Here is a 67,361-nt window from a genome sequence, read left to right as displayed (position 1 = left end):
TGAGGACCCCGGGGTTCGGCAGGGAACGCTGCGCCTCCCGGACATGCTTCGCTATTCCCCAACTACGACTGGCCGTTGGACTGAGGGTAGAAACCGGAACACAGGCTGGCCAACAACCCAATGAGTGTGCAGAATGCCTTCCAGAACCGGGATGAGAACTGAGGACCCCAGGATTCGGCTGGGAATGCTGCGCCTCCCGGAAATACTTCCCTATTCCCCAACTGAGTGCCATCGCCCAGCACGAGGTGGGAAGGATGGTCTCGGATTCCGGGTGTGTAGCCGCGGGTTTATAGCAGCGTGACAGCGCATCTGGCCTGACATTCTTCGATCCCGGTTGGTATGAGAGGGAGAAGTTGAACTGGGTGAAAAGCATGGCCCACCTAGCTTGCCTGGAATTGAGACGCTTGGCGGTGCGGAGATATTCCAAGTTCTTGTGGTCTGTCCACACAATGAACGGATGTCCCGCCCCCTCCAGCCAGTGCCTCCACTCCTCCAACGCCATCTTCACTGCGAGAAGCTCACGATTCCCCACATTGTAATTCCTCTCCGTGGTGTAGAGGCGATGGGAGACAAAGGCGCAGGGCAGGGATGTAACTTGAGGTCCAGGGCCGAACGCTGGGACAGGAACCCCCCCACTCTGACATCCGAAGCATCGGCCTCCACCACGATGGGAGCAGTGGTGAAACGGTGTTTGAGGTCCCAGAAACGCCCGGTCAGCAACTGCGGACCATGTGAACGGAACCTTGGGAGAGGTGAGTGCAGACAGGGGGGAAGCCAGGGTGCTGTAACCCCGGATAAAGCACTGATAAAAGTTGGCGGATCCCAGAAAACGTTGCAGCTGCTCTCTGGACGTAGGCTGGGGCCAATCCACCACCGCTCTCACCTTCCCGGGTTCCATCTGTACACTCCCTGCAGCGATGATGTAGCCCAGGAAGGGGATGGTGGAGCGATGGAATTCGCATTTCTCCGCTTTCACAAAAAGCTGGTTCTCCAGGAGGCGTTGGAGGACCTGTCGGACGTGGAGCACATGTTCTTGGGTGGAGCGGGAGAAGGTGAGGATGTCGTTGAGGTAGACGAAGACGAACCGGTTCAACATGTCGCAGAGAACATCATTAACCAGGGCCTGGAACACAGCTGGAGCATTGGTAACGCCAAATGGCATGACCAGATACTCGTAGTGACCGCTGGCCATGTCAGCGTGATGTCGTTGAGGCCCCGTTAGTCATTGCACAGGCACAGGGTTTTGTGCTTCTTCTCCACAAAGAAGAACCCTGCGCCGGCGGGGGAGGCAGAAAGACGGATGAACCCGGCAGCTATGGAGTCCTCAATGTAGGTCTCCATAGCCTTGGTCTCCGGACCCGACAGCAAGTACAGTCGTCGCCGGGGCAGAGTGGTGCCTGGGAGAAGGTTGATTCCGCAGTCGTAGGGTCGGTGCGGCAGAAGCGAAGTGGCCCGGGCCTTACTGAACACGTCCCGGAGGTCCTGGTGCTCCGCGGGAATGGCGGAGAGGTACGAGGCAACTTCCGAACCCCCAGGAAGAAGTCCCGGGGCAGGCTGCGCTGACTTCAGGCAATGAGCGTGGCAGAACGGGCTCCAGCCCATGATGGCACCAGGAGACCAGTCAATAAAGGGGTTGTGTAGCTGGAGCCAAGAGAAACCCAATACCACGGGTACCTGAAGATAATTAATTAGCAGGAATTGGATCGTCTCGCTGTGGTTCCCTGATACTCGTAGGTTGATGGGGGTGGTATTGTGGGTGACCCGGCCTATAGAGCACCCATCCAGCGCTCTAACGTCCATGGGAATGGAGAGGGGCTGAGTGGGGATGCCCAGCTCGGACGCCAAGGTAGCATTCATAAAGCTCTCATCGGCCCCAGAGAATTTGACTGGTTCCCCCACAGCAAGATGGCATGAAATGGGGTGCGAGTAAGGGGAGAGGAAAAGTTATCCTAAGTTCTCGCTCCTACCGGTGAGCCTGGTCTTTTAGTGGACAGGTGGACACAAAATTACCAGTAGTCCCGCAATACAGGAAACTCTTCGTGTGAAGCCTGTATTGCCGTTCGACTGGAGACAGCCTAGCTCCGCCTAGTTGCATCGGCTCAGGAAGAGGTGAATCGGCAGACTTCGGAGACTTTCGGGGGAAGTCGGGTAGCCTCGGGTTCTCTCGGCAACGGAGCTGTCAGGGACTTCCGGGATGCCTCTGAGCCGAGGTGGAATCCTTGCTCTCCTTCCTTCATTTTCGTAGTTGCCCATCGATCCGAATGGTGAAGGCGATGAGTGAGTCGAGATCCGTCGGTAGGTCATAGGCTGCAATCTCGTCGTTTAGTTCCTCAGATACTCTGTGCAGGAACGTGTCGAACAGCGCTTCCGGGTTCCAGGCGCACTCAGCTGCCAGCGTGCGGAAATCCACTGCATATTCTGCCACATTGCGGGATTCTTGCCAAAGCTGGAATATTTTCCGGGCAGCCTCTCTCCCAGATAATGGAACCTGGGGAAGGAGGAGGGCTGCAGCTCGATGATGAGCGAACACTGAGCGAGAAATGCCCGACAGGTTCCCGACTCTCCAGCGAAGCGTTCCGGGGGAGGTAAGCAGGGTTCTCGGGAAACCGGGGTGGCCAGGGAGGCCACGATGCTAACAGCCGTGTTACTGAGGGGCTGGGAGATTACCATCGTGGTAGGCTGCCTAACAGACAATCCGCGGAATTGCTCCAGCAATGTGTTAAACGCTCAGTTATGGTGTTCGGCCAAGGTATGGAACCCTTCCATGAGACCACGAAGCAACTCCTCGTGCCTTCCAATGGTGGCTCCTTGGGAGGAGATGCCGTTGCGGAGCTGGTCCGAGTCTGCTGGGTCAGTCATGGCCAGTTCGCACTATCACGTTTCAGGAGAAGACCCAGATGCAGACAGTGTCGAAGTAACAAAAGTTTATTACAAAAACAGGGGGCAGTAAAACGACAGGTCAAGGGCAGGCAGAGGTCAGTCGTTTTGAAGAATTTGGCAGTACTTCCAACAGGCCTCACAACCCGCAGACCACGTGTAACCATGCCAGCCCAGGACCTCCACATCCGGCTTCTTCACCTGCAGGATCGTCTGAGACCAGCCACCCGGACAGCTGATGAAACTGTGAGTTTGCGCAACTGAAACATTTCTACACAAACTGTCAGAAACCGTCTCAGGGAAGCTCATCTGCATCTTGACGTGACTGCAGTTCGGTGTAGTAACTGATTTCAGTGGTCAAATGCTCACCTTCGATGGCCACTGACACGATGGATAACTATGCTATTCAAGGATGAATCCCGGTTTCACCTGTATAGGGCAGATGTATAGCGTCGTGTGGGTGAGTGGTTTGCTAATGTCAACATTGTGGGCAAGCATAAGCTACGGACAACGAACACAATTGCATTTTATCGATGGCAATTTGAATGCACAGAGATACCGTGACAAGATTCTGAGGCCCATTGTCGTGCCATTCATCTGCCGCCATCACCTCATGTTTCAGCACGATAATGCATAGACGGCCCCATGTCGCAGTTCTTCCATGGCCTGCATACTCACCAGACATGTCACCCATTGATCATGTTTGGGATGCTCTGGATCGACGTGAATGACAGCATGTTCCAGTTCCCCCCAAAATCCAGCAACTTTGCACAGCCATTGAAGAGGAGTGGGACAACATTCCACAGGCCACAATCAACAGCATGATCAACTCTATGCGAAGGAGATGTGTCGCGCTGCATGAGGCAAATGGTGGTCACACCAGGTACTGAATGGTTTTCTGATCCACGCCCCTACCTTTTTTAAGGTATTTGTGACCAACAGATGCATATCTGTATTCCCAGTCATGTGAAATGCATAGATTAGGGCCTAATGAATTTATTTCAATTGACTGATTTCCTTATATGAACTGTAACCGAGTAAAATATTATTAATTAATATTTTTGTTTAGTGTAAATAAAATAAAAAAGCATCTTGTAGCATCATCATTTAATAACTTGTTTAATTATTTAATGCACAGTTTTCAATATTATAGTAATGGAGTTAAGTCAGAGAATTTTGCATTTTTCAAACACCTGAAACAGCGTTTTCCTGCATAGGTTATCTAAGCATACCTCTTTACCTGTTCAATTGTCATTTTTATTAATTATGGACTGTGATTTAAATGTTTATGTTTGTGCTTTTCTAATAACCAATTTCTGTGTTCTGTTTGTGCTTTTCTATAAACCAATTTCTGTGTTCATGCAAGTGACTGATTGAACGAATCCTCACTATCAGTATCTGCAATTTGGCTGTACACCCAGAACATTGTTTAGAGAAAGGGATATCTCAGTTTCAAGGTCTCAGCTCAGAGAGAAGAAGCCTCGTGAGGTATTGGTCTGATACATGCATGACCCACTATTGGTCGTCACATGAATGAAGCAAACATTAATTATTGTCACGCCCTGGCTCTGGGGACTCTTAAATGTTGAGCCAGGGTGTGGATTTGCTATGTTTAGTTTTTCTATGTTTTTGTTCTAGATCATTTGATCTATGTTGGCCAGGGTGGTTCCCAATCAGAGGCAGCTGTAGCTCGTTGTCTCTGATTGGGGACCATACTTAGGCAGCCTGTTTTGCACTAGTCTTTTTGGGATCTTGTTCCGTAAAGGCTTGTGTTGTTGTAACCTCAGGACTTCACGTATCGTTCGTTTTGTTGTTTTGTTCGTGTGTTGTGTACTAAATAAAATGTACGCTTATCACGCTGCGCCTTGGTTCCACGAGTCATCAGTCAACGTTCGTGACAGAAGATCCCACCATAAGAGGACCAAGCAGCGTGCCCAGGAGGAGAAGATGGCGATGTCGCAGGTGGGCAAATGGTGGTCTTGGGAGGAGATATTCGCGGGGAAAGGGCCATGGGCAAAGGCGAATGCCCAGGCAGGAGAGGAGACTGTGGAGGCGCGCTACAGAGAGGAGCAGCGGCAACGCAGAGGGTACCGGCCGGGGATGAAGCCCGAGAGACAGCCCCAATAATATTTTTTGGGGGGGCTAAAAGGGTGGTTGGCAGAGCCACGTACTGTGCCGCGAGTGTTCCGGCACAGTCCTGTACGTCCTGTGCTAGCACCACGCACGTGTCGTGCTAAGGTGGGCATGCAGCCAGGACGGGGTGTGCCGGCTCAACGCTCGTGGCCTCCAGTACCCCTCCTCGGTCCCGTATATCCTGCGCCAGTGCCACGTGCTGTAGCGCCAGTACGAGTGCACAGCCCTGTACGTCCTGTGCTGATGCCTCACACATATTGTGTGGAAATAGGCATTCAGCCAGGACGGGTTGTGTCAGCACTCCGCTCCAGACCTCCAGTCCGCCTCCACAGTCCGGCCCGGCCCGTTCCGGCTCCCCGCACCAAGCCAATGGTGCGTGTCGCCAGCCCGGTCCGGCCTGTTCCTGTCCCTCGCACCAAGCCAGTGGTGCGCGTCGCCAGCCCGGTCCGGCCTGTTCCTGTCCCTCGCACCAAGCCAGTGGTGTGCGTCGCCAGCCGGGTCCAGCCTGTTCCTGTCCCTCGCACCAAGCCAGTGGTGCGCGTCGCCAGCCAGGTCCGGCCTGTTCCTGCTCCCCGCGTCGTCAGCCCGGTCCGGCCCGTTCCTGCTCCCCGCACCAAGCCAGTGGTGCGCGTCGTCAGCCCGGTCCGGCCTGTTCCTGCTCCCTGCACCAGCACCAAGCCAGTGGTGCGCGTCGTCAGCCCGGTCCGGCCCATTCCTGCTCCCCGCACCAAGCCAGTGGTGCGCGTCGTCAGCCCGGTCCGGCCCGTTCCTGCTCCCCGCACCAAGCCAGTGGTGCGTGTGTCCAGTCCGGCACGGCCCGTGCCTGTTCCACCGGTGCCTGGTCCGGCACCGGTCAGCTGCTCCACTCCAGAGCCAGAGCAATCCGCTCCACCGGGGTCCAGTCCAGCTCCGGCCAGCGGGACCAGATCAGGGGCGCAACGGGGGGGTGGAGAGAGAGTGGTGGTCACGCCCGGAGCCGGAGCCGGATCCGCCTCCGAGGTGGAATGCCCACCCGGCCCCTACCCTCTTGTGTTTGTGTGGCGCGGTCGCAGTCCGCGCCTTTGGGGAGGGGTACTGTCACGCCCTGGCTCTGGGGACTCTTAAATGTTGAGCCAGGGTGTGGATTTGCTATGTTTCGTTTTTCTATGTTTTTGTTCTAGATCGTTTGATCTATGTTGGCCAGGTTGGTTCCCAATTAGAGGCAGCTGTAGCTCGTTGTCTCTGATTGGGGACCATACTTAGGCAGCCTGTTTTGCACTAGTCTTTGTGGGATCTTGTTCCGTAAAAGTTTGTGTTGTTGTAACCTCAGGACTTCACGTATCGTTCGTTTTGTTGTTTTGTTCGTGTGTTGTGTACTAAATAAAATGTACGCTTATCACGCTGCGCCTTGTTTCCACGAGTCATCAGTCAACGTTCGTGACAATTATGAATGATGAATAAGCTAAATCATGCAAATATAACTTGTCAGTATATAAGGGAACTAACGGGACTGCCCCGTTAGAGCTCTTGACAGACGTTCACTATGGTGCATCAAGTTTGTTGGAACCTCTCCAGCGAGCTGATAATAAACAATGATTCATTTAATATTGACCTTGAGTGTCCCTGTGTAGTATTTCCACAACAGCACATTGATTCTTTAAGAACTTTTATGCTTTATGAGTTTAGTACAACTGCTTTACTGGAATATAGTATCATAAACCAAGAATTAAAGCAATTTATGTATTTTCTAAAGTGTAGCAACCTTGCCAGCAGGCATGCCAGCTAAGATAGACAAGCTACTCTAACTTGATTGATAGAGGAAATGGCTTGGCAGCTAGTTATGAGGTTGGGAGATTGGGAACTTATCTAGCTGGCTAGTTAAAGCAAACATCATGAAATTGCTAGGTGGCTAGTATTACAGAGAAACAACAAAACATCAAGAAGGAATCAATAGCTTGATCAAATTCATCTACAAACATACCTCCTGCGAGTCCTGCCCGTCACCGGCAGCTAAAATCAAATAAAACGCAGTGTGTTTCCCTCGACACTCTCTCCTCCTCCACTGACGATACTGTCTGCATGCACTAGAGTATCATTTAGAACCAATTAGTACACTGGAATACTGTCTATAGAATAAGGTGCACTGTCTTTGTTAAAAACAATATAAGGAGAGTGGAGAGTTGTTTTCTAAATATTGATCATGAAGCCACAAATACATAGCCTCGTACGACCATCCTGATCTCGCAAGCCTACATTCTATGAATACATGTAGAATGTAAGATCGTGAGATCGGGATGGTCCTACGTGGCTTACAAACAAGCTTCCTAAAATATATAGATGGAACAAGTCAAGTGTTATAACATGTTGCTTTTCAGATGTAAAAAACTACAGCTATTACATTACGGGTATTACAAGTTACCAAAACTAGTTGAGTAACGATATGGTAGAAGGCATGTGAAGCGTTGTCATGATTGACAAAGTTATCCACTCCATGACCATGTCCTCAAATGCATGTAATGCTATCCACCAAATGCCCCTGTAAGTAGCACTAAGTCACTCTTCTAATGAGATTCCCATCCACAGCTGTGATTAGCACTTTACCCACCATAGATTAGACTGCCACTATCTGTTATAGTGACTTTATGTAACAGGTGTCACTATGCTGCGAAGAGTATCGCTTCCTTCACTGTCTCCTTGCCAACTCACGTGACTTCCCGGCTTACAAACCAGTTGCGAAAACGTACAGTATCAAATCAGGCAGCTCCATTGGCAACATTTCAAGCTGTGGAGTGAGTATACAGCACATTCTTAACTCTGTTGCACGTATGTCAATATATCTCTGAGATGTTTCCTGCTTGGTTTTTAACTCAGAGTTATTTTCCATTCTGTATAACTTATTCATGGCAGCACTTTGAGTGAAATGCTTTCACTGTAGTATCAGTGCTGATGAATCTGTTTCAGATTTTTCTTCAAATCATCAGTGAGGAGACTGCAATCCACACTTTGGTTTTTGATGCCACTAACTGCTTATATTACCATCTTTTGGACCAAAACCCAATTTAAGTCAATGTATTTTAAATTTCATGCCATAATCATCTCTTAAATAGATTTTGTTGTCTGACAACATACTTTGACCAGGGCGCTTAGGGAATAGGGTGCCAAAGGGCTCCGTTCAAAAATAGCGCACCTTGTAGGGAATAGGGTGCCATTTGGGACACATCTTGACATTGGTTTTTGGTCCGAAAAGAATTGCGTCTAACATTACATGGTTGCTAAACTGGGTGAGTTAAGTCACTAAGCCCTGAGTCCATGATCATGATGAGTCCATTAATACCAACTGGTTTCCTTCCTTGCCTTATTGACCAGCAACTGATTTAGACCTTGGAATCCGTTGCTGATTAGACTCGGTATATGTGGTCTATCTGGCAAGCCAATATAAAACAACTGATCTGAAATAGCAGACATTGTGGCCTTGTTCGGCTAGATTTGAAGGCCCCTGCACATGCAGGTGTAGAGTGAAGCTGCCCCTAGAAGACGCCGATCTTGGGTCAGTTTAGCATTTTCCCAACTAATGGTTAAGGTTAGGATTGGGGGAGGGCAAGCTGATCCTAGATCTGTATTCTGTACCTAGGGGAACCTTAACCCCTGAGCACATATTACGCTGTATGGCTTTGCCCTCCAACTTCCAACTTCCTATAGAACTCCCTCTCTTTGACAGGTAGTATCTGTTCCTTTCAGTCGTTATGACACATCCTCTTCCTCTCCCTGAAAGCACATCTGTAAGTGTGATCCCACTGAGCAGGTTTGGTGGCCCTCTGTGTCAGCATTTTATGCCTGCAACATTACCTCAAAGAATAGTGAACACACACACAGGCAGAGATAGAGAGAGAGAGGGAGAGGAATGCCTGGCTATGCAATATGAAAGGAGAAGGTGAAAAATAAATATAATTTGTATCTGATTTTGTCTCGACACCAGTTTAAGTAAAGCGAAGCAATAACATTTGGTGGGCTGTTCATTGCTTCACTTTGGGTTGGAAAAAACATACTGAGTAATAATTTTTCAGCCCGCCAGTTGTTTCACATTTATCTATTTTGTATGTAATCTTTTGTGTGCTGTTATTGTACCATTGCAGCCCAGAAGTGAATGTTATAGATTGTTCCACTGCTTCTATTTGGAGTGTATTGGATCTCACTACCCACTGGGCACACCACGTCATTTCAACGTGGAAAATTGAGTAACGTTTGGTTGATACATTGACCAATGAGATTCCAACCTATTTTCACCCACTCAAAAAGACAGTCAAAAGTTGGTTGAATTCCCAATGTGTTATCACAATGGTTTCAACCATCTAAAAGCACAACCAAATTCCAATGGAAAATCAACGTCTGATTTGTTTGTTTAGTTGTCAACTAAATGTGTTATCACTGCGCTTTCAACCATTTAAAAGCACAACAAAGTTCAAATGGAAATACAACGTCAGATATTTTGTTTATGTATACAACAACTTAATGTGTTATCACTGTGCTTCATCTAATAGCACAACCAAATGACCTGAATTGCAGTTGAGGTTACATTAAAGTACATGGTGCAAGTGATCAATGCCGTTTGAGATTCTGTGCAAATTATTATAGCAATTGTGAAGATTTCCACAGACCTGCGACCCTGAACATGTACTCTTTATATGATTACATAAGAAGACATTTATTGTTACAGTTACCTCTATGTGGTCATGGATGTGTTTTTCATGTTAAGGTTGAATAAATGCTGAAGGGATAGCTGTAGATAGATCAACTCTCCAGTAGGAGGTGCTGCCCAGCATTTTTCTTTCTCATAGTGGATATTACGCTGAAGTTCTGATGTTGTTTCAAAGGTACAAATTCAACATGTTTTATACAAGGTTTGTCGATGTTGAAAATGTGTTACATAATCCTGCGGTTGAAATTTTACCCTCAAAACAACACGTAGAATCCACGTCACAATACTTTGACAAATTATGTTAAAACACTGTTGATTCAACCAGTTTGTGCCCAGTGGGCAATGTCTTTTCTCAATAACATCTTCTGTGTTTACTGCAACTGCTGTACACAAATACATGGTTTACAGAATATACCTGTTTTGGGTTTTCACTGGAACTGTTTGTTTTAGAAACGATATAAATAAGTTCAAAACCCACTTATTTTAAACTGAACCTCCATCAACCTCAGAAGCGAATGTACATCAACTGTGTGATCAGAGTCGATCTCGTGTCGTCAGCTGCAGCTAAAACCTGGACGTTAGCCCTGGGGTCTCAGGGTGCTCACCCACAAACGTAGCTCTTTGAACAACCTCCACTACACACACTGCTGCCATGCATGAAGCTACACACACTCCAGGTTCCTGACATGCATGGAGGCTCTTGAGTTGACCCGTCAGCTCTGGGTTGTTAGGTGTTGGACAGCAGAGCAAGAGGCTAAAAGGAGAGTTGGCAGGACTCCTAAGAGATCATCTTATGGCTTGGTCAAGCCATTCATGTGCCAAGAGGTTGGTCAGTTTGGACACCTTCTGCCTTGAGAAAGAGAGCGGGAGAGAGAAAGGTAGAGAGAGAAAGAGGCGAGGGGAAGAGAGAGGGAGATAAAGGGGAAAGAGAGAAAGGGTTGGGGAGAGGGAGAGAGATACGTAGAGAGAGAGAGACGTAGATAGAGAAAGCGAGAGACAAAGATAGAGCGAGAGAGGGACAGGGTTTTTTATCACTTGGCAAGCACAGTGCTCTGATGCCATGGCTGAGGATGCACACAACAAGCACTTAGAAGCAGCCCATGGCCTAATCCTCTTTCTAATACTAATCCCCTCCTACTCCGACACTCTCAGTCACACCTCTCCTCACGGCACCACCTTTCTTGCAATTCTACTCATTTTGCCATGGCTTATGCTGTGTTCTTATGCTATCTGAGTGACTATAACAATATCAATGGGGACCCCATGCCATGACATTTTCAGATTCTTCATGACTGTCTAGTTTTTATTCTGGTGATTGTTAGTTCTCAAAGATGATTTTATAAAAAAAATGTATAGCTCCATTATCTTTTCTGCATACTTTATATCTGGTTTTAGTCCTTTAAGTTCACATTGAAAACGTTTTACCATCCCGAAAAAAATATTATTTAGCCTCTGCTAAATTAATATAGGGAAACACTGGTTGAGTCTGAAAGTTTTCCACCGAGCGGTGGTGGCATCACAGGGGCAGCAGCGCCAGACTTGTCACCCAGCATTTCACAATGCGACACAAGGTCACATCCATGGTGGAATGGTGCCGCTGCTGCCCCTGTTGTGCAAGAGAAACCTGCAGCCCCAAATCCCTCTCGCAGTCGCCTTGTGCTGCCGAAAGTCCCCATCGTCATTAATTAAGGGCCCATCACACACACACAGGCAGCCACCTCTATGCCTAAGCAGATAAAGGATTATCCCGTTTGAGCTGGGGTGTTGCAGCTGAGCCGACTTTCACAGCCTGACAACGACACAGGGCTAGCCCCAAGAGCACAACATGGGCCATGATGAATTTACCAAGCAAAGCTTATCACCCCTCACCTCACTCCTTTCATAGCCACAATAAGTGAATGGAGAAGCAAATAAAGACAATGTCACTGTAAGTCATTGGGCTACATCCATAGAGGGTCAGACGAGATGGACACAGTTCAGTGTTTGCATTCATTGAGTGTTAGGCTGCATTTAGACAGGGTGTGTGTGTGTGTGTGTGTGTGTGTGTGTGTGTGTGTGTGTGTGTGTGTGTGTGTGTGTGTGTGTGTGTGTGTGTGTGTGTGTGTGTGTGTGTGTGTGTGTGTGTGTGTGTGTGTGTGTGTGTGTGTGTGTGTGTGTGTGTGTGCGTGTGTGCGTGTGTGCGTGTGTGCGTGCGTGCGTGCGTGCGTGCGTGTGTGTGTGTGTGTCTGTATGTGGCTTGAGATAGCAAAGGTCTCAACCCCACAGAGATCAGGAGGTAAACAAACTCAGCTGGAGTGCAACACACACACACACACACACAGCTGTGAAACAGCACATTAGCTTGACTGCATGGTTCAGGGATCACGGCCTGAGGAAGAGCAGGAAATGGGTCTGCCCCTGGCCAGGAGGAGGAGGCTGATTGAGGGAACACAACACCCCATCACCATCTCTACGTCTGTGTCCCAAATGGCACCCTATTCCCTATGTAGTGCACTACTTTTGACTAGGGCCCTAGTGCACTCTATAGGAAATAGGGTGCCATGTGGGACACAGCCGTTCGTTTAGGCGCTGCTGGCTGTTATTGGATGCCATCTGGTAAAGTGTGGCTGCCTCTCACCGACAGTGAGAATCCTGGAGGATGTGCCACCAAGGAGTGTTTGAGGAATATGAAAGCGTGGTTAACATTTCACAACTAAGTGCTTGAAATCTTCTTATTTGTTGTCACAAACACACAAAAATCATTGTAGCATCTTCTAAGCAAATATAAGTGGATATTGCTGAATGATTTGGCAAGTGGATATAGCTAAATGATTTGGCAAGGATCAAGAAATGTGAAAATAGCAGAAAAGTTAGAAGTTGTTCAACTCCTCAAAGAGGAGCACAAATGAAAATGAAGGATTTGAAGTGTGTTTGTTTGTCTTACAACTAGATCAGATGGTGCCTCCTCAGACCCAGCTTCATGACTGATCTCTTGCCAGTGAGGGGCCTGCCCATGCTTAGAGCCCCAGCAGGAGGCCCTCAGAAGTGGGCCAGTCAGCGACTCTCACACCCCCTCAACGAGAACCACGACACCCCAAAGCCTCTCCTCGCCCACCTGTCCCACTCCTGACATTTGGGGAATCTTTATTGCCTTATCCCGCTTTGAACCAGAGACTCAAAGCACTTGGATGGCTGATGCTATTATGCAAATGAGCGTATGCCGGTATAAAGATGCCGCGGCGAGCGGGCGGTCTGACAAACGACCCCAGCGGAAGCGTCTACCAGTGGACTCGGTGGGGTTATCGATCAGCTGACACCCTCCTCGCTGATATATCACTTCCAAGAGGCTTGCCATTCCTGGTCGATTGGGTACAGGCTTTTAATCTAGCAGGCCTCGGCTTCTCTGACTGGCACCATGGCGAAATGTCAATCTCCACGAGAGCTACGGGGCGCCTCAGCTTGTGATGAACTCTTCATTTGGACTTTCAATTTCAATCGATTGCTTTCCTCTCTCCTCAAGCCGTACAACACTACACAGCCACCACAGCAAATCTGCCAAAACTTTGTCTGAGCAGACAAGAGTCAGATACCAGCTAATGCGAGCTACTGTTCTCAGAGCATTTGACTGCAGGCTGCCAAATACAGGGCAATTTGTTCTGGTGGCAAATGAGGTGGTTATCAAATTGCTTTTTCAGCTTAAATGTGAAAACGTTAACATTTTCTGTGCCTGTGTGTAGAGAACTGGACTAGCGCACCTTTTTTCCAATGGATCCAGGATACCTAAAGAAGTAAAAAAGGCCATTTGAGTCTGCGGTTTAATTTAGCTCTTTATGTGAGTTTCTGATCTTTCCATTATTATCCCGTTTCCATGAAATAAGCTATAAATCACCTTATGAGAAGGACAGAAGATAGCATTTTCTACAGGAATTATGTTCTCTGTTATTACTGCACTGGAACAAAATCGAAATTAACCTTATAATAATTTCATTCAGAGAGAAGAAAAAAATAGTATGTTTCATATCATTCACAGTCCTGGGGGGGTAGTGGAGGGCTCGTTTTATCTGGCAGTACAGTAAAGTTTTACCCTCTTAATTCAATTTCAGTTTCACATTTATAATTGTGCTGTCTGTTGAAAGGGACTGCAGCTCAAAGTTCATTTAAAATGAACAGCAATGAAGTCTGTCTCCGTGTCCTGCAATGCCCTCTTTCTGTGTTATCAGATTCTCACGGTCTCACTCACTATGAGCAGGTGGGTGTAGATTAGTTGTAACATGATAATAAGATCAGTCTTGTTTGTGTGCCATACTGCGTATTCAAACATAGCATTCCATGCATCCTCCTAATCATGCATAATTATTATCTCCTTTACTAACCAATTTCTAAGAAAATCATTTGTGAGGATAGGAGCTATAGAGATGAGAAAACATTTTGGAATCCATAGAATAGCGTTGGGAATAGATACTTCCTGAGTAGCCAAAACTTCCTCATCAGCCAAGTTGACTTTCACGCATCTCTATCGAACACCATTTTGGACACGAGGATGGTTAGGACACATTTTTGGATGCGGCTTCTGTCCTCATCCCTTACCAAAGTTCGATTGTCCTCATTCTGCTGAACCACAAACCTTGAACACCTACTGGGTTGACTTTTGTCAGCCAATAAGGAAGTATCTGTTCTCTAGTAATCCTAAGCTCACCAGACCAGACATTATGCTCTACTTTACACGCTCTCTGTCTCCTCATACAGTACGTGCCTCTATCTTACAGATGGTCTGCGCCTCATGTGATTCCCAATGAACTATAAAAAATTTGTACATTTTCCAGAGACAGATTACCAATGAAGCATTTAATGCAAAGCACACAATTAATTGAAGTCATTACTTGTTCTTGTTCCAGAATACATGGGCACAGTAGTGCGTCATCCAACCACAACAATAGTGAAACTGATAAATGCGGGGTGGAGCATTTCAAATATGGGGTGGCTATTCTGCTACTTTATTTTGATGAGTAATTCATTTTGAGTAATTCGTTGACGGCGCCAGCTCTGTTATAGTTCAGTGTGACTCTGGCTGACATTAAGAGACGTGGCAGGCCCATTTGTCTACATAGCAGTGAAATATAAATACACTTTGGGGAGCTGTGTATCTGTGTTGCGCTCCTCGGGAGAAGGAGAACTCAACACATCTCTCACTCATGCCAATAGCTAATTGATTTGGCTGGGGCCGATCTGCTGTACTTATTCAAGTCGTTAATTAACTTAACTTTTAATTTGTTTCCGCGAACTGCCTCTCTGAACAAAACTGACAGAGCTGAAACTACCATAGATAACGGCAAGCTCCTGTTTATTGCACACATTCAAAATAGTCTCAAGCTATTACATTGATAAGGACTTGATTGTCCCCTAAAGCCATAATCATACAAAACACCACATCGAAAAAGTATTAGCTCTAATACCCACAAATGTAATCTAATATATCATTTTACAGAGGTGTTGGTACTTAATTGGACCCTGCTACAAAGCAAAATTTCCTTTCCTGTCTAGATAACGGTGTTGACTCACACTTTCATACCACTCATGACAAGACAATGGGGAGTCTGTAATACACAATTAATGCAACAGCTTTGGGCAGTTTGAGTCACACTCACAATAGGGTGCAGGGGGTTCACGCTGTTTTTAATTTTTGAGGACAGCATTCAAATATGAAAGTATGGATGAAAAAAATATGAAAGTATGGATGAAAAAACAAGTGAAATGTTTAGTGATGAACAACTTCATAAGCTGCTTACTGGTAAGACTAAGGAAGTGATTAGGGCGTGCCAGCGGAGTGTCAGGTGTAATCGCACTATATTTCCTGTTTAGCTGATGTCTTACTCTCAAGGAGAAGCTCTCCTGCTGGTGCCTCCGAACAAATGATTAATATTGCTGCTGACATTTCTCATCTCTGATTGGCTCCCCACTGCCAAACTTTCTCGATGTAGGTTCCTAGCTTCTGTAATGTTCACTTTCTCTGCAATTACATTTTGAGGTGACACATTTCACATCACTGATATGCAGACCTATTCTAATAGTTATATAAAATATCTATTTTACAGATCCTTGTGTTCATTTGGACCTTTTCTGTTGGTATGGTAACCTGAGCACCAAACAACAAAAATAGACTGACAAGAATTGTGAAATGAAGCTGCAAGACCACTGGGGTGGAACAGAGATATTTAGATACATTGATTCAGAATCTCCCTATCGGGGACAATAAAGTTTGATTGATTGGTAATTTGGTTGATTGATGTTTATAATATCAAATTTCTATTCTATGCATCCTCTATGTATCCATTCTTGCATTAACATTTGACACAAATCAGTGTAATGATCTCACTTGTGTCTGCATTGACATCCTTTGTACATGTTAAAGACATGGATGATTATATCACAAGCAACACGCTAAGATGCATGAATGGTGGAAGTCAGACATCCCTTAAATTAAAGCCAATAGAAATAATGTAATTTTGAAGGCACTGTTTCTCCCATTTTTCATTATCTGGAAGGGTTGGGATCAATTATATTTACATTCCTTCAATTCAGCAAGTAAACTGTAATTCCAATTCCAAATTTTTCTCATTGAGAAGCATAGAGGAAAATTTGAATTTCACTTTACTTCCAAAATGTATTCAATTGAAATGGATGTTTACATTAAATTAAATAAATAATTGTTTGACAATTTATTTTGTAAGTCTGCATATTGTCTGTTTTACCTGAAAGCATTTTCCTATAGGCCCTACAGGACGATAACTATTGTCACTTGTATTTTTGACACATAAGACTGTGGAGTGGAAACTAGAGAAACATTCAGTGAAACACTTATATTAAATGCCAAACAACTGGCATTAGGTCTAAAGCTACAGTCCAGCTCTAGGAAGAGTCTTGGTGGTTCCAAACTTCTTCCATTTAAGAATGATGGAGGCCACTATGTTCTTGGGGACCTTCAATGCTGCAGACATTTTTTGGTACCCTTCCCCAGATCTGTGCCTCGACACAATCCTGTCTCGGAGCTCTACGGACAATTCCTTCAACCACATGGCTTGGTTTTTGCTCTGAAATATACTGTCAACTGTGGTACCTTATATAGGCAGGTGAGTGCCTTTCCAAATCATGTCCAATCAATTGAATTTACCACAGGTGGACTCCAATCAACTTGTAGAAACCTCTCAAGGATGATCAATGGAAACAGGATGCACCTGAGCTCAATTTCGAGTCTCATAGCAAAGGGTCTGAATACTTATGTAAATAAGGTATTTCTGTTTTTAATTTTTGATAAATGTGCAAACATTTCAAAAAACCTCTTCACGCTTTGTCATTATGGGGTATTGATGAGGAAAAACATTAATTTAATCCATTTTAGAATAAGGCTGTAATGTAACAAAATGTGGAAAAAGTCAAGGGGTCTGACTACTTTCCGAGTGCACTGTAACTGTGTTACAGTTGGGGGAAATATATATATTTTTTCTAACATAGGTAGCATGGTAGGTAGCTAGTCTAGATAGCTAAGTTGGCTAAACAACTACAGGTAGCTCAGTCCTCCTGAGTGGCGCAGTGGTCTAAGGCACTGCATCGCAGTGCTAACTGTGCCACTAGAGATCCTGGTTCGAATCCAGGCTCTGCCGCGACCGGGAGACTCATGGGCGGTGCACAATTGGTCCAGGGTAGGGGAGGGAATGGCCGGCAGGGATGTAGCTCAGTTGATAGAGCATGGTGTTTACAACGCCAGGGTTGTGGGTTCAATTCCCACGGGGGGCCTGTATAAAAAAATATGTATTCACTAACTGTAAGTCGCTCTGGATAAGAGCGTCTGCTAAATGTAAAAAATGTAAATGTAGCCATATCTATGACAAAAAAATGAGGAGGTTTTATAATCGGAGATCTATTGTATCTTTAATGTAAAACCTTTTATATTTTTAGTCATAGATGTGGCTACTAAACAGCAAGCTATAACATTACAACCTGCCACCTAAAACTAGGTTTACCAGCAAACATTAGCACATGACTGGAGTTGGCTAGCTAGTTATCCTGGCACCTGCTAACTTATTACTATGCGCCAGGCCTCCCTGAGACACACTGAACTGTACTACACTGTTCAACCTGTATTACTTTTACCATATAACATTCTTGTTGAATACCCAGTTCTCTTTTTGATTTAGCATTAAATATTGTACTTTACATTTTGACAAATAAACATTATTTGGATATATCTGAATGTCTAACATCTGTTTGATGCTACAGAGCCCTGAACAGCTTACATAAATATATTCTGTGAATCCCTGACCAAGGTCCTTCATGCCCAGTTGCTCAGTTTGGTCGGACGGCCAGCTCTAGGCGGAGTCTGGGTGGTTCCATATTTTTTCAATTTCCCAATGATGGAGACCACTGTGCTCTTGGAAACGTTCAACACTCTAGAAATGGTTTTATAACCTACTCCAGATACAGTGTGACCACAGTTTGGGCGGTAAAAAAAACGGAGCTACTGTGGTATCGCGTCGAATGCTGGTGGGTATTGCTGTCAATCAAAGAATCCGCTTAGGCTGCACCGTGTTTTAGAGGCTTTTATTAATATCACGAGGTTACAGCATAAGTTACAGACCCGCGGTGTCTGGAGAAGTCCCGTCCCAAATTAATCTGAATGCTTCTGACTTCTCCTTTGTCTAGCTCCTACTTATAAACAATGGCAAAAATGGGTTGCTCCCTTTTTCGTCCAATCACCTATCCCCCCTGTCTCCAACACACTTCCTGTCTGTTGTATGTGGCGTTACACTAAAACATTCCCTCTTGATACTAAAATCAACGTCCTCTCTGGTTCCACTTAAAACATTAACAACGTCATAATCTTCATACACGACACTACTCACTCCCCATGCGTCCTATCTGTACGAGCATGCGCCTCTCATAGAAATGAGTGATGCATGGCATTATGAAAAGCTGCAAAATGGGTTCACATGGCTGATAGCCTGAGACAGCGTGACAGTCAAATAAAACCGATTGGAGAGCTCACAACTGGGCAAAAAGGTAATGCTCATTTGAGAAAGCAACACAGAAACAGATAAATTAGAGACAGATGCCCTTCACCCCTTTTTATCGCAGAATTGTGATCTATAATTAATGAACATTGACACTATTGTGAATCTTGAATAACATTTTTAAGTTAACAATTGAAACAAATGTAAACACTTCACTTCAATTAATCAAGATTAAATGAATCAACATATAATTTCAAAATGTACAAATAAGCTAACACGTTTGTAAATGTTAGACACAATGTTCCCTCTAATTTTTTTCGGCACTGAGCACATTTCAGGTCTGCTGAGCGCAAACTTCAACATTGTGAAAATCTGTGCAACTTCCAACGTGTGTTTACTGTGAACACTGAGGCTGTACCCGCTTTAAGTTACAGTTTTAACAGTGGCCATGTAGGCTACTGTGGCTATTTGATCATAATGTAGGCCTACCAGAGTGGCCTACCATAAAAAACAATGGAGAAAATGCATCCCATAACATTTTAACATGGAAATAGCTGTTCTATCATTCAGCCTACAGTAGCAGCCCATGTGTGGTGTTCAATGTAGGCCTACATTCCATGAGACTTTTGAAAGAAAAAAACATGTAGGGCTTGACATTAAGCTGTTTATGCACTTGTCTTTCAGACAAGGAGGTGACGGAAAAAGTTGTTGTGTTGTTTGATGCAAGAAACCACTTTACAAAATGAAATGCATTATTATTACCATACCATTACTGCAGAGAATCAGACAAATTGTGCTACCCTCTGCCTATTGGCTACTTAGCTTATTCAAGCCTGTCTCAAAATACAACACTACCCCTTTAAGACAAAAAAAAAGCTCTTAACCTGACTCGCTTTTCAAAGATGTTTAGAAATGTATATTTGTGCTCTTGTAGGAAGCAATCACTCCCCTATTGCTGACTACAAATTATCTATAACTGGGCTAATAACTTACTAACTAGCAAAGGATATGAACAAAATGTGCACACGTGGCTACATGCAGCTCTTGCTTTGATCTCAAAACAAGCCCATCTACTCAAAACCGCTAATGCTGTAAACACAGTCCAGTTCAAAGTAAATGGCACAGATCCATATATGGCAATGGTCTATTTGCATATAGGCCTACTGCAGCTCTGATTGTTTATGCCGCACCGGTCTGTGTAGAGTACAGGCTGAGTAGTGCTTGTCAATGCAATAGAATCCTACTCCGATGCGTTCTGTCTACAACAAAATCTCTTGCATAGTTCGTTTTGTTTCGGTATGTTGCATTGAAAGTGGCTAATATTGCGTTGATTCGATCACAATTGCCACAATAAAGGGAAACGTTGAGTGTTAACAGAGAAAGTCTAGAAGAGTGGTCACCAACCTTTTCTGAGTCAAGATCACGTTGAGTCAAAATGCAAGCCGAGATCTACCACTCAGATTTATTTTTACATTACTTAAAAAACGGAAGCCTATGCAACATTAACCAATTGAAAACATTACTGTAGCAATGAGGTTTGTGCAGAAAGCTACATGCCCAATATTTTATCACTGCATATTTGCTTTGCTTGAATTGCCCTGACAATGCATTGTTGTTTAGGCCATTTTTTAAAATTATATTTCAAAATTTGAGGTAGGCTATATGATCACACCGGTAAAAAATCAGTTGTTGTATTACTTGTGAAGCACAGCTGAGTGAGCATACATTTGAATAATTTATAAGGAAATATAAGGAAATCAGTCAATTGAAATAAATTCCTTAGGCCTTAATCTATGGATTTCACATGACTGGGCAGTGGGTCCTTGGAAGGAATAGGCCCACCCACTTTGCAGCCAGGCCCACCCACTGGGGAGCCAGGCCCAGCCAATCAGAATGAGTTTTTCCCCACAAAAGGGCTTTATTACAGACAGAAATACTCCTCAGCACCCCCCATCACCCCCCCTCAGACGATCCCGCAGGTGAAGAAGCCAGATGTGGAGGTCCTGGGCTGGTGTGGTTAGCAGTTGTGAGGCCGGTTGGATGTACTGCCAAATTCTCTAAAATGAAGTTGGAGGCAGTTTATGGTAAAGAAATGAACATTACATTATCTGTCAACAGCTCTGGTGGACATTCCTGCAGTCAGCATGCCAATTGCACACTCCCTCAAAACTTGAGACATTTGTGGCATTGTGTTGTGTGACAAAACTGTACATTTTAAAGTGGCCTTTTGTTGTCCCCAGCACAAGGTGAACCTGTGTAATGATCACGCTGTTGAATAATCTTGTTGATATGCCACACCTGTCAGGTGGATGGATTATCTTGGCAAATGAGAAATGCTCACTAACAGGGATGTAAACAAATTTGTGCACAAAATCTGAGAGAAATAAGCTTTTTGTGCGTATGGAAAATATCAGGGATTTTTTTTTCATGAAACATGGGACCAACACTTTACATGTTACGTTTATATTTTTGTTCAGTATACAGTGCATTTGGAAAGTATTCAGACCCCTTGACATTTTCCACATTTTGTTATATTACAGCCTTATTGAATCAAATCGTTTTTTTTCACCTCATCAATCTACACACAATACCCCATAATGACAAAGCAAAAACAGTTTTTTTATCATTCTTTGCAAATGTATTCAAATACAAAAACGGAAATATCACATTTACATAAGTATTCAGACCCTTTACTCTGTATATTGTTGAAGCACCTTTGGCAGCGATTACAGACTCGAGTCTTCTTCAGTATGACGCTATAAGCTTGGCACACCTGAATTTGTGGAGTTTCTCCCATTCTTCTCTGCAGATCCTCTCAAGCTCTGTCAGGTTGGATGGGAAGTGTCGCACAGCTATTTTCAGGTGTCTCCAGAGATGTTCGATCGGATTCAAGTCCGGGCTCTGGCTGGGCCACTCAAGGACATTCAGAGACTTGTCCCGAAGCCACTCCTGTGTTGTCTTGGCTGTGTGCTTAGGGTCGTTGTCCTGCTGGAAGGTGAACCTTCGCCCCAGTCTGAGGTTGTATTGTGTATAGATTGATGTGGAATTTTTTTTATTTAATACATTTTGGAATAAGGCTGTAATGTAACAAAATGTGGAAAAAGGTAAGGGGTCTAAACAATTTCCGAATGTGGACATCCCTTCAAATTAGTGGATTTGGCTATTTCAGCCACACCCGTTGATGACAGGTGTATAAAATTGAGCACACAGCCATGCATTCTCCATAGACAAACATTGGCAGTAGAATGGCCTTACTGAAGAGCTCAGTGACTTTCAACGTGGCACCGTCATAGGATGCGACCTTTCCAACAAGTGAGTTCGTCAAATTTCTGCACTGCTAGAGCTGCCCCGGTCAACTGTAAGTACTCTCACGTAGTGGTAGGCCACACAAGCTCACAGAGCGGGACAGTCGAGTGCTGAAGCACGTAAAAATCGTCTGTCCTCAGTTGCAACACTCACTACAGAGTTCCAAACTGCCTCTGGAAGCAACGTCAGCACAATAACTGTTCATTGGGAGATTCATGAAATGGGTTTCCATGGCCGAACAGCCGTACACAAGCCTAAAATCACCATGCGCAAAGCCAAGCATCGGCTGGAGTCGTGTAAAGCTCGCCGCCATTGGACGCTGCAGTGGAAATGCATTCTCTGGAGTGATGAATCACACTTCACCATCTGGCAGTCCGACGGACGAATCTGGGTTTGGCAGATGCCAGGGGAACGCTACCTGCCCGAATGCATAGTGCCAACTGTAAAGTTTGGTGGAGGAGGAATAATGGTCTGGGGCGGTTTTTCATGGTTCGGGCTAGGCCACTGAGTTCCAGTGAAGGGAAATCTTAACGCTACAACATACAATGACATTCTAGATGATTCAGTGCCTCCAACATTGTGGCAACAGTTTGGGGAAGGCCCTTTCCTGTTTCAGCATGAAAATGCCCCCGTGCACAAAGCAAGATCCATATAGAAATGGTTTGTCAAGATCGGTGTGGAAGAACTTGACTGGCCTGCACAGAGCCCTGACCTCAACCCCAACGAACACCTTTGGGATGAATTGGAATGTCTGCGAGCCAGGCTTATCGCCAAACATCAGTGCCCGACCTCACTAATGCTCTTGTGGCTGAATGGAAGCAAGTCCCCCCAGCAATGTTCCAACATCTAGTGGAAGGCCTTCCCAGAAGAGTGGAGGCTGTTATTGCAGGAAAGGGGGGACCAACTCCATATTAATGCCCATGATTTTGGAATGAGATGTTCCAACAAACTTTCAGTCATGTAGTGTATATAGATAATACATGTTTTAGTCCACCTACTCCCTTTTCTGACAGCTGGAGCAGCAAATCCTTTCCCCCTCTTCCATTGCTGTTATCAACAAATGCATTTGGAGCATGACTTTTTTATTTACAATGACAAATAGGCTTACATCAAGATAACAAGCTAACGTTAATAATACAGTATTAAGTTAGCTAGCTGATGATACTTCACTTAACTATAGTATGTAAAGTTGGCTAGCTAGCTACACTTAGTGGCATGCTGTAGCTAGCTAGCTAGCTAATAATACAAAGCTTTTTTTTTACATTTTCTAAACGTATTTATTTACTTATTTGAATAGGTTCAAGCCTACACCCACGAAGTGGACAATCTTTTGGAGCAAAGCGTTGTCAAGCGGAGGTGCCGATTCTGGTCAAAATGTACAGCACAGGTGCCGATTCTGGTCAAAACGTACCGTTGCTAGCTATCGTTAACGCAAACTAACACTTTGCATAGGCTAGCTGAGCTGTTTTATTAGAAAACGTCTGAGATAACTCAAATCTTGTAGCTGGCTAGCAAGTCCACCTTGACGATAATGTTATTGTGGTATGGGAATGTTACATTCGTCTTTTACTTTTAAGATAACCTTCATTGACGTTTTTTGGTTACTACTGGTTATGGATCTGAGGCGAGAGAAATTGTCTGTCATGTTTTTTGTTTTGGTCAAGGCTTGGACTTGGCGTATTGATACCAGCTCAGCTCAGCTGGTAGAGCACGGCGCTTGTAACGCCAAGGTAGTGGGTTCGATCCCCGGGACCACCCATACACAAAAATGTATGCACGCACGACTGTAAGTCGCTTTGGATAAAAGCGTCTGCTAAATGGCATATTATTATTATTATTATTACGTACTACTTCAGTGAGTGATTAGGCTACTTCAGACAGTGCGGATAACAGGGAATTGTCAAAGGCTTAGAACCCAATTTCATCCAATCAGATTGCAGATTTCTCCAAACCTGTTTTAAATTAAGCAATAAGGCCCGAGGGGGTGTGATATATGGCCAATATACCATGTCTAAAGGCTGTTCTTTGAACGACACAACACGGAGTGCCTGGATACAGCCCTTAGCCATGGTATATTGGCCATATATCGCAAACCCCCAAGGTGCCTTATTGCTATTATAAACTGTTTACTAACGTAATTAGAGCAGTAAAAATAACTGTTTTGTCATACCCGTGGTATACAGTCTGATATACCACGGCTGTCAGCCAATCAGCATTCAGGCTCGAACCACCCAGTTTATAATGAGATTTATACAACGGTTCGGTCTAATCCTGAATGCTGATTGGTAAAAACCGTATTCCAGCCGGTGTCTATTCCACAAGTTACCACTGGCTAAATCTATTACGTTAAAATGCCTATTTACTCTGTTCCATCTGACTGTGCAATCTTCTGTTTCATCTGCCCAGCCAAGCAATTTATAAACTTGATCTCCACTATAAAAAACATCTAGATATTATCTCACATTTCTTTTAGTCTAACATTTAGTTTTCAATAGTGTAGATTTGTATAAACCTTGCTGTCTGTCTCGCCGACATTTGCAACATTGTTTCAATATTCAAATTCGATCTCCAGCTGTCCCATAGTAATGAACGTGTCGGGAGTCGGAACGACACAGACAGGCAGGCAGCGTTTCTCAGCCAGTTGAAATCATGAATCAGCTGGCATAATTTGTATGTGTATATACAAAGAAATGTCAATAGAAAAAAAGGTCAAACGAAACAAAGTGCAGCTAGTGCAGTCTTTCCAGCTTCAGTTTGAAGTGATTGTGTTAGCTGTGTTGTTGGTAAGCTCCTCTGAACAACAGTGTCCTGACAAGAGAGCATATTTTCTATGGCAGGCTAAATCACGCCTTTATTTGGATGCATCCAAATAAATGTAACTAGAAAACAGATTAAACAAATGCAAATGCACCTACTTTGTTGTTATTCTGGCTGACGTTTGACGTGACTGTAAGTTAGCCCTAGTTGGTTAGCTAGCAAGCAAGGGATAAGAACGTTGCCAGCCAGTATTGCAATGGAACATTTAGAACTCATCCTGCGAAAGGGATTTTACAGGCATGCTAAGAACATGAGCGGAGACCGAACACGAGCTTTGGGTGGGTGGGTAATATCCAGGCGAAGGAGATGGGACTGTATGGAAGGGAGTTTAGTCCAACGGTAGTTATTCCTGTAAATCCACCATGGCTACTCCCATCTCCAGTAGTTGATCTAGAAGTGTTAGAGAGACTACAGAAAGATAGGGAGTGTGTTGATCCAGCTGATTTCTTTAAGAGACGTCTGGAAACTGTGTATCAGGATTTTGTGGCCATTTACACAGATGGTTCAAAAGATCCAAGGACAGGACGTACTGGGTCAGCATTTGTAGTGCAGGAATGTGGGGTGGAAGTCAGGAAACGTATTACAGATCATCTGGCTGTATATACGGCGGAGCTGATGGCCATACTGTTGGCCTTGCAGTGGGTGGAGGAAGTTAAGCCAGACAGAGTAGTTATTTGCTCTGATTCATGTGCAGTGTTAATGAGTCTCCAGTCCTTTAGCTCACGTAGCAGAGAAGACCTGCTTTATGAGGTGCTACAAACCCATGGCAGGATTAAACAGATGGGTATTCAGATAAGATTTACTTGGGTTCCAGCCCATGTGGGGGTGGAGGGGAAAGAGGCGGTAGATGAACAGGCTAAACAAGCACTTAGTAGTGGGGATGTTGATGTTGAAGTGTCAATGAGCAAGGCAGAGGCAAAAATACTGATGTATACAATGATGGTGCAGAGATGGCAAGAGCAGTGGAATATAAATAGTAAGGGAAGGGATTTATTTCAAGTACAGAGGAAAGTCGGGGAGGGGAGGACGGCAGGAAGGGACAGAAGAGAGGAGGCTATTTTTTTTACAAGATTAAGGGTGGGACACAGCCAGTTGAATAAGACATTAAAAGTGATAGGAAAGCATCCAACAGAAAAGTGTGATTATTGTCAGGAAATAGAGACTGCATGTATTGCTACAGTGTGGGCAGTATCAGAGGGAAAGATACAGGATGAGATTTAGTATGAGGGAGAAGGGGATACAGGAAATTAGTTTAAAGAGTATATTGAGTAGAGCGTCATTAGATATAGTCTCAAATATTTTGTTATATTTTTTAAGAGAAACGGGGTTGGCAGGTAGGATTTAGTTTATCCCAGTCTCTGGCCCACACTCCAGTACGGTAGGTGGCGGTAATGCACCATAACGGTGGATGCCAACCGCCGATAAACCCCACTGAAGAAGAAGAAGAAGTAGGCGTTCCCTAACAGAAATATGCTAATATAATATATGCTAGAAAACGCCAATAGGGTCTCGCTAGCTCGTGCTTGTTCTGCCCGCTATGACTAATTTGTTCCTTACAGGCTATGGTTTATCTTGGGTTAGTTATGAACATATTTGGGACCACAGCACAGAAGCATGACCTCGGGTACAAAAGTGCTCATCTGAACAGGTCTAAGGGGTGCTTTTATACCATTTTCAATGTTCCCTACTAATTAGGGTTCGACATGAAATATTGACCAAAGCTCTCTACCATGTCACAACTAAACATGTGACAAATAATACGTTTTGATACCTTGACAGGTGGCACTTGTAGTTTCATTAAATTCATATCACGTCAAATGACTACATGTTCCATCTATGCGTGCAAAGTCAAAGTGAAAAGAAGGCTTCATCCTCCCAACGAAGATGGCGGCTCCCTTAACCCTGCTATTAATTGTAGCTGTAACAATTAGAGCAGTATTATTTAGATCAAGTTTAGCTGATCTTATATCAGAAAGAGTTGAGGTAGTATCTCCACTAAATGCCTGGAAAAGAGGTAGGCGCTTTATTGATTATCTTTGTAGCGAACTGCTGCTGCTCTGTCTCGCGCTTGCTTGCTCAGCGTTGTCAGTTCAAGTCGCCGGTCAGCCAGCTTTCTATGCTAACCTTGCTAGCTGGTTGGACAGCACCATACATGTTATTGAGCGTTCTATCTAGTCTTGCTAAGTTGTTTCCACAAAGGAATATATTTAACGTATATATATATACACACGAGAAGGCAAATAATATAATCAAAGCTAGCTAGCTGCCAATGCATGCATGCTCTCTGGAATGGTAATCAATGCTAGCTAGCTAGAAAGCTAAGAAAGCAAGGATGGGCACTGCAACAGTGATGCATGCATGTTTGCTATATTTTATACAAATAAAGCCCGTATCTATTGGCTTTACCCTCAATCTCCTTTAAATAAACGTAATGAAAGGGAGGTACCCATCTAGCCAAGTAACTCAATCAACTCCTCCAAGGAACTGAACCTCCAAACTTAGTGATGGGTCGTTCGCGAACGTTGGTGAACGTCGAACCGAATTGCATCGGTGAAAAAGCCAGTAATTTGGCTCCCTGATTTACATACTGCTACTATAATTCACTAAAGAGGATGAATCCTCACAGCAGAAACAATAAATATGGGGAGAGCGCGTCAATCTGGTCCGCGCTGATTTTTTTCAGTGCAGGCCATCTAATGATTTGGCCAGGTAGACATGTATTTGAACGAGCATTTCACGATCTGACATAATGGCAGTCTACCTTTTGGGCTTTACGTTTGAGATTTGCAATTTTATCATGGTTCTAGGTCGATTTTTAAGCATTTTGAACGAAGAGCCTTTTGAGAGGTGAGGGAAAAATGGCGGAAGTGGATGCTGAGTTCGAATCAAGCAGCGCGTAGAGCAAAGTTGGTGAATAGGAATGTTCTGAATGGACTATAGTAATATCGAAAACTGGAACAAAAATAAAATTGTCCAAAATTGGAGTGGAGGAGTGTTTATGAATGATAATGAATCGCTTCTTGTTGGGATGCGTTTGTTGAGTAAGGATGCATATGTGGTGTCGAAAATGGTGAAGTGTGCGCTGGGAAAAGTGGAGTCTGTCAGAGTGACCAGGAGTGGTCTTATTAACAATTACATTTTAGTCATTTAGCAGACGCTCTTACAGTTAGTGAGTGCATACATTATTTTTATTTTTTCATACTGGCCCCCCGTGGGAAACGAACCCACAACCCTGGCGTTGCAAACGCCATGCTCTACCAACTGAGCTACATCCCTGCCGGCCATTCCCTCCCCTACCCTGGACGATGCTGGGCCAGGAGTAATGGAGTTGATGGAGTAAATACCTACGCATGTGAAGCTGACAAGACCGCCGGTGTTAACGAGTGTCTGTGTAGCCAGGCGCTAAAATAGAACTTGGTTATTTTTGTGACGCTCGACGCGCTGCAAGTCTCCCATCACCTCATTGGTTTTTAGGAGCATATTCCCACGTGGGTGATCGAAAGATGAACGGAGGTCCACACTCCAGTACAGTTGGTGGTGGTAATGCACCTTAAAGTTGGTTGCCAACCGCCATATAAAGTCAAAAGAAGGAGGAGAGATTACTAGAAACTAACTCGGTTTACCCTTTTATCTGTGGATTAATTGTTGGAGTAGAGGACCTTGTGCATTTCAGGTAAAATAACAACCCAATGTTTATATCCCAGGACAAATTAGCTAGCAACAGCAAGCTAGCTATCTAAATTGCCATACATGTTTAATGGTTTTCGACCTGTCCCGAAGTTAATGTAGTTGGTTCAGAGTTCGTTTTGATATTTCAACCTGCGTGTCCTGATCGCGTCTGGTGTGGGTGGACAAAATCAACATGTGCGCGATGGTGCACGCACGCGCGCAGTCTGGTCAGCATGTCAGAAACTGGACATGATTGTGGCTGCGGCAGAAAAGTTTTTGGGACTTAAGGATTTCGCATATGAAGACTTGCAAGGGGTACTGGCGCCAGAAGATCCGCCCTCCCAGGTTCTCCTTGATCCTGTGTAGGGATCAGATTTGTTTTATTTTAACAGAAATTGTTTGATTTTAGTTTACTTATTTATTTTTGTGTTATTATTTTTTGTAATTTGTTCATTTTTTGGGAATCCTGTTTCCATCCCGCACAGTAGGTGACGGGATGCACATTAAATTGTGTGATCGCCAATATACTGAAGAAGAAGACTCCTTTTGGGAGCCAAATGAGCCGGCTCATCGAAAATACTTAATGTCCATCACTAGCTATGCAGTTGATACTTCAAAAAATGTGCATTCTTAAACCCTTACCATGTACCTATGATTGCCCTCTGTTGTTGCGTGCCTTTCTTTGTTTGCTGAAATCCATACTTTTTAATACAACCACTTTACTAGTTTCTGTTCAAAGAAAGGCATGCAATCACTAGCACATTAGAGGCTGCTGCTGCCTATTGAAATCACTGGCCACTTTAAGAAACGGAACACTAGTCACTTTAATGTTTACATATCTTGCACTACTCATCTCATATGTATGTACTGCATTCTATTCTATAATACTCTACTGTATCTTAGTCCATGCCGCTCTGTCATTACTGGGGCGGCAGGTAGCTTAGTGGTTAAGAGCGTTGTGCCAGTAACTGAAAGGTCGCTGGTTCTAATCCCCGAGCCGACTAGGTGAAAAATCTGTCGATGTGCCCTTGAGCAAGGCACTTAACCCTAATTGCTCATGTAAGTCGCTCTGGATAAGAGCGTCTGCTAAATGATTAAAATGTAAAAATGTAAAAATGTCATTGCTTGTCCATATATGTATATATTCTTAAATCCCATTCCTTACTAGTTTTGTGTGTATTGGGTATATGTTGTGAAATTGTTGGATATTACTGCACTGTCGGAGCTAGAAGCACAAGCATTTCGCTACACCCGCTATAACATCTGCTAAAACACGTGTATGTGACAAATACAATTTGATTTGAACAACAGAGGACAAACATAGGTACACTGTAAGGGTTTAAGAATGTACATTTTTGAAGTATCGACTGCATAGCGAGTCAGAGGTTCATAAAAAATATAAAAAACGAGTCTGCGCTCAACTCTGTGGAGGAGTTGAGGTACTTGGCTAGTACCCATAATTAATTATTAATCAAACAGTACATTAGCTTGTGCAAGTCAAGCCTTTTAATAGCCTCTAGATTTAAATGTGGCTTGGCTTTGTGTTTATGATATTGCACTAGAGTTATTACGTAATGTTCAGGACCAGTTTCTGGGCTTAAAATAACTACCCCCAGCTATCAGGGTTGAGAACAATGTGGACACAAGATGCACTATAGATTCTTTATGGTTTGTTATTTGTAGTTGTGGAAGGCCTGGCTCTCCTGGACTTGGGTGTATCGCCATATGCAGGGGATGTGTTCCATGAGGTCAGTCTCCTCCCCATTCCATTCAACTAGTAACATTGTATCACAATGTGCTGCTTCATACATTAATACATTCAGTGTTTATAATTATGAGGTCATCTGTTCTCTTTCAGACTCCCCTCATTATATACTTCTTTCACTTTGTTATTGATTATGCAGAGATTGTGTTTATGGTGAGTGCAACCTTTAAATATACTAATTCAGTAATATCACTGTCTATAATATCGCTACACAGTTTGATACCTGTATCAAATAGAGGGTCCAGTGGAATTTGACTGCTAGTTTTGCTCGTAGACAATTAGCTGGAACAGACTACATGGATGCTACACAGAAACCAATGTCCACTAGAGCAGATGGAGGGAAGGGGAGGAGCATAATAAGAGTGATTCCCAAAGGTCACATCCACCCATACTCAGTCAATGGTGTTCTCTTCTCTTTCTCAACCTGCCCTACAGATGGCAGATGCGCTAACTGCGGTGGCACTATACATAGCAGTGAAGGACTACAACAAAATTGTGGTAAGTGACAAATCATGACAAAATAAATATTATGCAGTTCATGATGATAAACTGTGTCATGGTAGGATATCATGCATGTCTGCACGCCCTACTTTACTAGTTTTACTTGACTTACAGCAAACGGAGATCAGTGTTTACCCACCTATTATTTTTACCCTACATCACTGGTTTTCAGCTGTTGTGAGAAACATGGGTCTGAAAAGTCTATTCACTTCCTCAAGTGTGCAGCAAATTCATACTACATAAAAAGCTGAAATGATTATGACATCCTGGTAATTAAAGCACGCTTTTTTGGGGGGGAGAAATGTCTTCTACTACAAAATGTTCTATTCTCACGTATCCAAAATGCGGACTAAAATAGGACGTTGCAGGAGACTTCAGTCACAGCCGTTGTGTAGTGGTTGGTGTGGTGTCTTTCTGCTGTTTCAAGATGCCCTGGGATTGGGTGTTAGAGAGCATAAAATCAGTGATGTGTTCTGGGTAAATTGTGACTGACTTAAACTACAAATAATAATAAGTAGTTATTTAAATAATAAGTAGTTATTTATGATGCAAGGCGATTTGTAGATCAGTCAGTCAGCAGTCGCCTGCAGTGAACAAGCCCAGAGACTTTTGACTTTTCTGTTGCATTATGGGTACAGAAACAATACTTTGTGTGGTAGGGTCCTGTAAAATCAGTTAAATTTTTTGCCTGATTCAGTTTTTTCCCAAATTCCGTTTTCTCCGTTGAATTTTTCCAGGTTACCGTCTTTTCAGGTTCACTCTCAAAATCACACTTCGTTAAAAAAATTCTAAAACAACCAAATTGGATGTTTAAACCACATCAGGAGACCACTTATGAGGTTTCGGAAAAATGTAAGACGTTTTTGTTGCCCTTTAATTCAACTGCGCACCAGCCAGAGACCGTTGTTTGGTTAGCAATGTTTCTGTAGCTCTCATGTGACTCCCTGATAAAATAAAGGTGATTGCAGATTTTGCTAAACAAATGGCGTCTGGATTGATGCAAATAATCATGATGTCATTCTGCCAGGTAGGTATAGGCTACTTTGTAGTTAACATTTAATTGAGAAGGTTTTTGGTAAAGCCATTTCATCTACCAGAAGACAGCTGTCATTACATTAGCCTCATTGCTAACGGCTACACATAGACAAACGCGCCCACACAGCCTTTTCAGAAAGTTGAAGGAAAATAAAATATCATTGATGCATTTTGTTAATGTCTTATGGTAATCTTGGGAAAATTAATGAATTTCCTACTACGTTCAATACATTTGAATATTGTTGAATTCCATTTTTAATATCTGGATTCTGTGAACCTGTCCACGCTTTCTGCAACAATAGATTTTTGTAGGGCCCTAGTGTGGTGACACTGCTGGTGACACATTATTCATACACTTTACATACATGGTACTTTTATACACAGTATTACATGATAGGAATACAGTTTGATATACACATTACACATAAAATGATACTCCTACATATCTGGTATACGTGATATGATGTTTTCAGTCCTAGGTATTACAGCTCAGGAGCTTTTAATCCCACCCCTCAGCTACTCTCAGCCCATCCCACCTATCTCCATAGACTTCTCTATTGATTTCTATCTGCCACATATCTTTCAACTGTGCTGTGATGTTTTGCATGAATTCTATACATTTCTCATCTCATAGTATCCACAGATTGTAAATTATAGATTAATATTTTCGCTAAGAGTATTAGTACAGGATCCCCTGTAGCTCAGTTGGTAGAGCATGGCGCTTGCAACGCCAGGGTTGTGGGTTCGTTTCCCACGGGGGGCCAATATGACAATGTGTGCACTCACTAACTGTAAGTCGCTCTGGATAAGAGCGTCTGCTAAATGACTAAAATGTCAAAAATATTCAGACCACTTCCTCCACATTTTGTTACGTTACAGCCTTATTCTAAAATGTGTTCAATTAATTTTCTTCATCGATCTAAAACACAATACCCCATTATGACAAAGCGAAAGCAGGTTTTTAGAAATGTTTGCAAATTTATTAAAAATAAAAAAACAGATACCTTATTTACATAAGTATTCAGACCCTTTGCTATGAGACCTTCACTGAGCTCAGGTGCATCCTGCTTCCATTGATTATCCTTGAGATGTTTCTACAACTTGATTGGAGTCCACCTGTGGTCAATTAAATTGATTGGACATGATTTGGAAAGGCACACACCTGTCTATAAATGTTCCCACAGTTGACAGTGCACGTCAGAGCAAAACCAAGCCATGAGGTCGAAGGAATTGTCCGTAGAGCTCCGAGGCAGGATTGTGTCGAGGCACAGATCTGTGGAAGTGTACCAAAAAATGTCTGCAGCATTGAAGGTCCCCAAGAACACAGTGGCCTCCCACAAGACTCTTCCTGGAGCTGGCCGCCCGGCCAAACTGAGCAATCGGGGGAGACGGTCCTTGATCAGGGAGGTGACCAAGAATCCGATGGTCACGCTGACAGAACTCCAGAGTTCCTCTGTGGAGATGGGAGAACCTTCCAGAAGGACAACTATCTCTGCAACACTCCACCAATCAAGCCTTTATGGTAGAGTGGCCAGACGGAAGACTTGTCAGGGTCGAGGGAAAGATGAACGGAGCAAAGTACAAAGAGATCCTTGATGAAAACCTGCTCCAGAGCGATCTGGACCTCAGACTGGGGCGAAGGTTCACCTTCCAACAGGACAACAACCCTAAGCACACAGCCAAGACAACGCAGGAGTGGCTTCGTGACAAGTCTCAATGTCCTTGAGTGGCCCAGCCAGAGCCCGGACTTGAACCCGATCAAACATCTCTGGAGAGACCTGAAAATACCTGTGCAGCGACGCTCCCCATCCAACCTGACAGAGCTTGAGAGGATTGGCAGAGAAGAATGGTAGAAATCCCCAAATACAGGTGTACCAAGCTTGTAGCATCATACCCAAGAAGGCTCAAGGCTGTAATCGCTGCCAAAGGCGCTTCAACAAAGTACTGAGTAAAGGGTCTGAATACTTATGTAAATGTGATATTTCCGTTTTTTATACATTTGCAAACATTTCTAAAAACCAGTTTTTGCTTTGGCAGTATGGGGTATTGTGTGTAGATTGATGAGGGGGGAAAAAACAAACAATTTAATCAATTTTAGAATAAGGCTGTAACGTAACAAAATGTGGAAAAAGTCAAGGGGTCTGAATACTTTCCGAATGCACTGTATATTGTTAATTGATGGCTTTACAAATTGCCCAATAGTGCTATTTGTATATATTTTCCCCCAAAAAATTGCCACTCCTGAACCTGTGACCAGAAACAAGCTACATGGGGTCAATACCAGAATAAGTGATCTAATGATTCTTTCTCATCGCAGCAAAATTGGCAGAGCTGAGATGGTTGTATGCCCCATATACAGTACCAGTCAAAAGTTTGGACACACCATTCAAGGGTTTTTATTTATTTTTTACTATTTTCACCTGGAATGCTTTTCCAACAGTCTTGAAGGAGTTCCCACATATGCTGACCACTTGTTGGCTGCTTTTCCTTCACTCTGCTGTCCGACTCATCCCAAACCATCTCAATTGGGTTGAGGTTGGGTGATTGTGGAGGCCAGGTCATCTGATGCAGCACTCCATCACTCTCCTTCTTTATTAAATAGCCCTTACACAGCCTGGAGGTGTGTTTTGGTTCATTGTGCTATTGAAAAACAAATGATAGTCCCACTAAGCGCAAACCAGATGGGATGGCGTATTGCTGCAGAATGCTGTGGTAGCCATGCTGGTTAAGTGTGCGTTGAATTCTAAATAAATCACAGACCTTGTCACCAGCAAAGCATCCTCACACCATCACACCTCCTCCTCCATGCTTCACGGTGGGAACCACACATGCGGAGGTCATCCGTTCACCAAGACACAACGGTTGGGAACACACATCTAAAATTTGGACTCCAGACCAAATAACAAATTTCCACCGGTCTATTGTCCATTGCTCGTGTTTCTTGGCCCAAGCAAGTCTCTTCTTATTATTGGTGTCCTTTTAGTTGTGGTTTCTTTGCAGCAATTCGACCATGAAGGCCTGATTCACGCAGTCTCCTCTGAACAGTTGATGTTGAGATGTGTCTCTTACTTTATTTATTGGGCTGCAATTTCTGAGGCTGGTAACTCTAATGAACTTATCCTCTGCAGCAGAGGTAATTCTGGGTCTTCCTTTCCTGTGGCGGTCCTCATGAGAGCCAGTTTCATCATAGCGCTTGATGTTTTTTGTGACTGCACTTGAAGAAACTTTCACAGTTCTTGAAATGTTCCGTATTGACTGACCTTCATGTGTTAAGGTAATGATGGACTGTCGTTTCTCTTTGCTTATTTGATATTTTCTTGCCATAATATGGACTTAGCCCTATTTGGTAAAATACCATCTTCTGTATACCACCACTACCTTGTCACATCACAACTGATCGGCTCAAACGCATTAAGAAGGAAAGAAATTCCACAAATTAACTTTTAATAAGGCACACCTGTTAATTGAAATGCATTCCAGGTGATTACCTCATGAAGCGGTTTTAGAGAATGCCAAGAGTGTGCAAAGCTGTCATCAAGGCTACACTTGATCGTTCTTGAATACGTTTCTCCAGTTATTTTGGTTTTTCCTCTAACCTATTCTGTGCTTCTGTGGTACCGTTTTTATTGCCTTCCACTTGTGATGTTAGTTCCTCTATTTCCCTTGTTAGTCTAATCTCTTTTGACCTACATTTTTTTAGTTTTTTAAGATCAGTATTGAATTGCATGGCCTCTGATGGCACATTTTGAAAGTGTCCCATGCAATAAGGGGATCTGCTGTACCGATGTTATGCAGTAAAAAGTCATACATTTATTTTGTCTGGGTTAAGAACAGATTGTCATCCAGTAGGCTTTGATAAAATATCCAATATCCCCTCCCACTTGGAAATGCTCTAAGATTGATGTGGATACCAATTAGATGATGGTCTGATCGCATTCTGGCCCCTATCAACACTTCTTAAAGTTTTGGTGCCAGTGAGGAGGACACAAAGTATTTAAGACGACTAGCTTGATTATACCTCCATGCACAGTGGGGTCTGAATTTATTGACACCCTTAATAAAGATGAACAATCATGACTATATAAATTAAATAATTAAAATACTGAGCTATTGTGTGCTCAAATAAATGGGGAAATTATTTTATACTAATACAATTGCTCAGAGAAAGATTTTGTTAAACAAGTAATACTTTTCTTTCTCAAAGGTAGGGGTCAAAATTATTAACACCCCCTAAAGATTCTTATAAAGTAGTCAAAAGTTTAGTCTTTGGTCCCATATTCATAGCACACAATGACTACATCAAGTTTGTGACTCTACAAACTTATTGGATGCATTTGCAGTTTGTTTTGATTGTTTTGTGCCCAATAGAAAGGAATGGTAAATATTGTATTGTGTAATTTGAGTCACTTTTATTTTAAATAAGAATATAATATTTCAAAACATTGATGTGGGTGCTACCATGATTATGGATAATTACGAACTGCAAATGCATCCATCAAGTTTGTAGAGTGACAAGCTTGATTTAGTCATTGTGTGCTAGGAATGGCCCCGTGTAGCTCAGTTGGTAGAGCATGGCGCTTGCAACGTCAGGGTTGTGGGTTCGTTTCCCACGGGGGGCCAGTATGGAAAAAATGTATGCACTCACTAACTGTAAGTCGCTCTGGATAAGAGCGTCTGCTAAATGACTAAAATGTATAATGTAAATAAATATGGAACCAAAAGCAAAAATGGACTACTTTATTTATAAGAATCCTTAGGGGTGTCAATTTTGACCCCTACCTTTTTGAGAAAAAAATGATTACTTGTTAAACAAAATCTTTCTCTGAGCAATTGTATTAGTAATTAAAACCATGTTATAATATCCCAACATAATTGGCTTGTTTGTCGATTGCGAGCTCGATAGATTGTTATAAATATTTTCAAAAGTGTGGCTCATCATTATTTGGACCATATAGATTAATGAGACAGATGTATTTGTCGTCCACTAGCATTTTTAAAAGGATCCACCTTCCTTGCAAATCTGTTTGGACAATTTGCACAATCTGATAATTTTTTGGGTTAATTAATATAATATCATCACCCCTTTTGAATTTCTTTGCCCATGTTCAGAGATACATTTCTCCCTCCGTTCTTTTTCCACACCATCTCATCCATAGTTGTAGAGTGAGTTTACTGTAAACAATAGATATTATGTTCCTTCTCTTTTTAGCCAGGTAAAGACAGATCATCTTTTTTAATTAATCTGCTAAACCATTGCAATTATAACTAGCTATACCTATTTCACCACTTACCATAATGAGATTCAATTTAACATTTGACTTACCATAATACATGCCGGGGGGGTGGTGTGTGATCTCATTTGCTTTGAGGTCAAACATGCATAAAATGTTCCACTATAATTTCATTGAAAAATTTATACATTTTCAAATGTTATTAAAAATCATATGCTTGCAATGCCAAGGCCATTCCCCGGGGGAAATGTGCACGTCAATGACCCGTGCTCAATCAGTTTCAGCTAGCAGCTCGTTTTTCCTGCAGTCAGAGCATCACTATTTTATGAATAAAACAACATGTCTAAGAAACCTTAAAGTGCTGATGACTCATCATCAAAAAAGAAAGTAAGGCTATATCTCGAGAGTTATCTTAACTTCGGTTTTATTGAAGGACAGGACAGGAATGTGTAATTTGTGTCGAGAAGCTAGCTAATGACAGCATGAAGCCAAGCAAAATGCAACGACACCAGGAAACAAAACACCAGGAGACTATTGGTGAAGGTCAGGATTTTTTTGAGAGGAAGAAGCAGTTGGCACTATCAAAAAGATCCACAGACATCAGAAAAGCATTTGAAAGAGCAGGCAGTGATTTACACAGAGCCACGGAGGCGTCATTGAGTGTTCGCTATTAATTGGCAAGGCTAAAAAGCCGCACAATATTGGAGAGCAGCTAATCAAACCCGCCTGCCTGAAAATTGTAGAGAGGCTGTGTGGCCCACAGGTGGTGGATAAAGTGAGAACCGTCCCACTCTGACAACACTGTCAAAGACAGAATTTATAAAATTGGCTGGAGATTGTCAAAACCAGCTGCACGAGAAGCTTAGGAATGTTCCCTTTGCCATTCAGTTGGATGAAACAACAACAGTGTCAGACGAATCCGTGCTCATCGGTTATGTGCAATATGTTGACGGTGATGACTTGAAACAAGACATTGTTATGGACTCCTATCTCTCGTCCAACAATCTGCCCTACGAGAATATTGTTGCATGCTGCACTGATGGGGCTGCAGCGTTGATGGGCAAAACCAAGGGATATAACAGCCGATTTGAAGGAAAAAGCCCCGGGGTGTGCAATTTTCCACTGCATGCTACATCGCCAAGCATTGGCCAGTAAAAAACTTTCGGAAGACCTTAGTAACACCTTGGCAACTGTTGTTAAAGTTGTGAACTTCATTAAGGCTCGCCCTACTAACAAGAGACTGTTTGCCCAGCTGTGTGAGGATGAAGCGCATCAAACACTGCTGTTACACACAGAGGTACGCTGGTTGTCACGTGATCAAGTGCTTGTGCGTTTTATGGAACTGCAGGAAAAAAATAAAGGAATTCTTGCAAGATCATAATCGACCACTGTGCGAACAGCTGAGTGATGCGTTTTGGATCAAAACGGCATACCTAGCGGATACATTCACTCTCTACAATGAGACAAACAAGCGGATCCAGGGTCCTGAATCAAACGTCATGCAGTGCAAAGACGCTCTTGACGCTTTTGTGCGAAACTGGCAGTCTGACCTCGGCTGTGAAGTTGAGCCTGTTGACCTTCAAGCCGATTCTGTGTCAAATAAATATTTCCACGAGAACGGATACAAAAGGTTTTGGATTGTCAAAGGAAACGCTGTTCCACCCAGACTGGCCAGACACACAAGGGTTATTCTACCATTCAGCACTACGTACCTGTCTGAGACGGCCTTCAGTGCGCTTGGAACAATAAAAACAAAAGCCCGTAACAGGATCGATGTCCACCTGGACTTTAGGCTGGCTGTCACTAGCATCACACCTGACATCCCATCCCTGGTCAGAGGTATGCAGACCCAAGGTGGCCATTTAGGTTTTTAAGGAAGGAAAAAGTTGATTGTAACTTTAATGTTTGTTATTGTTATTTTTATAACACATACATTATAGCTGTGTCAAAACCAGTGTTCACATGATGTGCATATGTGTATGCAACAAACTGCCCCGTTTCAGTTAATTGGTCTGAAGGAGATCTAGGACAGAGCTATATAGGTGCTGTTAATTACTTATTACATTTACATACACTTTAGTCATTTAGCAGACGCTCTTATCCAGAGCGACTTACAGTTAGTGAGTGCATACATTATTTCATTTTTTTCCTACTGGCCCCCCGTGGGAATTGAACCCACAACCCTGGCGTTGCAAACACCATGCTCTACCAACATCCCTGCCGGCCATTCCCTCCCCTACCCTGGACAACACAGGGCCAATTATGCGCCGCCCCATGGGTCTCCCGGTTGCGGCCGGCTATCTCTAGTGGCACAGCTAGCACTGCGATGCAGTGCCTTAGACCACTGCGCCACTCGGGAGAGACGCTGATAATGAATCATTATTATTATACACAAAGATAACCAGGGCAAACCAAAGAGAAAAGGAAAGAAAAACTATAATTGATTTACATTTTTGAATCACTTTATTATTTTGGTGTGTGGGGGGCTCAGCTTTTCTTAGATACAAGTAGGGGGGTCTCCAAGGAAAAAAGGTTGGGAACCACTGATTTTAGATGATAAAGCATTTGACCTTTCCATTGTGTTAACAATAGGGGATTGGTTGATTTCCAGTTTTTTAGTATATGTTTTTTTCAAGATGATTGAAGAGAAAAGTATGGTCCAACCCATCGGGTATCTCACTGCACCCTCATATGCCATGTCTTGAAATATGCAGACAGAAGGATTAAAAGTACATTTATATTGTAATACTTCTGACAACCAACCTTCTAACTCCGCCCATAACTTTTGGACTTTATAGCATTCCCAGAAGGCATGGATTATTGAGTCATTATTAGTTTTACACTTAAGACGTTACTCTGCTGTTGTGCTGTAGAATTTATGAATTCTTTCCCTTGTGTAATACATTCTATACATTAGTTTATACTGGATTAAGCATCCATTTTCGTTAACTGTAATTTCGCTATGTTCCAACGTTCCCTCCATTCCCTCCAGGAATTGTGTACAGATCCTTACGACATGGGGCCGTGCATTATCATGCTGAAACATGAGGTGACGGCAGCTGATGAATGGCACGACAATGGGCCTCAGGATCTCGTCACGGTATCTCTGTGCATTCAAATTGCTATTGATACAATGCAATTGTGTTTGTTTGTAGCTTATGCCTTAGACCATAACCCCACCGCCACCATGGTGCACTCTGTTCACAACGTTGACATCAGCAAGCCGTTCGCCCACAACTGTCTATCATCTGCCCGGTACAGTTGAAACTGGGATTCATCCGTGAAGAGCACACTTCTCCAGCGTGCCAGTGGCCATCGAAGGTGAAGTACACTACATGGCCAAAAGTCTGTGGACACCTGCTCATCAAATATCTCATTCCAAAATCATGGGCATTAATATGGAGATGGTCCCCCTTTTGCTGCTATATCAGCCTCCACTCTTCTGGGAAGGCTTTCCACTAGATGTTGGAACATTGTTGCGGGGACATTCAGCCACAAGAGCATTAGTGAGGTAGGGCACTGATGTTGGGTGATTAGGCCTGGCTCGCAGTCGGTATTCCAATTCATCCCAAAGGTGTTCGATGGGGGTGATGTCAGGGCTCTGTGCAGGCCAGTCAAGTTCTTCCACACCGATCTCGACAAACCATTTCTGTATGGACCTCGCTTTGTGCACGGGGGCATTGTCATGCTGAAACAAACTGTTGCCACAAAGTTGGAAGCACAGAATCGTCTAGAATGTCATTGTATGCTATAGCGTTAAGATTTCCCTTCACTGGAACTAAGGGGCCCAGCACGAACCATGAAAAACCGCCCCAGTCCATTATTCCTTCTCCACCTAACTTTACAGTTGGCACTATGCATTGGGGCAGGTAGCGTTCCCCTGGCATCTGCCAAACCCAGATTCGTCAGTCAGACTGCCAGATGGTGATGCGATTCATCACTCCAGAGAACGCGTTTCCACTGCTGCAGAGTCCAATGGCGGCGAGCTTTACACCACTCCAGCTGATGCTTGGCATTGTGCATGGTGATCTTAGACTTGTGTGCGGCTGCTCGGCCATGGAAACCCATTTCATGAAGCTCCCGATGAACAGTTTATTGTGTTGACATTGCTTCCAGAGGCAATTTGTAAGTTGGTAGTGAGGACAGACCATTTTTACGCGCTACACGCTTCAGCACTCGGCGGTCCCATTCTGTGAGCTTGTGTGGCCTACCACTTCGCGGCTGAACGTTGTTGCTCCTAGACGTTTCCACTTTACAATAACAGCACTAACAGTTGACCGGGGCAGCTCTAGCAGGGCAGACATTTGGCGTACTGACTTGTTGAAAAGGTAGCATCCTATGACGGTGCCATGTTGAAAGTCACTGAGCTCTTCAGTAAGGCCATTCTACTGTCAATGTTTGTCTATGGAGATTGCATGGGGATGCTCAATTTAATAGACCTGTCAGGGTGTGGCTGAAATAGCCAAATCCACTAATTTGAAGGGGTGTCCATACTTTTGTGTATATATAGAGCATATGGGTTGAGCAGACATTTAACAGAAAAGCAAAGTACTACTTTGCACTTTGAGGCGCTATCACTTTTTAGGGCTTTTAAGCTCCAACTCCTCTCTTAATGGCCCAAACGTCTGTGGATTATGTCATTGTACATACATTGGAGAAAGACTGCCACTTAAGTATTGTGGTCAGTTTGTATTACCTTGTAAATTAAATTAAAATATAGTGGTTGGTGGGGGTCTACTTGGGGAGAGTCTGAAGTGAGATGAGTGGAGGCCCCACACACACTTCAGAAAACTGTCTGATGTCACCTCATCCCAATCCCTCGGACAGAGCCCCTCTCACCAATAGCCAACATTGAATCTTACCTATAATGACAAACAAGGAATAATAATAATAACTCGACATCCTCTCCTAATCTGTCCAAAACCCATTCATTTTACAGCAGATTTGCAAGACACTAAACTCAATTACATTGTAGTATAGTTAAATCCATCCTTCTCTCTCTCCCAAGCCAAACCCATCCCTATCCACCTCCCCCTCCCTGTTTTCTCCCCCCTTTACCCCCACCCAAACCATGCTTGTCCCAACCTCCCATCCTTGCCCACCTAAGTCAAGCTTGTCCCGACCGCCCATCTTTTTCTACCCTTCCTACCCTTCAGACACTCTTACACCCATCCAGCCATCAACTTACTCATCCATTGTCATTCATTCCCGCCAAACATACAGTCGTGGTCAAAAGTTTTGAGAATGACAAGTATTGGTCTTCACAAAGTTCGCTGCGTCAGTGTTATGAGATTTTTGTCAGATGTTACTATGGTATACTGAAGTATAATTACAAGCATTCCATAAGTGTCAAAGGCTTTTATTGACAATTACATTACGTTTATGCAAAGAGTCAATATTTGCAGTGTTTACCCTTCTTTTTCAAGACCTCTGCAATCAGCCCTGGCATGCTGTCAATTAACTTCTGGGCCACATCCTGACTGATGGCAGCCCATTGTTGCATAATCAATGCTTGGAGTTTGTCAGAATTTGTGGGGTTTTGTTTGTCCACCCGCCTCTTGAGGATCCACAACAAGTTCTCAATGGGATTAAGGTCTGGGGAGTTTTCTGGCCATGGATCCAAAATGTCGATGTTTTGTTCCCCGAGCCACTTAGTTATCACTTTTGCCTAATGGCATGGTGCTCCATCATGCTGGAAAAGGCATTGGTCGTCACCAAACTGTTCTTGGATGGTTGGGAGAAGTTGCTCTCGGAGGATGTGTTGGTACCATTCTTTATTCATGGCTGTGTTTTTAGGCAAAATTGTGAGTGAGCCCACTCCCTTGGCTGAGAAGCAACCCCACACATGAATGTTCTCAGGATGCTTTACTGTTGGCATGACACAGGACTGATGGTAGCGCTCACCTTGTCTTCTCCGGACAAGGTGTTTTCCGGATGCCCCAAACAATCGGAAAGGAGATTCAGAGAAAATGACTTTACCCCAGTCCTCAGCAGTCCAATCCCTGTACCTTTTGCATATCAGTCTGTCCCTGATGTTTTTCCTGGAGAAAAGTGGCTTCTTTGCTGCCCTTCTTGACACCAGGCCATCCTCCAAAAGTCTTCGCCTCACTGTGCGTGCAGATGCACTCGCACCTGCCTGCTGCCATTCCTGAGCAAGCTCTGCACTGGTGGTGCCCCGATCCCGCAGCTGAATCAACCTTAGGAGACGGTCCTGGCGCTTGCTGGACTTTCTTGGGCGCCATGACGCCTTCTTCACAACAATTGAACCTCTCTCCTTGAAGTTTTTGATGATCCGATAAATGGTTGATTTAGGTGCAATCTTACTAGCAGCAATATCCTTGCCTGTGAAGCCCTTTTTGTGCAAAGCAATGACGACGGCACGTGTTTCCTTGCAGGTAACCATGGTTAACAGAGGAAGAACAATGATTTCAAGCACCACCCTCCATTTAAAGCTTCCAGTCTGTTATTCTAACTCAATCAGCATGACAGAGTGATCTCCAGCCCTGTCCTCGTCAACACTCTCACATGTGTTAACGAGAGAATCACTGACATGACAGCTGGTCCTTTTGTGGCAGGGCTGAAATGCAGTGGAAATGTTTTTTGGGGATTAAGTTCATTTTCATGGCAAAGAGGGACTTTGCAATTAATTGCAATTCATCTGATCACTCTTCATGACATTCTGGAGTATATGAAAATTGCCATCATCAAAACTGTGAAAATTTGTATTTGTGTAATTCTCAAAACTTTTGACCACGACTGTACCACTACCAGTCAGAAGTTTGAAACACCTAATCATTCAAGGGTTTATCTTTATTTTTACTATTTTTTACATTTGTAGAATAATAGTGAAGACATCAAAACTATGAAATAACACATATGGAATCATGTAGTAACCAAAAAAGTGTTAAACAAATCAAAATATATTTTATATTTGAGATTCTTCAAATTGCCACTCTTTGCCTTAATGACAGCTTTGCACACTCTTGGCATTCTCTCAACCAGATTCATGAGGTAGTCACCTGGAATGCATTTCAATTAACATGTGTGCCTTCTTAAAAGTTAATTTGTGGAATTTCTTAATGCGTTTGAGACAATCAGTTGTGTTGTGACAAGGTAGGGGGGGTATACAGAAAATAGCCCTATTTGGTAAAATACTAAGTCCATATTATGGCAAGAAAAGCTCAAATAAGCAAAGGGAAACGACAGTCCATTACTTTAAGACATGAAGGTCACTCAATATGAAACATTTCAAGAACTGTGAAAGTTTCTTCAAGTGCAGTCACACAAACCATCAAGCGCTATGATGAAACTGACTCTCATGAGGACCGCCACAGGAATGGAAGACCCAGAGTTACCTCTGCTGCAGAGGATAAATTCATTAGTTACCAGCCTCAGAAATTGCAGCCCAAGTAAATGCTTCACAGAGTTCAAGTAACAGACACATCTCAACAACAACTGTTCAGAGGAGACTGTGTGAATCAATTGCTGCAAAGATACCACTACTAAAGGACACCAATAAGAAGAAGAGACCTGCTTGGGCCAAGAAACACGAGCAATGGACATTAGACCAGTGGAAATGTGTCCTTTGGTCTGGAGTCCAAATTTGAGATTTTTGGTTCAACCGCCGTGTCTTTGTGAGACGCGGTGTGGGTGACCGGATTATCTCCGCATGTGTAGTTCCCACTGTAAAGCATGGAGGAGGAGGTGTTATGGTGTGGGGGTGCTTTGCTGGTGACACTGTCTGTGATTTATTTAGAATTGAAGGCACACTTAACCAGCATGGCTACCACAGCATTCTGCAGCGATACGCCATCCCATCTGGTTTGGGCTTAGTGGGACTATCATTTGTTTTTCAACAAGACAATGACCCAACACACCTCCAGGCTGTGTAAGGGCTATTTTACCAAGAAGGAGAGTGATGGAGTGCTGCATCAGATGACCTGGCCTCGACAATCCCCTGACCTCAACCCAATTGAGATGGTTTGGGATAAGTTGGCAGAGTGAAGGAAAAGCAGCCAACAAGTGCTCAGCATATGTGGGAACTCCTTCAAGACTGTTGGAAAAGCATTCCAGGTGAAGCTGGTTGAGAGAATGCCAAGAGTGTGCAAAGCTGTCATTAAGGCAAAGGGTGGCTATAAAATATATTTTGATTTGTTTAACACGTTTTTGGTTACTACATGATTCCATATGTGTTATTTCATAGTTTTGATGTCTTCACTATTATTCTACAATGTAGAAAATAGTAAAAATAAAGAGAAACCCTTGAATGAGTAGGTGTGTCCAAACTTTTGACTGGTACTGTATACCCTATGCATCCACACCCATTCTCTCCCACCCTCCTACACATATTCACCATCCCTCACTCTTCTCTCACACTCCCATTCATATACACAAACACACACGTACACACCTACACTCCCACACAAACGCACACACACATCCATCTAACAGTTGACATATACTACCGTTCAAAAGTTTGGGGTCACTTAGAAATGTCCTTTATTTCGAAAGAAAAGCAATTTTTTTGTTAATTGAAGTTACACTATTTCTGATCAATTTGATGTTGACATTTGTTAATGTTGTAAATGGCTATTGTAGCTAGAAATTGCTTATTTTTAATGGAATATCTACATAGGCGTACAGAGGCCCATTATCAGCAACCATCAGTCCTGTGTTCCAATGGCACGTTGTGTTTGCTAATCCAAGTTTATCGTTTTAAAAGGCTAATTGATCATTAGAAAACCCTTTTGCAATTATGTTAGCACAGCTGAAAACTGTTGTGCTGATTTAAAGAAGCAATAAAACTGGCCTTCTTCAGACTAGTTGAGTATCTGGAGCATCAGCAATTGTGGGTTCGATTACAGGCTCAAAATGGCCAGAACCAAATAACTTTCTTCTGAAACTCGTCAGTCTATTCTTGTTCTGAGAAATGAAGGCTATTCCATGCGAGAAATTGCCAAGAAACTGAAGATCTCGTACAACGCTGTGTACTACTCCCTTCACAGAACAGCACAAACTGGCTCTAACCAGAATAGAAACAGGAGTGGGAGGCCCTGGTGCACAACTGAGCAAGAGGACAAATACATTAGTGTCTAGTTAGAGAAACAGACGCCTCACAGGCCCTCAACTGGCAGCTTCATTAAATAGTACCTGCAAAACACTAGTCTCAACGTCAACCGTGAAGAGGCGTTGAGGACCTGTGAGACGTCTGTTTCTCAAACTACGAGAGTGAAGTACGAGTAAAGTAGGAGGCCCAGGTTTCAATAGGTGATAAGATGGCAAAGCAGTTTTATGCGCTGACTGAATGGAAGCTGATAATTACTGTGAGTATTTTACTCCGCTGATCTCGGGAAGAAATTACTGTCCGAGACAGAGTCAAGACAGAGTAAAAATGTATCCGACACTGAGACAAGACCAAGACACTCGAGTACTACATCACTGGCGTGAGGTAATAGAGTAGGGCGAGTGCAGCTCAAATGTAATGTTTTATGCGTTCTCCACACTCTCTCATCCTCACAAGAATGTACTCAAGAGAAGGTCCTCTAAGAATGCACTCCAAGCATGAGTGTGGAGCACGGTAGTATGCATACTGAGAAACACCCCCATTTTGAGATGCCTATACATACTGTACATGCACAGGCAAGACGACAACGAGCTAGTGGTAGCACTTCATGTGGTGTGTGTTTTTGCTCCAGTTCAGGAAACAGAAGTACGCCCTGGAGGCTAACCGCTATCCTCTGAACTGCCAGCAGCTCTTCCGCACGCCCAAAGAGATGTACTACATCCCTCTGAAGGTGGCCATGTTGTAAGTACCTGAGAAGGCACAGATCTAGGATCAGCTTACTTTTCCCCAGTCCTGACCAAGTCCATTAGAGGGGTAAACACAAAACTGACTCTAGATCAACATCCAGGGTGAACTTCACCCTACTCCACCTGGCTAGCTCAAAGAACAGCAGTGTCAACATTTAGAGATGCACAGCAACACAATCACTCCTTGAAACCTATGGGTGTCCGCCAGTTTTGGTAAACAAAGCATTTACAACCTAATGATGACCTTTTTTTGTTTTCGCTCTCTCTCCCTGCAGTTACTTGTTGAACCCTTTCACGATCCTCTCCTGTGTGGCAAAGTCAACCTGTGGGCTTAACAATGCAGTCATTGCACTCTTCATTCTCTGTACAATAAAAGGTATGTGTACAGCAACAAATGGTGTCACCCAAACCATGTATTTATTTGTCGTGTCAATAACTACATTTTTCTCTGATATTGAAGGAAGTGCCTTGATGAGTGCAATATTCTTGGCCTTGGCGACATACCAGTCAATCTACCCGCTCACACTATTTGCCCCAGCACTGCTCTACCTACTACAGGTACGTTCGTATGACTCAGCTGAAAGACTGTTGGCCTCACTTTTCACAAGTTTCCGTCAGTGATATGTCTTTATAGTCCAAAATGGCTTCCTCCCCTTGTTGCCTTACCTTCAAATGCACAGACATGAAAACTGGGCAGGTGAAAGCTAAGTCCTAGGCCCGGTTTCCCAAAAGTATCTTAAGGCTAAGTTCATCGTTAGAACCTTTTGTAGCAGCATTGTTAAATCTCGGAACTGTTTCCCAAAAACATCGTTATTAAAGTCGGATGAACTCGTGGATACCATTTTTATGTCTCTGCGTACGGTATGAAGTAAGTTGGTAATGGCGCTAGTGCAATTGCTACCTAGTGTTAGCACAATGACTGGGAGTCTATGGGTATCTGCTAGCATACTAGCAGATACCTATAGACTTCCAGCCATTGTGCTAACGCTAGTTAGCATTGGCTCGCAAAACTACCTCTAACTTCCTTCATACTAGGCACAGAGACATACAAATTGTATCCACAAGTTCATCTGACTCTGGGGAAGTATCCATTTAACGTTGCACTTGAAAATGCTTGTAATCAAATGCCTGCCTCAGACCAATCGTAGAACAGCTAAGTGCAACATTAGATGCTTTTTTTGCCTTCCCGTGTCACTTTATATACAAGATCTCTGCTAAACATAGAAATCAGTGTTTTTCATTCTCTGTGACCGCCGATAACTTCACATAGAAGTTGACTACAAATACAAAGTTGCCAATATCTTTGCAATTTTTACAAACAAGTGAAGAATAAAAGATGTCACAAATGAAATCAGAGATGACTACCTACAGTATAGGCTATAGGCCTATATATTCCAATGATATTGAAATCAATTTCATGTTCATTCAATTGAGTTTTATTTGGCTACTGTCTAATTTTGTGCTTCAATATACTTAGCCTTCCACCATATGGGTGTAGCCTAACATGTGCGCAATGATGTGCCAAATCTTGATTTAGTGCATTATTATAGGGTAAGCATTAGAATAACCCGTCTCAATATTTGCAGCCATAGGTGATAATATCTCTCTAGGAGCTGATCCGTCGTCAGTATTGTTGAAGCCGGCCTCACAGTGCTTGAGGCGTCACTACAGACCCGGGTTCGATCCCGGGTTGTGTTGCAGCCGGCCGCGACCGGGACACCCATGAGGCGGCGCACAATTGGCCCAGCGTCGTCCGGGTTAGTGGAGGGTTTGGCCGGCCGGGATGTCCTTGTCCCATCGCACTCTAGCGACTCCTGTGGCAGGCTGGGTGCATGCACGCTGACATGGTCGCCAGTTGTACAGTGTTTCCTATGGGTTAAGTGAGCAGTGTGTCAAGAAGCAGTGCAGCTTGGCAGGGTCGTGTTTCGGAGGACGCATTGGTCTCGACCTTCCCCTCTCCCGAGTCCATTCAGGAGTTGCAGCAATGGGACAAGACTGTAACTACCAATTTGGATATCACGAAACTGGGGAGAAAAAGGGAGAAAACATAATTTAAAAAACACTTAAGTTCCATCGCTATCGGGAAACCGGGCCCTGGTTGGTAGGCGTCCACCATATGGGTTCTAGCCAATGCTTTCAGTTCAATGCAGTTGAAGAAGTCAGAGTCGAGAGGAGGCCATTTTGGACTATTGAGATGCACCCCTGGTGAACATATTAAAAAATCGTCCTTGCCTTCTCTACTTCATTGCCCTGATCTGTAAGAACTGACCAGGTGAAAGGCAGCCTAATAATTAACTTTCAAGTTTTTTTCTCCAAATCAATGCAAATGAAGGAGAGGAGACCAGAACAGCAGTGTATGTACAGTGGGGAAAAAAGGTATTTAGTCAGCCACCAATTGTGCAAGTTCTCCCACTTAAAAAGATGAGAGAGGCCTGTCATTTTCATCATAGGTACACGTCAACTATGACAGACAAATTGAGAATTTTTTTTCCAGAAAATCACATTGTAGGATTTTTAATGAATTTATTTGCAAATTATGGTGGAAAATAAGTATTTGGTCACCTACAAACAAGCAAGATTTCTGTCTCTCACAGACCTGTAACTTCTTCTTTAAGAGGCTCCTCTGTCCTCCACTCGTTACCTGTATTAATGGCACCTGTTTGAACTTGTTATCAGTATAAAAGACACCTGTCCACAACCTCAAACAATCACACTCCAAACTCCACTATGGCCAAGACCAAAGAGCTGTCAAAGGACACCAGAAACAAAATTGTAGACCTGCACCAGGCTGGGAAGACTGAATCTGCAATAGGTAAGCAGCTTGGTTTGAAGAAATCAACTGTGGGAGCAATTATTAGGAAATGGAAGACATACAAGACCACTGATAATCTCCCTTGATCTGGGGCTCCACGCAAGATCTCACCCGTGGGGTCAAAATGATCACAAGAACGGTGAGCAAAAATCCCAGAACCACAGGGGGGGACCTAGTGAATGACCTGCAGAGAGCTGGGACCAAAGTTACAAAGCCTACCATCAGTAACACACTACGCCGCCAGGGACTCAAATCCTGCAGTGCAAGACGTGTCCCCCTGCTTAAGCCAGTACATGTCCAGGCCCGTCTGAAGTTAGCTAGAGTGCATTTGGATGATCCAGAAGAGGATTGGGAGAATGTCATATGGTCAGATGAAACCAAAATAGAACTTTTTGGTAAAAACTCAACTCGTCGTGTTTGGAGGACAAAGAATGCTGAGTTGCATCCAAAGAACACCATACCTACTGTGAAGCATGGGGGTGGAAACATCATGCTTTGGGGCTGTTTTTCTGCAAAGGGACCAGGACAACTGATCCGTGTAAAGGAAAGAATGAATGGGGCCATGTATCGTGAGATTTTGAGTGAAAACCTCCTTCCATCAGCAAGGGCATTGAAGATGAAACGTGGCTGGGTCTTTCAGCATGACAATGATCCCAAACACACCGCCCGGGCAACGAAGGAGTGGCTTCGTAAGAAGCATTTCAAGGTCCTGGAGTGTCCTAGCCAGTCTCCAGATCTCAACCCCATAGAAAATCTTTGGAGGGAGTTGAAAGTCTGTGTTGCCCAGCGACAGCCCTAAAACATCACTGCTCTAGAGGAGATCTGCATGGAGGAATGGGCCAAAATACCAGCAACAGTGTGTGAAAACCTTGTGAAGACTTACAGAAAACGTTTGACCTGTGTCATTGCCAACAAAGGGTATATAACAAAGTATTGAGAAACTTTTATTATTGACCAAATACTTATTTTCCACCATAATTTGCAAATAAATTCATTAAAAATCCTACAATGTGATTTTCTGGATTTTTCTTCCTCATTTTGTCTGTCATAGTTGACGTGTACATATGATGTAAATTACAGGCCTCTCTCATCTTTTTAAGTGGGAGAACTTGCACAATTGGTGACTGACTAAACACTTTTTTTCCCCACTGTATCAAGCATCTCAGAATAGGAGCGCTGATCTAGGATCTTTTGTATCCATGTAACCTTATTCATTGTGATCTAAATGGCAAAACTGATCTTAAATCAGCTCTCTTACTCTGAGACGCTTGATATATTCTGCCCCAGATTTAAGCAATTGAGATATGAATTCTCTCCCTGGTGTCCCTCTCTTGCCCACAGAGGTTGTACATCCCAGTGAACTGGCGCAGGCCCAGCTTCTGGCTCTTCACAACGCAGTACGCCTTCATGTACCTGGGCAGCCTGTGTGTCATGGTCTGTCTGTCTTTCTTCCTGCTCAGCTCCTGGGACTTCCTGTCCTCAGTCTACGGATTCATGTGAGTGAAAACATGGACACCAGGATTGGGGTCAATTACATTTCAATTCAGGATTTCAGGAATTGACTGAATTGAAATAGAATTGACCCCAACCCTGATGGACACATTTACTAAGAGAGATCTTTTACTTTTTTCACCTTGATGTTTGCGCCAAGACCCCGGTAATCAGTTACGACTTTGGGTTGCATGAGTAAAAAGGTTATTTGAAGTTGTAGACCTTAGTATACAATTACTGTTAATTTGTGCATTGAGTTCACTAATCTATGTAAAACATGAATAGGTTTCTTATGAATGTGATAACCTACAACTTTTTCCCACTATCAAAGATCTCATGAATAAAGTTAGTCATTCTTTATTTGGGAATTGCATTTAGGCCTAGCAGACATATTTGGAAGATGAGACTGCTATGAGATGGAATGTATTATGAAATGTGTTTGTGGTGTAACGCGTTACCTAGTCAGATTACTTTTATGAGTAACGGAGTAAAGTAACGCATTACTTTTTCAAATTGGTTAATATTAATTAGTTACTTTGTCAAACAACGTGTGCGTTACTTTCAGAATCATACAATGCATTCAGAAAGTATGACCCCAATACACACAATACCCCATAATGACAAAGCGAAAACAGGTTTTGCAAATTAATTTTAAAAAAGCATACCTTATGTAATTCAGATCCTTTGTTACAAGACTTGAAATTGAGCTCAGGTACATCCTGTTTCCATTGATCATCCTTGGGATGTTTCTACAACTTGATTGGAGTCCACCTGTGGTCAATTAAATTGATTGGACATGATTTGGAAAGCCACACACCTGTCTATATAAGGTCCCACAGTTGACAGTACATGTCAGAGCAAAACCAAGCCATGAGGTCGAAGGAATTGTCCGTAGAGCTCCGAGACAGGATTGTGTCGAGGCACCTTTCTGGGGAAGGGTACCAACACATTTCTGCAGCATTGAAGGTCCCCAAGAACACAGTGGCCTCCATCATTCTTAAATGGAAGAAGTTTGGAAACACCAAGACTCTTCCTAGACCTGGCCGCCCGGACAAACTGAGCAATCGGAGAAGGGCCTTGGTCAGGGAGGTGGCCAAGAACCCGATGGTCACTCTACCATAAAGGCCTGATTGGTGGAGTGCTGCAGAGACTGTTGTCCTTCTGGAAGGTTGTCCCATCTCCACAGAGGAACTCTGGAGCTCTGTCAGAGTGACCATCTGCTTCTTGGTCACCTGACCAAGGTCCTTCTCTGATTGCTCAGTTTGGCCGGGCGCCCAGCTCTAGGAAGAGTCTTGGTGGTTCCAAACAAAGAATGATGGAGGCCACTGTGTTCTTCGGGACTTTCAATGCTGCAGAAATCTTTTGGTACAATTCCCCAGATCTTTTCCTCGAAACAATCCTGTCTCGGAGCTCTACGGACAATTCCTAAAACCTCATGGCTTGGTTTTTGCTCTGACATGCACTGGCAACTGTGGAATCTTATATAGACAGGTGTGTATCTTTCCAAATCATGTCCAATCAATTGAATTTACCACAGGTGGACTTCAATCAAGTTGTAGAAACATCTCAAGGATGATAAATGTAAACAGGACGCACCTGAGCTCAATTTCAAGTCTCATAGCAAAGGGTCTGAATACTTAAGTAAATAAGGTTTTTTGTTTTTAATACATTTGCAAACATTTCTAAAAACCTGTTTTAGCGTCGTCATTATGGGGTATTGTGTGTAAATTTAATCAATTTAGAATAAGGCTGTAACGTAACAAAATGTGGAAAAAGTCAAGGGCTCTGAATACTTTCCGAATGCACTGTATATGGCTAATTAAACAGCCCATATGATGGCGCGGCACTTGTAGACTAGGACAGATGAAAGGAGTAACTAGTAGTGAGCAAACCTGAGTTAGGCTACTATCAATCACTGCTCGCCTTACTCCCTCCAACAGTCAAACAAAGGTGAGATTTTGAAATTTTAAAGTAACGCTAAGCAGTTATATAACGTGTTACTTTCCACACAAAGTAATATTGTAAAGTAGCGCGTTACTTTTGTGAAATGTAACAAGTAACTAATCCCAACACTGGTTATGAAAGGGCCTTTATGCGTTGTGTGAGTGTTCCCTCTGACCGTGTGAATGCTGCTCTCTGTGTCTCCTCCCCAGCCTCTCCGTGCCAGATCTCACCCCCAACATAGGCCTCTTCTGGTACTTCTTCGCCGAGATGTTTGAGCACTTCCGCCTCTTCTTCATCTGCGTCTTTCAGATCAACGTGTTCTTCTACACCATTCCACTTTCCATCAAGCTAAAGTGAGTCCCCTTCATCAGCTCTTCAACTCAGTGTGGAGAGACTAAGGTCGTCATTTTTGTGGTGCAAAAGAGCACAGATCTGTGGGGCAAAATACAGTAAACCTTCAAATATGTCCGCACTGTTCCTATAGATGCATGTTAGCACATATGCTAATGAAAAAAATACTTCATAAATATTATTCTCATGAACCAGAAGTCAGATTTACTGACTCATGATTGACTCATCAAAGACATTACCCTGATGAACCATGTTAAGTTTGGCATTGATATCTTAAAAAATTTGGAAACTATTAACAATTCTCTTTTTGGACCATGTAACGCTAATGCTTAAAATAATCATAAATCTTCTCATGGACTAAAAGTCAGATTCACTCCAAATTTGGTTTTTGCACTCATCACAATAGTCCCTGAAGAGTTTGAGAAAATAACATTGATGCATTGAAAGATGGCAACACTATACCAATATTAGCACATACGCATATCAGCATGTTCTCATGAACCATGGAATGTAGGCCCATGGTACATGTCTTAACTTAGTTTGAGAAAAGCTAAGGTATTGGTCAATAGATGGCTGAGTTATTGACAAATAAAAAAATCTGGTTTATGTGTCCATTTAAACCACTGTAAATCCGCATTTTGCGACCCTTTGACTTAGCCGATTGGCACCTGTGTTTTTCTGTTGCTCATTAGAAAAACTAGATGTTTTAATGAATTAAAAAAAAAAGTTAATTAATTTAGATGTTTTTGCCGAGGATGTTTTAGTTGTGCAATTTTACATCTAACTAATGTGTTTGGGGCAGTATTTTTCAAGTAACAAAATGCACGCTGTGTTGTCTTACGTAAACAGTCAGAGCTGCTGAGCAGGTCTGTCACACTGTCTATGCTATTGGATAGAGAGCGATCAATGCAGCTGTTCACCCCATGTCATTTACCCGTTGTGACGCATGGATGTTCCGAACTCAAGATTGACTTTATGACCAAAATTATCCTATTTACCCTAGAATAGGTGTTTGACTTATATCAATGCCACATAGGCCATTTTCAAAGGTATTTGTTGCTTTTTAAAGGCAGTCGCTCTTTAACAATTAATTATTTGCCTATGTAACGCTAATGCTCAATAATCTGCAATCATCTTCTCCTCATGAACCATACCTCAGAATCGCTCCAGATTTTGTATTTAGACTTATTACATCAGTCTTAAATGGTTTTGAGAAAAAAACTGAATGCATTCAAATATGGCCACACTGTACCTATAGATGCACATACAGTACATTCAGAAAATATTCAGACCCCTTCCGACTTTTTCCACATTTTGTTACATTACAGCCTTATTCTAAAATGGATTCTCATCAATCTACACACAATACCCCATAATGACAAAGCAAAAACAAAATGTATAAAAAAAAAAAAAATACAAAAATGGATATCATATTTACATAAGTATTCAGACCCTTTACTCAGTACTTTGTTGAAGCACCTTTGGCAGCGATTACAGCCTCGAGTCTTCTTGGGTATGACGCTACAAGCTTGGCACACCTGTATTTGGGGAGTTTCTCCCATTCTTCTCTGCAAATCCTCTCAAGCTCTCTCAGGTTGGATTTGTATTAATTTGCAAAAATGTCTAAAAGCCAGTTTTTTTTCTGTCATTATGGGGTATTGTGAGAATCAATTTTAGAATAAGGCTGTAACAAAATGTGGAAAAAGTGAAGGGGTCTGAATACTTTCTGGATGCACTGTATGCTAATGCTAAAAATACTTAATCTTCTCATGAACGGTCAGTCAGATTGACTCCAGATTTGGTACATAGACTCAATTAATTAGCCTCTAATTAATTTGAGAATGATTAGTTGCTGCATTTAGAGTCGGCCACGCTACACCACTATAATAACTGGACCGATGGACATGGGGCCTTGAAATTTGGTATGTAAACCTTATGCATTTGTCCTTAGAAGCTCTGTGAATATAAAGTCACTGCAACCTTAGATGGCTGCACCAAACCAGTTGGTTGCACTATAGATGTCATTGGCACCAGTGGCATAGGATTTTAGAGCAATAACTAATGATCAAGTGGACTTTGTCTCATGCAAATAAATGTTAGATTTAAATTATGCAGACGAACAATGTGAAATATCGTGAAAATAACACTGGAAATATTTCACACATCACAAACCATTAGTGAAATTGACCCCATAATTGGTATATGCAGTTGAAGTCGGAAGTTTACATACACCTTAGCCAAATACATTTAAGCTCAGTTTTTCACAATTCCTGACATTTAATCCTAGTAGAAATTCCCTGTCTTTGGTCAGTTAGGATCACCACTTTATTTTAAGAATGTGAAATGTCAGAATAATAGTAGAGAGAATGATTTTTCAGCTTTTATTTCTTTCATCACATTCCCAGTGGGTCAGAAGTTTACATACACTCAATTAGTATTTGGTAGCATTGCCTTTTAAATTGTTTAACTTCGGTCAAACGTTTCGGGTAGCCTTCCACAAGCTTCCCACAATAAGTTGGGTGAATTTTGGCCCATTCCTCCTGACAGAGTAACTGAGTCAGGTTTGTAGGCCTCATTGCTCGCACACGCTTTTTCAGTTCTGCCCACAAATTTTCTTAAGGCTTGAGGTCAGGGCTTTGTGATGGCCACTCCAATACCTTGACTTTGTTGTCCTTAAGCCATTTTGCCACAACTTTGGAAGTATGCTTGGGGTCATTGTCCATTTGGAAGACCCATTTGCGACCAAGCTTTAACATCCTGACTGATGTCTTGAGATGTTGCTTCAATATATCCACATAATTTTCCTTCCTCATGATGCCATCTATTTTGTGAAGTGCACCAGTCCCTCTTGCAGCAAAGCACCCCCACAGCATGATGCTGCTACCCCCGTGCTTCACGGTTGGGATGGTGTTCTTCCGCTTGCAAGCCGCCCCTTTTTCCTCCAAACATAACGATGGTCATTATGGCCAAACAGTTATATTTTTGTTTCATCAGACCAGACAACATTTCTCCAAAAAGTATGATCTTTGTCCCCATGTGCAGTTGCAAACCGTAGTCTGGCTTTTTTATGGCGGTTTTGGAGCAGTGGCTTCCTTCTTGCTGAGCGGCCTTTCAGGTTATGTCGATTATAGGACTTGTTTTACTGTGGATATAGATTATTTCCTCCAGCATCTTCACAAGGTCCTTTGCTGTTGTTCTGGGATTGATTTGCACCAAAGTACGTTCATCTCTAGGAGACAGAACGCGTCTCCTTCCTGAGCGGTATGACGGCTGCGTGGTCCCATGGTGTTTATACTTGCGTACTATTGTTTGTACAGATGAACGTGGTACCTTCAGGCATTTGGAAATTGCTCCCAAGGATGAACCAGACTTGTGGAGGTCTACAATGTTATTTCTGAGGTCTTGGCTGATTCCTGTTGATTTTCCCACGATGTCAAGCAAAGAGGCACTGAGTTAGGTAGGCCTTGAAATACATCCACAGGTACACCTCCAATTGACTCAAATGAAGCTTCTAAAGCCATGACATCATTTTCTGGAATTTTCTAAGCTGTTTAAAGGCACAGTCAACTTAGTGTAAACTTCTGACCCACTGGAATTGTGATACAGTGAATTATAAGTGAAATAATCTGTCTGTAAACAATTGTTGGAAAAATGTCTTGTGTCATGCACAAAGTAGATGTCCTAACCGACTTGCCAAAACTATAGTTTGTTAACCAGAAATTAGTGGAGTGGTTGAAAAACGAGTTTTAATGACTCCAACTTAAGTGTATGTAAACTTCCGTCTTCAACTGTAAGCTCAATACATTAAGTAATTACTTTAAGAATGATTACCTGCTGCATTCAAAGATAACCAACCTACTTCACTTGCGTCGTCCTTGTGGTGTTGAGAGATAAACATGGTAATGCTTTCATTTTGCACATAAAGGAAGATCGCAAGCACTATCATGTAGAAACTTTGTTATCCAACTCATCTTGTGTCCTTTCGGTCATTTTGTGAACCCTGTTCATTGATGTTTCTGGCATGTTTCCATTAGCCGGTAATTAAATTAAAATAAATTAAAAGTCGATAAATAAAATTGTAGCCGGCCAAATTGGCCAGGGCTGCCTATCATTCACCCTGATTTTGCGCTTCTCTCACTCCTTACATGTATCGGCCTGCTGCTGAGGAGAGCGAGAGGGCGAGAGAGGAGCCTTGACCTAGGCTACTGTTGATTGCTAAGATGGAGGCCTTTTTCAATGAAGTAAAACGAAAGTTGGGGAGTATGCCTATAGTGAAAAGCCTACAAGGCAGGGCTCCAGACTACGACCATTTAGTCAATTTTTGCGACTCTTTGGCAAGTAAAAAAAAAAATTGGTCGCATTGGTGTGAGTTGCACATTCATTCACCTCACTCAAAACGTCCTATTTTGTAGGAGGCTGACCATGATTTGGTCAAACCGTAAAGTACATTTTAATTTATTTATCAACTCTCAATTTTGAGCTCAATAGCAACTATTTTACAAACAAGATATTTGATATGGCTTTGAGATACGGAGTGCGCGAAATGTGCATTGGCCATTGCGAGTGTTTAGGCCTCATTGGGCAGTAGGCTACAATGTTTTTTGGGAAATTAAACGTACTGTTAGATTAATACATGGCTACTAGCAGTGGGTATAATATTTTAGAGTTAGTGGTTTAGCTAATGTATGGACAAGTTTTAATATTGTAGTGGACAAAGATGAGAAGAACGTTGGCGTGGCCAAATGCATGCTACTGTGCAACTCGCTTTTCAGGTAGGATGCAATTTTGGAACTTTTATTTATTTCGTATGTATAATAATTTGTTTTATTATTATTTTATATCATTGTTATTAATGTAGGCCTATTCATTAATCTAAACCAGTTCTTTAAATATGAAAAACTTTTGTTTCATTCTGTTGACTTTGTTGGCTAAATTAAGTTGGATCTGTTTGTTTTTTATTTGTGCTCCATATTTAGTTTAAGGTGGGTTATAAGTAGACCTTTGTAAAATAAATATAATACCCAACAAATGACAGAAATAAGGTAGGCACTAGCATTTCTTGGTAATTGCTGCAATATATCCTGTTCAAAACTTTTGTGAAGGTTTAAACCAGTTTGCAAGTGTTTTGTTTCATTCTGTTGAGCCATTTTATTTGGCCAAATTAAGTTCCAACTGCAATGTTGTTTGCCGCAATATAATATCCTGCTCGTATTTTCCCTATAAACAATAGCTTGACTTATTTTTGATATTACCCTAATAAAGATTAGAAAATGTTGTGAAGGTGTGGTGTGGCTGTTAGCCTGTTACTGCAGGCCTATGATATGAAGGCAGTGCGCACCGGCGCTCCATCTGACTCCGACAGGAAGAATGTTTTAGGCCTACCAGAGTTACTCCAATAATCTAACAATATAATTTTAAAAATATATATTTGGATAGAACATTTTAAGAATTAGCTTCCTTCTGTACGCCTACATCTGTATAGCAGATGCAGTAGCCTATCTGACAAGGATAAAGAAGTGCATGTCAGTGTCGTAGCATGCCGCTGACATATCTATCTCTCTCTCTGGGGCTAGGCCAAAGCTTCCTTTATATTTATTGTTTTAATATTCATATCATACAGTTGGACGCCTAAGCCTATAGGCCTATGCACCCAATTCATATGGATGACCTGTACTCCCGAGTGGCACAGCGGTCTAAGGCACTGCATCTCAGTGCTTGAGGCGTCACTACAGACCCCCTGGTTCGATTCCAGGCTGTATCACAACCGGCCGTGATTGGGAGTCCCATAGGGCGGCGCACAATTGGCCCAGTGTCGTCCGGGTTTGGCCGGTGTAGGCCGTCATTGTAAATAAGAATTTGTTCTTAACTGACTTGCCTAGTTAAATAAAGATAAAATATATATATATTTTTTGTTTATGCATGCAATGCCCTGATGCATTTAGTGCTCATATCTGCGAAAGCTGAACCGTGAGGTGGACAATTATTGTTTAAGGAAAGTAAAAACGAATAAAACAATAGGCTATAATGTGTTGCATATGCTACACATCGAAACACAAGGAATAGTGTTTTTGTAATTTCTTATAGGTGGTTTTTAAGGACACGTTAATGTGGCTCATCTGGCTAAAATCCCTCGTTTATTGAAGGCGCTGGCTGCGTGGGTGGACGCCCAGTGGGTTACGCACCCAATTCATATGGATGACCTGTACATTTCTCAAATGTCCGATTTCATTTAAAATCTTCCCAGTCACTTGTGCGGTGCCAAATTTTCGGAAACCCTGGTTCCTGGGTATTATGTATTATTAAGCAGACGATCTCATTCAAAGCGACTTCCCGTATTGCGTGCATAATTTTTTAAATATCTGTGGCCCCTGTGGGAATTGAACCCACCACTCTGGTGTTACAACTGTCATGCTCCACTGAGCCACACAGGACCACGTGTATATATAATGTATCCCATCTAAAAGTGACATCTATAAGTCCTGTAAATTCAGTCCTAAAATGGCTGCTGTATAGTAACACTGCTGTCCTCTCTGTCCCAGGGAGCACCCATTCTTTCTGATCTTCATGCAGATCGCCATCATCTCCATCTTCAAGTCCTACCCCACCGTGGGCGACATCGCCCTCTACATGGCCTTCCTACCGGCCTGGAACCACCTCTACAGATGTAAGTGGTTCTTTCCGATGAGCCATGGATTGTGTTCGATAGGGTATACCGTAGCAAACTGTTTTGCAACAGAAGACGAGCACAAGCATTTCTTATTGGACAAGTTTAGATAGTAACTCCCCGTTTCAAAGCTCTTTCTTCTATTTCGCGCCTACTGAACTCTGTCCTAAAGCTAGCTTTTTCTGTTGAAGAGGCAGGAATACAGTTCGCTGTCGATTTCAGTTTGCCTTCATCCCTCAAAAGTCGTACAAAGTTGAGCTATGTTAATATTCCACATCATCTGTTGTGTAGATCCCTGTGTACTGTGTGTGTGAGGATAGCGTTTCCCAAACCTTTGCTCTATTCATTAGCTATCTATTCCACTACTAGCAAACCTCTTTCAACTAATCAAGGGCTTGTAAATAAATCCAATAGGTGGAACAGCTGGGGTGGTGGGTACTCATTGAGAGGTTTTGGAAACATGTTTTATGAGCTGCACAACAGATGGCATTGGACATGGATTAAGCTCGACTAAGAACATTTTTTTAGGAGAACTAACCCTCAGAGGGTGTGCTCCTTAACATCATCCCTAATACTGTAGTGCAGTAATCCTCAATCCTGCTGCAGGAGAGCCGCAGTACTGCAGGTTTTGTCCCAGCCAAAGGGATGCACTTTCTTTTGTCTTAGCACTAACACACCTAATTCCACTAATCAAAGGCTTAATGATGAGTAGAATCAATTGTATTAGTGCTAAGGCAAAAACAAAAATGTGAACCCCATTGGGTCACCAGGACTAGGATTGGGAAACAATGGTCCTTTTGTAGCTCAGTTGGTAGAGCATGGCACTTGTAGCACCAGGGTAGTGGGTTTGATTCCCGGGACCACCCATATGTAAAATGTATACAGGCATGAATGTAAGTCGCTTTGGATAAAAGCGTCTGCTAAATGGCTGATATTACTGGTCTAGGGGTTGTTTTCAGACCAGGTCAAGGGCTCCTAGTATAATGATCTGTCTTTACAAAGGGAAGCAGGAACAGGGGATGACTCAGCTTTGTCAAAGTCAACAATAGAAACCGATTTCTGATGCACCACAGGCACCTGACACAAAGCTCAATAACAAGAAAAGCCAGGATGGTATTTCAGAAAGCATAATCTAATGAGTCATCCAGCTTAATGATCATCTCTTTAGTTATAGCCAACAGAAGTTGGGACTATAGCCAGCTAGTGTAGAGAGTGGTCAGTAAGTCTGTTTTAACGGTTGAAATTTACCTTTTTATGAATTGGAGTTCATACAGTCATTAATTAATCATTTATTTATTTGATAGAGAGAGGTACAATAAAGACATTAATATATTGAATAATCAAGAGTCCAATGCATTGCACTGTCATGATTGGGCTTGCACTAATTGCAGAATATTTACTAGAGAGAGTTAGCTGGCTAAGTGTAAAGTGTTGAGGTTGTAGGACTGGAATGGTGTTTCCCATCTACATTGAGCTCCGGTCAGAGAGCAGAGGCAGAAGCAAAGATGCAGTTGGAGTCTTTATATAGATGAAGATGGTTGTAAAATGGAATGGATTGTTCAAATGTTTAGATTCACAGAATGATAAACAGTTGATGTTGCCAGTCTGTATGAGTTATGGTTTGTAATGGCTGCCTGAATTAGCCATTAGCTTGTGGTGGCCATTAGCGGCTGGAATCCCACACAAACTAAACAGAGGTGAGGATGTCCTCTTCTATGCAATAAAGGATGTTGGAACTCGCATTCAATTACGCATACTGGTAGTTGTGAGCGTTGTTGGCGTGCTCAACTCCTCCTCCTGTTTTGGTGAAGGACCCAGATTGAAAGGAGGCGCCCTCAATGGCTGTCTGTATAAATACCTGGCCATAGAGATATATAGAGGTCACACCTGCCACGAGTGCCCTCTGTCCTCACGTGACCATAGAGTTGGTTAGAGGGCACACCTGCCACGAATGCCCTCTCCCCAACTCCACATCACCAACCAGCGAATTCTGTAAACTAAGATTAGGGGAAACTTCTACAAGAAAAAGCTTTGGTTTTAGGCTCATTAACGTTAACAAAGGAATGTTATGACTGTACATTATATAGTTTTGTATTGACTATTTATTTGATGTCTTTATTTTCCTTGTGTTCCAGTCCTGAGGAATATCTTCCTGGTGTCGGTTGTGTTGTTGGCGTGCTCCGCCCTGTTCCCAGTCCTTTGGCACCTCTGGATCTACGCGGGTAGTGCCAACTCCAACTTTTACTATGCCATCACGCTGCTCTTCAACGTGGCACAGGTGAGTGGGCTGGAATGGGCTGCACAGCTGGGTCGGCTAGCATTTGGACAGGCGTCTTCAGTGTCATTTCAGCTAAACCTAGGGTATGGCAATGTCATTTGCATTGGGATTAGAATGATTGTAGTACCATATTTTAAATTGTTATCTTGAGCTACGGTATGTCTGTCATAGCCTGCTATACCCAAAGGACAACCCTGGGGCATCTTACCAAGAACAATGATACAGTGAGCCTGGCTACAAAGTTTATATGTGGAAGAGGTTTATGACGTCACCTTTAATGAATAGTGGAGGCAGTATAACAGTTAGACTTATTTGTCACATGCTTTGTAAACAACAGGTGTAGACTAACAGTCAAATGCTTACTTACTTTTCCAACAATACAGAGATAAATAATATATAGAGAAATAGTGACACGAGGAATAAATACACAGTGAATAACGAATAACGAGTAAAAATAACATAGCTATATACAGGGAGTACCAGTACCAAGTCGATGTGCAGGGGTACGAGGTAATTGAGATAGCTAAGTACATATAGGTAGGGATAAAGTGACTAGGCAACAGGATAAATAATAGACAGTAGCAGCAGCGTATGTGGTGAGTGTGAATGTGTGTGTGGCGTCAGTATGCATGTTATGTGTGTGTTGGGTTGTAAATATGTGTGGGTAGAGTCCAGTGTGTGCACAGGGAGTACAGGAGGGGACTAAGCACACACCCCTGAGGGGCCCGGTGGAGGTGTTGTTGCCTACCCTCACCGCCTGGGGGCGGCCCATCAGGGAGTCCAGGATCCAGTTGCAGAGGGAGGTTTTAGTAGTCAATGAAAAGCATTCTTACATAGGCATTCCTTTTGTCCATTTTACATTTGAGAACCGTGGATCCCGTTTCCTTTTAGAGTCAGTTTGCTCTCACAAATCCCTCATCTGGAGTTGAAATCAGACTTAATGCAGACTTAATTACTCAGGTAACCAGACCGGAACATGGGAATGTTTATCCTTCAGCTGCGTCCTTCACTAATTCATGGTGACCGACACCTGCTCTGGAACAGATGACGTAGACACCAAGGTTTTGGGTTACCTGTCAGAGTGTGAGTAAGATATCACTGTCCAACACTGTTCAATGGAGAGTCTGGGAAACTGGGTCTAATACGCTTTAAGATGAGATCATTTTGTTCCATTGAGACTTTTCTTCCTGGTCTTCCCGGGATATCAGCGAAGACTGAGAATAAATGAGGTTAATAGTGTCTGGTGGGGTCATTAATAATTTGACGGTGTTGGTTTCAACAAAACATTTCCCTTATTAGGTGCATATAATAGCACAATTATAGTTGATAGGCCCTTTAGACTGTTAGGGCAGGTTTCCCAGATGCAGAGCAAGCCTATTCCTAGTCTTTAAAAAAAAGTTTTTCCCAGGAGTAGGCTTAATGAATGTTTTAGGCAGCACTACTGAGGTTCTAGTGTAGTCTCTGTTTGTTATATTCTTACCAGACTGCTCAATTATACGCTTGTGAGCATACTATTTGCAAAAACTGTTGCGTTAACAAATGTGGAGTTTGTAGTTCAACCGTCCTGAAGGATTTTTAGGTAACCGGTGTGAGATTGTGATAGACGTGCCAGTCAGTTTTATAGATTCACCATGTGAGATAAACCAGGTCAATATTGCTAGCTAACTGCTTTGGCTGACAATAGGTTTCCAATCTCTCTGATAGTATGCAGGTTGACTTTGTTGAAACCTGCCTGAGATGACGACATTTCAAAAGGAAAGAGAATGGTTTGGAGACGCTCCCAGAATTGTTATGTAGCAAAGTTTTTGACCTTTGTATGGATCGTCAGCATCCAATTGCAAAATAGTATGTTTGGGTATTCTCCTTTTGTTTTAAAAAGGTATTTCTGTCAATATTGCTTTTGTTTCTTCTTCTCAGATCTTGATGGTGTCAGACTACTTCTACGCGTACCTGCGGCGAGAGCATCACCTGACCCACGGCCTGTACCTGAAGAGGAAAGACGGCAGCGAGGCCACTCTGGTTCTCAAGTAGTAGATGACACACTCATACGCACTCGCGCACACACACACAGGCAGGGATGGGACCCTTGCCTGACTGAAAGTGACTCTGAACATTACCCCACCCTTCGAGTTCTTATTTCTGAGGTCTTACTTTTAAACAAACATCCCACCCAACCAACCAACCCCCTGCTCCCCCATAGACCAAAGCCTTAGTGTTTCTGAAGGTCCGGCTGGGATGGAAGATGTGCTGCCTTTTGTCCATGTTCTGTCGCTCCAATGAGTAGGCGAGATATCTGGTTTTAGTGGGTAGGTGATTGGGTTGCTGGTCCGGTTATTTTGCTTTTTTTGGTCCTACCTTTCTCCTGGATTTACTTTCTTATGCTTTTAGGAGTCACTGTCACTCATTGAAAACAAGCAAATGAATTGAGCAGATGTGAGCCGTTGGGTACTTGGGTGCATACGTAAACCAGACAGGTCTGCAGTTAGGCTCTTTTACCAGCAGAGGGCGTCAGTTGAATAGGAAAACTACAGTGGTTTGTCAGTCTGTCAGCCAATGTGTTCATTAGAGCACGCAACGAAAACGTTTTAAAACATTTTGCATAAACCATTTGCGTTTTGTATTGTCCAAGTAGTCCACCTCTGTTTCAGTACGTTGTCTTCCGTTTGCTGCCTAATGAACACAACCCTTTATGTTGTGCTTTAGTAATACACTAAACACTGTGTCCAACAATAACTGTCTGTACAACTTGTTGGTACTCTTCTCTCAATGGGTATCTGATGACTACTGCATTGTCACTATTTGCAAGAGCATAGGAAAAAGATATCGGGTGTAAGACACCCGTTTACTGGAGTGTGTCTTCTCTGAGAAATGTCATCTGAATGGTACTCTGTGACAATGAGATATGATCTGGAATCCTCCAAACTCTCGTGATGCACTCTGCTTGGTGAATGTGATCCGTGTCATCTTGAATGTTCATGTATGCCATTTTTTATACAAATGAGGGATTTATGTGTAGGCATATAGTATTTATTTATTGCCAGCACTGATTTTGTTCTATCATTTTTGCTTCAATAATTTGGTAAATGGGCAAGTACTTAAGTTGTTTTGATATGTTTATGTATTTTTTACATGATAAGACCAGGGTGATTTTGAAACGGATAATGTTCTATTTGCTGAATGAGTGGCTATGAATGATGATGGCTACATTATAGGTTGTAGTGTTTTGGGGGGTACAGATACAGTGCCTTCAGAAAGTATTCACATCCCTTGACTTTTTCCAAATGTTGTTACAGCCTGAATTTAAGATTAATGAAATGTAGATTTTTTTTGTTTTTTGTTACTGGCCTACACATAATACCCCATAATGTCAAAGTGGAATTATGTTTTCTGAGATTTTTACAAATTAATTAAAAATGAAAAGCAGAAATGCCTTGAATTAATAAGTATTCAACCCCTTTGTTGTGGCAAGCCTAAATAAGTTCAGGAGTAAAAATGTGCTTTACAAGTCACATAATAAGTTGCATGGACTCACTCTGTTTGCAATAATAGGGTTTAACTTGATTTTTGAATGACTACCTCATCTCTGCACCCCACACATACAATTATCTGTAAGGTCCCTCAGTTGAGCAGTGAATTTTAAACACAGATTCCACCACAAAGACCAGGGAGGTTTTCCAATGCCTCACAAAGACTGGCACCTATTGGTAGATGGGTAAATACATTTTAAAAAGCAGACATTGAATATCCTTTGTAGCATGATGAAGTTATTAATTACACTTTGGATGATGTATAAATACACTGTCACTACAAAGATACAGGCATCCTTCCTAACTCAGTTGCCGGAGAGGAAGGAAACCGCTCAAGGTTTTCACCATGAGGCCAATGGTGACTTTAAAACAGAGTTTAATGGCTGTGATAGGAGAACTGAGGATGGATCAACAACATTGTAGTTACTCCACAATACTAACCTAAATGACAGAGTGAACAGAAGGAAATCTGTACAGAATAAAAAATATACCAAAACATGCATTTTGTTTGCAACAAGGCACTAAAGTAAAACTGCAAAAAATGTGGCAAAGCAATTCACTTTATGTTCTGAATACAAAGTGTTATGTTTGGGGCAAATCCAGCACATTACTGAGTACCATTCTTCATATTTTCAAGCATAGTGGTGGCTGCATCATGTTATGCGTATGCTTGTAATCATTAAGGACTGGGGAGTTTTTCCAGGATAAAATAAACGGATTGGAGCTAAGCACAGGCGAAATCCTGGTTCAGTCTGCTTTCCACTAGACACTGGGAGATGAATTCACCTTTCAGTAGGACAATAACCTAAAACACAAGGCCAAATCTCTACTCTGGAGTTGCTTACCAAGAAGACGTGAATGTTCCTGAGTGGCCAAGCTACAGTTTTGATTTCAATCTACTTGAAAATATATGGCAAGTCCTGAAAATGGTTGTCTAGCAATGAAAACAACCACTTTGACAGAGCTTGGAAGAATTTTTAAAAGATTAATGGGCAAATGTTGCACAATCCAGGTGTGGATTGCTCTTAGAGACTTACCCAGAAAGACTCACAGCTGTAATCGCTGCCAGAGGTGTTTCTACAAAGTATTGACTCAGGGGTGTTAATACTTTTGTAAATGAGAGATTTCTGTATTTCATTTTCAATAAATTTGCTAAAATTTCTAAAAACATGTTTTCACTTTGTCATTATGGGGTATTTGTGTGTAGATGGGTGAGATTATTATTTTTAATCAATTTTGAATTCGGGCTGTAACGCAACAAAATGTGGAATAAGTCAAGGGATATGAATACTTTTGAAGGCACTATATGTGCAGCACAATGGAAGCCTATTCCGGTCCTGGAATAGCCTATTTGATCACCCATTTTAATCCAAAGCAGCAGGTGGTGTGGACACTTATTTTAGCCTTGTCACTTCAGCTGATCAATGAAGAGCAGACCTTGTGGCCAATCATTAGCCCCTGCAGGTCCTCACTTCTGGAATTGTCTTTTGT

At 42.8% G+C, this 67,361-nt stretch overlaps 1 protein-coding gene across 1 annotated transcript; it reads left to right on the top strand.

Annotated features, from left to right (window-relative positions):
- The first annotated feature begins 26,645 nt into the window (after positions 1 to 26,645).
- Positions 26,646 to 65,652, top strand: pigu (phosphatidylinositol glycan anchor biosynthesis, class U). Its single transcript, XM_041888814.1, has 12 exons — positions 26,646 to 26,806; positions 30,145 to 30,209; positions 30,320 to 30,379; positions 30,662 to 30,724; positions 46,689 to 46,798; positions 47,079 to 47,179; positions 47,264 to 47,361; positions 50,957 to 51,111; positions 53,260 to 53,403; positions 59,941 to 60,065; positions 62,201 to 62,343; positions 64,261 to 65,652. The coding sequence occupies exons 1-12, from the start codon at positions 26,677 to 26,679 to the stop codon at positions 64,372 to 64,374; spliced, it is 1,308 nt and encodes a 435-aa protein (XP_041744748.1). The 5' UTR covers positions 26,646 to 26,676; the 3' UTR covers positions 64,375 to 65,652.
- The last annotated feature ends 1,709 nt before the right edge of the window (positions 65,653 to 67,361 follow it).

Source organism: Coregonus clupeaformis, chromosome 10, assembly GCF_020615455.1.
Source record: "Coregonus clupeaformis isolate EN_2021a chromosome 10, ASM2061545v1, whole genome shotgun sequence".
Classification (NCBI taxonomy): Eukaryota; Metazoa; Chordata; class Actinopteri; order Salmoniformes; family Salmonidae; genus Coregonus; species Coregonus clupeaformis.
This window is presented reverse-complemented; position numbering and strand designations above follow the sequence as displayed.

What these genes read in the sequence shown, in the direction of transcription:
- pigu (XM_041888814.1), top strand. Translation starts at nt 26,677, where the DNA reads ATGGCGGCTCCCTTAACCCTGCTATTAATTGTAGCTGTAACAATTAGA. An exon ending in CAGGGGATGTGTTCCATGAG is followed by an intron (nt 30,210 to 30,319) that starts GTCAGTCTCCTC and finishes GTTCTCTTTCAG; the next exon opens with ACTCCCCTCATTATATACTT. An exon ending in CTGGAACCACCTCTACAGAT is followed by an intron (nt 60,066 to 62,200) that starts GTAAGTGGTTCT and finishes CTTGTGTTCCAG; the next exon opens with TCCTGAGGAATATCTTCCTG.